Source organism: Elephas maximus, chromosome 7 (genome assembly GCF_024166365.1).
Source record: "Elephas maximus indicus isolate mEleMax1 chromosome 7, mEleMax1 primary haplotype, whole genome shotgun sequence".
Lineage (NCBI taxonomy): Eukaryota > Metazoa > Chordata > Mammalia > Proboscidea > Elephantidae > Elephas > Elephas maximus.
The window spans coordinates 119,949,797-120,021,885 of record NC_064825.1 but is presented as its reverse complement, the minus strand read 5'-3'; the positions used below and the strand labels follow the sequence as shown (position 1 = coordinate 120,021,885).

Sequence of the window (72,089 nt, the reverse complement as noted above, 5' to 3'; positions counted from 1 at the left end):
TGATGACATTATAATACTTTAGAGATATTTTATTAGGGTACTTGTTCTTTTGGGGGGAATGTTTTGAGGAGCTGGCTGTCTCTATTCTCTTAAAAAAGTCATGAATTATGATATTCAATTTATAATACAAGGTGCTGATACAGAGTTGACATATTTGCAAAATCATCTGGGAGGAAAACAAGAAAAAGAGAAAAGGAACTAGTGCTGAATGCATTGTGTATGCCAGACATTGTGTTAATAGGATTCTTATACCTTTTGTATATTCCATTATCTTAATTTAGTCTTTCCAGTCCTGTGAAATACGTATTCAGGTATTATATGAACTTGATATTTCACGGAGAATGAAACTGAAATTCAAGAAGTGAACTCAATGTGCCTAAGGCCACATCTCATCCAAGTTGCTATTCAGTGACTGACACTTATTTGCACAGTTGAAAAAGTATATCCTTGTATTATACTTGGTCAAATGGTCACCTTAAATTTTTCTTCTGAACAGCTGTATTATATCTATAATCTGACACATAATTTCTTCCAACTCTTCCTCTTAGGGTTCAATCCCATCTGTCTTATTTCTACAAATTACTGTCGCATGTTAGCCTCTAATAGAGATTTGGATTGTGTAATGTGTTACTGATAAGTAACACCTCTCTGCCTGTAGTTTCCTGCATATACCGTTGTGTTTATTGGCCATGCCTTTATCTGCAATGTTCCCTCTGCTTGATAAAACAATATTAACAGCAGTGGCAAATAATAATAGCTTAAATTAATGAGTACTTGCTGTGATATAAGATATTGTATTCGTTCACCATGAAAGGTTAAAACCGTTATCATTCTCATTTGAGGCAAGGGCTAGAAGGCAGGAGGGGACAGGAAATCTGGTAATAGGAAACCCAAGATTGAGAAGAGAGAGTGTTGACATGTCGTGGGTGTGGTAAAGAATGTCAGAAAACAATATGTCTACTAATTGTTTAATGAGAAGCTAGTTTGTTCTGTAAACCATCATCCAAAGTACAATAATAAAAGACAATAATAAAAAATGCCATTAGATGGAAGTATAAAAAATAAAATAAAACTGTTATCATTCCCATTTGAAAGACGATGTAACAGAGAAAACTTAATTAACTTGCCCACTATTTTGAGATGAGTGTATAAGATTATGGATTTTAGACCTTACATCTTGGGTTCAGATCCCAGTTTTACCAATAGCTTTATTACTTGAGGAAGTAATTACTTCTTTAAACCTCAGTTCCCTTCTAAGCAAAATGAGAATTATAATAGTACCTGCCTCATAAGTTGCTAAATATATTTATGAGTTAATATATGTGAACAGCTTGGGTAAGTTTGCTAGCACGTACAAAAAGTAAAAAACCTGTTGCTGTCTAGTGGATTCGGACTCACAGAGACCTCATAGGACAGAGTAGAACTGCACCAGAGGGTTTCCAAGGACTGGCTGGTGGATCCAAACTGCCGACATTTTCAGTTAGCAGCCGAGCTCTTAACCACTGCACCACCAGCGTAAGTGCTATCATAGTACTATACAAAGTGTTTGCTTTTATAATGACTAATCATTATTATTATTACTTCTTCAGTCTCCAACCCACAGCTCAGAAGGTATCATTTCCAGAAAGTCTTCCCGTGCCCCTCAAGTGGGCTAAAAATGCCTCCTTTCTGCTCAGAGCACCCTGGGCATGCCTTTCCTGTGGCTATGCGTTAAGATTAACATACCTGTTTGTATATAGGTTTTTCCCACTAGGCTGTCCTTAAAAACAAGGGTCATATCATATACTGCCTTGAATGTGAAGGACTGTTAATCAAGAAGAAATGAAAGATTCAAGATTCAAGGACCAGGAGTGGCTTTTGTGTTGACATGGCCTCTCAAGCTTTAATCATGGCAGGCACAGTAAGCCGTCAGCTGAGCAGCCCCTGAAGGTGAGCACAACAGATACCTGCTGTGACATAGCATGAGGCCTGTGGCTTCAATGGGGATACAGAGCCTCTTAAAAACCAGTTTTCAGTGAGTCAACTCTGACGCATGGCAACCCCAGGTATATCAGAGTAGAACTGTGCTTCATAGGACTTTCAAGGGCTCATTTTTTCAGTGGTAGATCACCAGACCTTTCTTCCAAGGTGCTTCTGGGTGGACTCACACATCCAGCCTTTCAGGTAGCAGCCAAGCATGCTAACTCTTTGCACCACCCAGGGACTCCTGTCCCATGCTAGTCTCTAGGGGAGTATAATAGTAACTCTTCTGCCTCCCTCTACTCTTCCTCCTCAGAAATAAAGCACAGGTGATGTTGGGAGAGGAAAACATCAGTCTTTGAGAAAAATAAAGATTTTAGTGGGGAGAGAAAATATCTAAAATTTGGCCTCTAACTTTTGCGAGGCTGCTCGTTTAGTTTTAGGGTTACTACAAAAGGTCAACACACCACTAAGAGTGTATAAGACATTGCTAAGCTTCCTTCAGGGACCGGTAGTTGAAGCGAAGCACCCAATTAATGGCCTTCATGGATTAGAGAGAAAAGTGTGGGCGTCCGTAATGCAGGGCAACGAGTTACTGTTCATCTTCAGCTATCATTCACAAGGTGGTGAGGGGCCCTAACAGATAGCAATGTGTTTGACAGGGCTTGCCAGCGTTATATACCAGTGACTGGCCAAACATTTCCTGTATTTTACTTTCTGTTGGTTAATCTTTCTATACAGCAACAATAAATACATCAGTGGATAAGAATGCTTCCAAGACATGGCAAGTAGTGAAAAAGAGTCCTTTTGTTGTAGTATATTATGTATTGTCAATCATGTCATACACCAAACAAGGTAGAATGTGCCCCCAAAGTCATAATCTGGATCCCTGTGACAACCACGGCCAGCAGAGCTATCTAGAGCCTTTCCATGCCAATTCCAGTTGAATTACCTCACTCACCACCAGACACTCACCTGTCTAGAATTCAGTGCAGTTTCTTGTATACAAGATTCTGCCCTGGAGAGGAAGCTGGTACATATGTGCAAGAGACTCTGCCTACGCTTCACTTCTCATGGTAGTGTTCAAATAGCATTATCTTGTGTTTTCTTATCTTCCCATAGGTGCCTCACCTGATGATTCACCATTGATTTTGATGGAGAACATCTCAGAGGTGACTGAATTCATTCTCGTGGGGCTAACAGATGCCCTAGCCCTTCAGGTCCCTTTATTTTTAATCTTCACAGTCATTTACTTCATCACTCTAGTTGGGAACCTGGGGATGATCGTGTTGATTCTGTTAGACTCTCGTCTCCACACCCCCATGTACTTTTTCCTCAGTAACCTCTCCGTAGTGGACTGTGTTTATGCCTCAGCAGTCACACCCAAGGTGATGGTGGGGTTTCTCACAGGAGGTAAGATCATCTCCTACAATGGGTGTGCTGCCCAGATGTTCTTCTTTGCAGCCTTTGCTGCTATTGAAAACTTCCTCCTGGCCTCGATGGCCTTTGACCGCCATGCAGCAGTATGTAAACCCTTGCATTACACCACCACCATGACAAGCACTGTGTGTGCTCTACTGGTCACTGGCTCCTACATCTGTGGACTGTTGGAAACTTCCATCCTTGTTGCCTTTACTTTCCACCTTTCCTTCTGTCATTTCAACGTGGTTAATCACTTTTTCTGTGACATCCCCCCACTGCTGTCTCTCTCCTGTTCTGATATCTACACAAACGAGATTGTGCTCTTCACTTTGGCAGCTTGCACTGTCTTTTTCACTCTTTTGGTTATCTTGAACTCTTACCTGTTCATTTTTATTGCTATCCTGAGAATGCACTCAGCTGAGGGACAAAAGAAGGCCTTTTCCACCTGTGCTTCCCACCTTACCACTGTTTCCATCTTCTATGGGACAATTATCTTCATGTACTTACAGCCAAGTCTCAGTCATTCCATGGACACAGACAAAATAGCATCTGTGTTCTACACCATGATCATCCCCATGCTGAACCCTCTGGTCTACAGCCTGAGAAACAAGGATGTCAAGAGTGCATTCAAGAAGGTTGTTGAGGAGGCAAAATTATCTACAGGCTTAAAGTTTTAATTTTGTAGAATCCACAACAACAACCCAGTATCCCCTCAGATATTCTCTGTGCAATGGCTCACACTTCAAGGCCTTCAGTGCACTTAATTCCTAAGGTCAAACCCTTACCTCCTCAAAAGTCTATGGTGAAAACATTATGTTCTGAAATGTAATACATAAATGATAATGGATCAAGGGAACTTAAGAATATTTGGGGTTTGCATTTCAGAAGCTTTTTTAATGGCGTTTGATTTATTCACATGTTCTCTAACACATGCTAGTGCAAGCATGTATGTCAAACTAGCCACACACTACCCATGAATATAAGCTTATGCAAAGACTATACTGCACACTTACACAAAGGAATAGAAATTTGCTAAATGACGTTAATGGATTGGCTAGTTTTAATAAAAGAAATTAAAATAACCAATCAAGGTATCAGAATACAAAGTCATGTCTAATCTTTTAAGTATTCTGTAATCAAAAAACTATACTGAGTCCAAATGAATAAAAAGGTGATATGAAGTTTTAATGAAGGCATTTGCTTTTGGTTACCATAGTTTACCAAGAGCTTTGTAAGTGTAGTATCTTAATGGAACTGATATTTCTATTTTCACTAAATCATTTGATAGAAACAGTACAGGTTAAATGATAATTTTCAAAAGAAAAAAGGTCAGAGTATAAAAAAAGGATATCAGTAATAAGCGCTTTTCAGTTTATCCATATATGACCAGAAACTCTTCAAATTTTGTAAAACATAAAAATTAAAAAAGCTACAAAGACTAAAGATAACTAATGATAATGTTAAACACTTTTCTTAATGGAAATTATATGAAATGGATAATGTCACTAATTCATGAATACCTTAGTTCTAGGTGAGCTACAGCATCTCTTATTATTCTCCTGCTCATTCAACTCACTACATTCAAACTGATTTCCTTGCTACCCCTCCTCCTTGTTGACTACCTCGTTATCTGACATTTCACATTTACAACAACAGTAAAAAATCTAATATCCAACTATTTTGTGTATTAATGATGTACGTCTGGCAGTAACAAAAGCTAAAGTGTGAGGCAAGAGTACTGCTGGGTGTGGTGGTTAAGCCTATGTGTCAATTTGGCTGTACCATACCTCTAAGTGGTTTGGCAGTTATGGATTGATGTAAGTTGGCAGCTATTAAATGATGTAGTCATCCTCCATTTTGTGATCTGTTGTGGTCATCGTCCATTTTTGCATAACTTTGATCTTTGCATAATTACCTGGTCTTTGCAAGCTAACCTTGTCAATAAGTGAGGAGGAATGGGTGTGTTCCCAAACAATCATAAATATGCTCTTGCCTCAGGGCTTTTTACTTCCTGATCCTTCTGTTTGGAACGCTCCCTCTCTCCCTTCAGGTTTCTGCTTAAAGGTTACCATATTGTAGTCACCTTGTTTCTTCCTGAACATTATCCCCTTCACACTTTATTCTTCATAGTCCGATCAGTACTCAACTGTAAGTAGTGGTACTTATGTGTTCACTTGTTCATCTATTTCCCCTAGCTAGAATGTAAACATGACAAGAACAATGGCCTTTCCTGCTTTACTAACAATTTTATCCTCAATACATTGATTATGGCTGGGTACGTGCTACCTTCAATTCTACATTCCTATTGGTAAATTTATTTCTAAGCATTTTGTTCTTTTGGATACTATTAAATGAAATTGTTTATTTCAGTTTTGGATTATAACAATTCGATTGATTTCTTTTTGCATATTGATCTATTATACTGAAATCTTCCCGGATTTTTTATGTGTCATAATATATTTTTAGTGGATTCCTTGAGGTTTTCTGTATACCAGATTGTGCATTTCTGAATCAAGATAATTGACTTCTACCTTTCCTATCTGGATGCCGGCTTTTTCTTTTTCTTGGCTAATTTCCCTGGCTAGACCCTCCAGTAAAATATTGCCTAAAGCTGATGATAAAGGACATCCTTATCTTTTTCATGACCTTAGTAAGAAAGCATTCAGTTTTTCACCATCTAGTGTAATGTTAGATGTAGGTTTTTCATAAATGCCTTTTATAATGTGGAGAAAGTTCCCTTCTATTCCTAGTTTCCTGAATGTTTTTAAGCATGACCAGGTGTTGGATTTTGTCAAATGAATTTTCTGCACCAATTGAGATGACCATGTGGTTTCTGTCCTTCCTGCTACTGATATGCAATATTACCCGAATTCGATTTTCAAGTGATATACCAACCTAACTTTATTGGGCTAAATCTCATTTGGTTATATTATATAATCCTTTTCATGTGTTGCATCTGTTTCATAGTTTTTTTTTTTTTTTAGCAGTTTTGCATATATATTTATATGGGATATTATCTTTAGTTTTCTTTTCTTGTGATTCTTTTCGCTTTAAGAGTGATATTGCCCTTTGAATAACTAAAAGAATGTTCTCTTCTTATATTCTGGAAGAGTTTGTCAATGATTGGTATTACTTCTTTTTTAAACGTTTGGTAAAATTTACCAATGAAGCAAACCTGGCCTGGGCTTTTCATTATGGGAATACATAAATTACTAATTCAATCTTTTTGTTGCTATAGATCAGATTAGATTTTCAATTTCTTTTCTATCTGTTTTGTTGTTGTAAAATATATATATATAAATTTGCGATTTCAACATTGTTACATGTACAATTTAGTAGCATTAATTATATTCATCTTGTTGTGAAACCATCACCACTATCCATTTTCAAATTTTTCCACCACCCTTAACAGTTGCTCAGTGTCCCCTAAAAAATAACTCCCTCTTTCCCCATGCCTCTCACCCCACACTGCACCTTATTGTTGAGATGTCAATATTACCCAAAGCAATGTATAGATTCAATGTAATCTCCATCAAAATTCCAGCAGAATTTTTTTCATTAATAGAAAAGCCAATCCTCAATTTTATATGAAAGCTAAAGGAACCCTGGAGGGACCCTGAAGATCATAAGCAATAATGAAAAAGAAGAAAAAAGCAGAACTCACACTTTGCATTCTCAAAACAGGATATAAAGCTTCAATAATTGAAACAATCTGGTACTGGTATAATGGTAGATAATTCATCAGTGAAATAGAATTTAGAGTCTAGAAATAAGCCCATACTTTTTTTTTTAATGTGTGCTAAGTCCATTCAATGGAGAAAGAATAGTCTCTTTAATAAATGTTGCTAGGAACACTGAGTTTCCACGCACATATAAATGAAGATGGACACATTACTCACATCACACATGAAAACCAACTCAAAATGGATCAAGAGCATAAACGTAAGAACTAAAAGTGTAAAACTCTTAGAGAAATCATGGGCATAGTGCTTCAAGGCTTCACAACCCAGTACTTAAGAAAAGATTCGTAGATATGACACCTAAAGCACAAGTAACCAAAGAAAAAGGATAAATAGGACGTCACCAAAATTAAAAACTTTTGTTCATCGAAGGACTTTATCAGCAAATAATGATACAACCTATAGATTTTTGAAACTATATACCTGATTAGGGTAAAAAAAAATTTTTTTTAATACACATACTTTTAAAAAAAAGAAAAAACCTCCTACAACTTAACAACAAAAAGACAAACAACCCAACTAAAAAGTGGATAAAGGATTTGAATAGACATTTCACCAAAAAAGAAATACAAGTGGCCAGCTAACACATGAAAGATGTTCAACATCATTAGTCATTAGGGACATGCCAATTAAAATGACAATGAGATATCACTTCACCCCACTATGATGGCTATGATATTAAAATATATATATATATATCAAGGCTGTGAAAAAATGCAGTTGCTGCTGGGATTGTGAAATGGTACAGCCACTGCGGAAAACAGTTTGGAGTTTCTCAGAAAATTAAACATAGAATTACTATATGATCTAACAATTCTACTAGGTATATACCTAAAAGAATTGAAATCAGGAATGCAAACAGATGTTTGTATACTAATGTTCATTGCAGCATTATTCACAATAGCCATAAGGTGGAAACAACCTAAATGTTCATCAACAGAAGAATGGATAAAAACCATGTGCTATATCCATACAATGGCATATTAGTCGTAAGCAGAAACGAAGTCTTAATACGTGCTACAACATGGGTGAACCTTGAAAACATACTGATTGAAATAAGTTTGTTATAAAAGGACAAACATTATATGATACCACTTATATGAAATATCAAGAATAGGCATATGTCTGTTGTTGTTAGGTGTTGTTGAATTGATTCTGACTCATAGTGACCCTTGGGATAGAGTAACCACCAAAACCAAAACCACTGCTGTCAAGTCGATTCCAACTCATAGAGACCCTATAGGACAGAGTAGAGCTAGGACAGAGTAGAACTTCTCAATAAGGTTACCACCCATGGTGGATCAGTGATTGTAGTGCTTAGCTGCTAACCGAGAGAGTGGCAGTTCAAACCCACCAGCTGCTCCCTAGAAGAAAGATGTGGCAGTCTTCTATAAAGATTTACAGGCTTGAAGACCTTATGGGGAAGTTCTATTCTGTTCTGTAGGGTTGTTATGAATAAAAATTGACTCAGTGGCAATGGGTTTGGTTCCTTTTCTTTCAGTTAACAGCCAAGTGGTTACCAAGAAGGGGAGGAAAGACAAAAAAGGGAGTCATTGATTATGGGAAACTGAGCTTTATTAAGGGTTATGGAAAAATTTGGACATGGATAGTGATGGTTTTGCAGCATGATGAACAAGTCCTTCAGACCCGGGGTTCCTGCATAGAGAAGCTCCTAGTCCAGGGGAAAATTGATGAGAGAGACCTTCCTCCAGAGCTGACAGAAAGAGAAAGCCTTCCTCTGGAGCTGACGCCCTGAATTTGGACTTCCAGCCTAGTTTACTATGAGAAAATAAATTTCTCTTCATCAAAGCCATCTACTTGTGGTATTTCTCTTATAGCAGCACTAGATAACTAAGACATCCAGCAAAATTGTCTCTTAAATATAATGTTGAAATTAGGTCATATCCAGATAAACAGAAATTAAGGGAATGTGTAAAAATCAGACCAAAATTACAAGAAATATTAAATGGAGTCTTCCAATAAGAGAACCAACATTAGACAACAATCCAAGACTAGGTCACAGGGTAGATCAGCCACATACCAGCCTAAACAGGGAATTCTCAAAAATAAATCAAAGCTAAAAGGCTGAAAAAGGGAACCAGAGATGTCAATATGTAAATGAGGACAAGGTCAAAACAAAAGAGAAGGAATAAATGGTGTAAATAAAAAGAAATAAATGGTCATAGAACTTACATATGGAGAAGAAGTCAAGGCAATATCAAGAAATAAAAGACTTGTTTAAACTTAGAAAAATAAAAGCAAATTTCAAGGTAAACACAAATAGAGCTAACAAACTGACTCATAAAAATAAAAAAAGAAAACATAAAGACTCAGCTAAAACAAAATCAATAATAATGAAAGAAATGAAAAAGAAAATATATAAACAAAAAGAACTCAGCACAGAAAATTAAGCAGAACAAGGAAACCATCAACACCACAAAAAATATAAAACAAAATGACAGAAGTAAACTCATACCTATCAATAATTACGCTGAATGTAAATGGCCAAAACGTACCATTAAAGAGACAGAGAGTGGCAGAACGGGTAAAAATAAAAAACAGGTATGTCTACAAGAGATATACCTTAGACACAAAGGCATAAAAAAACTAAAACTCATAAAAAAAAAAAAAAAAATTTTTTTTTTTTTATAGGATTGAAAAAATATATATCAAGCAAACAACTACCAAAAAAAGAGCAGGAGTGGTAATATTAATCTCCAATAAATAGACTTTAAAACAAAATCCACAATAAAGGATAAGGAAGGACACTATATAGTGATTAGTGGGTCAATACATCAGAAGGCCATAACCATAATAAATATATATGCACCCAATGACAGTGCTCCAAAATACTTAAAACAGACTCTACCAGCATTGAAAAGAGAAATAGTTTACCAATAATAGCTTCAGCACATCCCTTTTGTTGAAGGACAGAACATCTAGAGAGAAACTCAATAAGGTTACAGAAGATCTAAATGCCACAGTCAACCAACTCAACCTCATACATAACATTCCACCCAACAGCAGCAAAATATACATTCTTTTCCAATGCACATGGAACACTCTCCAGAATAGACTACATTTTAGGCCACAAAGAAAGCCTGAACAAAATCCAAAATGTGAAAATAATACAGAGAATCTTCTCTGATCACATTGCCTTAAAAGTAAAAATTCATAACAGAAAACAGAAAGGGAATTCACATACATGCAAACTGAACAACTCTTTGCTTAAAAACTACTTGGTAATAGAAGAAATCAAGGATGAAATAAAAAAAATTCATGGAATCAAAAGAGAATGAAAACACATCTTACTAAAATCATTGGGACACAGCAAAAGCAGTGCTTAGAGGTCCATTTATAGTGATAAACACACTCATCAAAAAAAGAAGGGGCCAAAATCAAAATGTTAGCCCTACAACTGGAACAAATATAAAGATACCAGCAAGAGAAGCACACAGGCAACAGAACAAAGGAAATAATAAAGATAATAACAGAAATAAATGAAATAAAGATGAGAAAAACAATAGAATAAAAAAGACCAAAAGCTGATTCTTTGAGAAGATCAACAAAATCGACAAACCATTGACCACACTGACAAAAGAAAAATGGGAGAGGAACCAAATAACACTAACAAAAAATGAGATAGGTGATATCACAACAGACCCAACTGAAATAAAAAGGATCATAACAGAATACTATGAAAAATCATACTCCAACAAATTTGAAAACCTAGAGGAAATGGACAAATTTCAAGAAACACACTACCTACCTAAACTAACACAAACACAGGTAGAGTAGCTAAATACACCTATAACAAAGAAAAAACTGAAAAGGTAATTTGAAAAACTCCCAACAAAAGCAACAACAAAAAATCCCTGGCCCTGACGGCTTCACTGGAGAACTCTACCAAACTTTCAGAGAGGAATTAACACCACTACTACTTCAAAGCATAGAAAAGGAAGGAACACTACCAAACTCATTCTATGAAGCCAGCTTAACCCTGATACCAAAGCCAGGCAAAGACACCACAAATAAAGAAAATTAGAGATCAATATCCCTCATGAACATAGAAACAAAAATCTTCAACAAATTCTAGCTGACAGAATTCAACTTCATATCCAAAAAATAATACATCATGACCAAGTGCGATTCATACCAGGTGTGCAGGGATGTTTCAACATTAGAAAATCAATCAACATAATCAACCTCATAAATAAAACAAAAGAAACTCATGATCTTATCAATTGATGCACAAAAGGCATTTGACAAAGTCCAACACCCATGCATGATAAAAACTCTCAGAAATTAGAAATAGAAGGGAAATTCCTTAACATAATAAAGGACATTTATGCAAAGTCAAAACCAATATCATTCTAAAAGAAGAGACTGAAAGCATTCCCCTTGAGAATGGAAACCAGACAAGGATGCTCTTTATCACCACTCCTTTTCAACATTGTGGTGGAAATCCTAACTGGAGCAATAAGGTAAGAAAAAGAAATACAGGGCAGCTAAATTGGTAAGAAAGAAGTAAAGTTATTCCTATTCACAGCAGATCCTATAAACAGAGAACCCCAAAGAGTCCACAAGAAAGCTAGTGGAACTAATAGAAGATTTCAACAAAGCAGCAGGTTACAAGATTAACATACTAAAATCAGTAGTATTCCTCAACACCAACAAAGAGAACTACAAAAATGAAATCCAGAACACAATACCGTTTATAATAGTCCCCCCTCAAAATAAAATACTTACCAGAGACACAGAAGACCTATACAAAGAAAACTACAAAACACTACTGCAAGAAACCAAAAGATACATAAGTAAGTGGACAAACACACCATGATCATGGATAGGAAGACTGAACATTGTGAAAATGTCAATAGTACCCAAAATGATCTACAGACACGATGGAATTTTGATCCAAATTCCAACAGTATCCTTTAACAAGTTGGGGAAATAATTACCAAATTTATATGGAGAGGGAAGGGGATCCAGATAAGCAAAGCATTACTGAAGAAGAACAAAGTGGGAGACCTCACACTATCTGATTTTAGCACCTATCATAAAGCCATAGTAGTCAAAAAGCCTGGTACTGGCACAACAGCAGACACATAGACCAATAGGACAGAACAGAGAACCTTGATGTAAATCTATCCATCTATGAGCAGCTGACATAATACTTGACGAAGGGCCAATGTCAATTAAATGGGGAAAAGACAGTCTCTTTAACAAATGGCACTGGCATAACTGGATGTCCAAGTGTAAAAAAAGTTAAACAAGATCTCTACCTCACACCATACACAAATACTAACTCAAAATGGATCAAAGACCTAAATATAAAAACTAAAACAATAAAGATCATGGAAGAAAAAATAGGGCCAATGCTAGGAGCCCTACTACATGGCCTAAATACTATATGAACCATAACTAACAATGCACAAACACCAGAAGATAAACTAGGTAACTGGGAGCTCTTATAAATTAAACACGTACGCTCATCAAAAGATTTCACCAAAAGAGTAAAAAGAGAATGTACAGAGTAGGGAAAAAAAAAAAATTGGCTACAACATATACAACAAGAGCGTATTCTCCAAAATCTACAAAATACTTCAACATCTCAGCAACGAAGAGACAAATAATCCAGTTAAAAAATGGGCAAAGGATGTGAACAGACATTTCACCAAAGACGACAGGTGGCTAACAGGCACGTGAGAAAATGTTTGCGATCATTAGCCATTAGAGAAATGCACATCAAAACCGCAATGAGATACCATCTCACCCTGGCAATACTGGCACTAATCAAAAAAAACAGAAAGTAACAAATGTTGGAGAGGTTTTTGGAAGATCGGAATTCTTATGCACTGCTGGTGGGAATGTAAAATGGTACAAACACCATGGAAAATGATACGGCACCCCTTAAAAAGCTAGAAATAGAAATACCATACCATTCCACTCCTAGGAATATATCCTAGGGAAATAAGAACCTTCATACAAATAGACATATGCATACCATGTTTCATTACAGCACTATTCACAATAGGAAAAAGATGGAAACAACCTAAGTGCACATCAACAGATAAATGGATAAACAAATTATGGTACATACACACAATGGAATAAAAGGTCATGATAAAGAACAATGATAAATCCACAAATCATCTCACAAAACGGATCCATCTGGAGGGGATTAGGCTGAGTGAAATAAATCAGACACAAAAGGATAAATATTGCATAAGACCACTACTACAAAAATTCAAGAAAAGATTTACCCACGGGGGGGAAAGAAAAAAAACATTTTTTGATGGTTATGAAGGTGAGGAATGGCAGGGAGAGGAAATCACTAACTGGATAGTAGACAAGTTTCAACTTTGGTGAAGGGAAAAACAACACACAATGTAGCGAAAGTCAGCATAAATTAATCAAGGTAAAGTCATGGAAGTTTCGTAGACACATGCAAACACCTTGAGGGACCTAGTTTCTAGGGCCGAGATCTGTGGACCACAGTCTCAGGGGACATCTAGGTCAATAGACATAACACAGTTCATAAAGAAAATGTTCTGCATCCTACTTTGGTGATTTGAGTCTGAGGTCTTAAAAGCTTGTATTCAGCCACCTGAGATACAACTATTGCTCCCATCCTGACCATAGCAAAAGAGAATGAGGAAATCCAAAGACACTAGGAAAATATTAACCCAAAGGACTAGAGGATCACATGAACCAGAGTCTTCACAAGCCTGAGCCCAGAAGAACTAGATGATGCCCTGTTACCACCACTAACTGCTCTAATAAGTTACCACAACAGAGACTCCTGGACAGAGAAGGAGAAAAATGTAGAACAAAATTCAAATTCATGAAAAAAAGAATAGGCTTACTGGTACAACAGAGATTGGAGGAACCCCTGAGACTATGGCCCACAAACACTGTGCTAACTCAGAACTGAAACCACTTCTGAAGCCCACATTTCAAACAAAGATTAGACAGGCCTATAAAACAAAATGAGCCCAGCTGGTACAGCGGATAAGAGCTCAGCTGCTAACTAAACGCTCCGCAGCTTGAATCTACCAGCTGCTCCTTGGAAATCCTATGTGGCAAGTCTACTCTATCCTAAAGGGTCCCTATGAGTAGGAATCCATTTGATGGCAACAGGTTAGGTTTTTGAGGGGTATAAAACAAACTATAACACATGTGAGGAACGTGCTTCTTAGTTCAATCAAGTATAAGAGACCAAATGGGCAACTCCTATCCAAAAAACAAGATGAGAAGAGAGAAAGGGACAAGTTGTTAGCTCTTGTTAAAAAAAAATTTTTTTTTTTTTTTTTTAGCTGCCATCAAATCAGTTTGGACCCATAGGGAGCCTATGCACAACAGAACAAAACACTGCCCGGTACTGTGCCACCCTCACAATCATTGTTCTGCTTGAGCCCATTTTTGCAGCCACTATGTCAGTTCATCTCTTTGAGCGCCTTCCTCTTTTTCTCTAACCCTCTACTTTACCAAGCATAATGTCCTTCTCCAGGGACTGATTCCTCCTGAAAACATGCACAAAGCATGTGAGACAAAGTCTCACCATCCTTGGTTCTAAGGAGCATTCTGGCTGTACCTCTTCCAAAAAAAATTCATTCATTCTTTGGGCAGTGCATGTTATATTCTTCCCCAACATTATAACTCAAAGGCATCGTTTCTTCTTTGGTCTACCTCATTCATTACCCAGTTTTGCATGCATGTGAGGCAACTGAAAACACCATAGCTTGGGACAGGGGCACCTTAGTCTTCAAGGTGACATCTCTGCTTTTCAACACTTTAAAGAGGTCCTTTGCAGCAGATTTGCCCAATACAATGTGTCTTTTGATTTCTTCGCTGCTGCTCCCATGGGCGTTGATTGTGGATCCAAGTAAAATCAAATCCTTGACAACTTCAATCTTTTCCCCGTTTATCATGATGTTTCTTACTGATCCAGTTGTAAGGATTTTTGTTTTGTTTATGTTGAGGTGTAATCCATACTGAAGGTTGTGGTCTTTGTCAGCAAGTGCTTCAAGTCCTCTTCGCTTTCAGCAGGCAAGGTTGTGTCATCAGCATAACGCAGGTTATTAATGGCTCTTCCTCCAACCCGGGTGTCCTGTTCTTCAGCATATAGTCCATCTTCTTAGATTATTTGCTCAGCATACACATTGAATAAGTATGGTGAAAGGATACAACCTGACACACACCTTTCCTTACTTTAATACACACAGTATCCCTTTGTTTGGTTCCAATGACTGCCTCTTGATCTATGTATAGTTTCCTCATAAGCACAATGAAGTGTTCTGGAATTCCCATTCTTCACAATGTTACCCATAATTTCTTATGATCCACACAGTTGAATATATTTGCATAGTCAATAAAACACAGGCAAACACCTCTCTGGTATTCTCTGCTTTCAGCCAAGATCCATCTGACATCAGCGGTGATATCCATGGTTCCAAGTCCTCTTCTGAATCTAGCTTGAATTTCTGGCTGTTCTCTGTCAATGTACTGCTGCAGCAACTTTTGAATGACCTGTAAAATTTTACTTGCATGTGATATTAATGATATTATTTGATAATTTCAACATTGTGGGCGTTGCAACCAATGTCACATAACAACATAGGTGTAAATTTTTGAACGAGAAACTAACTTGAACTGTAAACTTTCACCTAAAGCACAATAAAATATAAATAGCAATATTTGTTTCTGTCAAGTCGATTCCAATACCTGGCTATGGAGAAGGGTTTTCTCCACAGGGTTTTCTTGACTATAATCTTTACAGAACCAGATCACCAGGTCTTTATTCCACAGTGTCAGTGGGTTTGAACTGTCAACGTTTTATTTGAATTTATCCATCTCTTGTTATGTGCTAGACATTACGCTCAACTGTGCATATACGACATTTAATCTTTATGACTATTCTATGAGATATACAATATTATTATCCCAGTTTCTTATAAGTGATATGCTGCAGAGGTTAAATAATTCAGCCAAGGTCACACTGCAACAGATGACAAAACTGGCATTAGAAGCAAGGCCACTTGGTCACTCTACTCAAACTTTGATACTTGACTGCATGACCACATTGCAAAAAGGGTGATCAGAAGAAATTGATGGTGCCCAGGTACCATTACTGAACACTTGGATCAAAGATTCGATAGAAGAGTTTTTATCAAAATAGGGAGAAATGTGAAACTGAATTTCAAATTCTCATAAAATCCAAACTATCCGGATTCTTTGAGGCTAGATAAACCCCCAAAACTATTGCCCTAAGATAATTTTTAAACTTCAAACCTTAAGCCAAAAATATTCCCTGAAGTCTTTTTTAAACCAAACAATTCTTAGCTTAATTAGTAAAGAACGTCTGCTTTGAACATTGTCTCTTTTAAAGAACTACCTGTATGGGATCAAAATTGACAACAGCAACTCAAAGGTTAGATAGAAAGCTTAGCGTACAGTGAGTTTATGTTAATACTGAAGGAATAATTCAGAAAAGCAGGGTGAGAATGGTTGCAAAACTTGAAGAATATAATCAATGTCACCAAATTGTACATATAGAAATTGTTGCATTCTTGCATGTTTTGTTGTGCATATTTTCAACAATAACAATAAGGAAACTTAAAAAAAGAAAGGAGTGATAATTCTTATTTAAGGAAATGAGAATTATGGAGGATTAATTTAGGCATCTGAGTGACTGTGCAGAAAAAAGAAAGGGTCCATCACCTTTACTGTAAAAATGAAAAGAAAAAAAGGCACCCATACAGCACTAAGTCAGGTAGATATTTTGTCAATAAGTAAGTAAATAAGAAATATTGTCATTCTGGAGAGACCTTGTAGCCTGTGAGAAAGAATTAAATACAAAAAAGCTTACATGAGGTCTTGATGCCACCTAAGCCATAGATTTCCGTGAAATTTTTATTTTTCATACAAAAGTTGGTTGTGGCTGTTGCTGTGACTATTGGAGGCTCTTTCCTATAAGCTTCTATTCCCTCAAGTCTTCATAAGCATTCCCAGCCAAAATGCAGACATTAGTCTCTGATATCTTCAGCTGAGGACGTGTTAGGAGGGCCAATCTGGGATCAAAAGCTTCCTGAGATATTCATCCACTTGATACCAAATATTCCCCTAGAGACTTGCGTAATCTGGTTGTTGTCTCTGCCTTGAAATTTGCAAGAACACCAGCCCGGATTCTGCTCCACAGCCTAGAGCTCCAGAAGCAGTGAAGGAGTTTCTCCAGCATGACGCTTTCCTGGATGTGGACTTCAGACCAATGACCTGGGTATGAAGGTGTTCTGTACCCACACCTTTGGGACTTCCTTGGTCATTCCTAGGAAACAAGTAAGTGTTAGGAAAAATACAAAATCATGACCAAATACAGTTCAAGGGATTCTAGAAGATTGCATCATTTTGTTTTACAAATGAGGAAATTGAAAGTTAAATGGCTAGACCAAGGACAACAACTGTTGTCCCCTCACTCCTAGTCCATTGCTCTTTCCACTCCAACAAGCTGCTCTCTCTCACCCAGATTTACATGCTCATTGCTATCACGTGTCCTCATATAAATGGTTGAAATGGAAGGAGATTTTACTCAAAGGCAGGAAGACAATGCCTCCTAATTGCATTCAATGTAAAACATGCTATAAGAGTAGTGGAGTCCTGGTGGTACAGTGATAAAGAGCTCGGCTGCTAACCACAAGTTTGTCAGTTCAAATCCACCAGCCACTCACTGGAAACCCTATTGGGCAGTTCTACTCTGTCCTGTAGGGTCTCTAGGAGTTGGAATCGACTCAATAGCAACAGGTGTGGTTTTTTCTTTTTCTTTTTTTTTAAGAGTAGTAGGGCAAATATCACAACTCCCTTTCTGAATTCAGAAGTTACAACACTGCCAACATCTTTTTGGTGATCTCAATTTTTGAGCAATTTTCTTTGGTAACATCAAAGTATGGACTTTCAATGCTGCTGGCTGAATATCCTGCAGTAACCACTAAAGGATGGCTCAGGTTGCCTGGATCAAAAAAATTGTTATAGTTTTATGCTTTTCAAATAACTTTCATATTAATTGTCATAAGGGTACTGAGTTATCAGAGCATGACAACACCCTATCAGGGAGTTGAAGAAAGTATTTTATTGTGTGAGTTGAGGAGATCGGGGTCAGTGGCACACCTATATCCAGCTGGTTATCAATAGAATTAGGATTAAACTTGGTCTCGTGCTTTGTAGTGCTGTCCCATGGTCATCTCTCCACCTCTGAATTCCTGGATTTACAGGAGTCTTTTTGTGCCTCTTTTCCTGTAGAAGTATAAATAAGGAATATACTGGCCACTCCTGGTGTATCAGCATGATACAGAAATTAACTTTTTTAAAAGGAAGTGTAAACAGACACATGTGTTTAGGTGTTTGGACCCAATCTGGATATTCTAACAAGCATAGACCTCTGACAAATAATGAGCCAAGAAGTAACTTTATGGTAGGTAGTATGTTCTGGCAAACTCTTGGCACTCCCATGATGATTTCCTAACACGTTAGAGATAATTTTATTATAGCACTTATCACTTTTGGAGGAATAAAGAGCTGGTTGTCTCTACCCTTGTTAAAATGTCAGGAATTATGATATTCATTTTGTAATACAAGGTCCTGGTTCATAGTTGGCATATTTGCAAAACCATCTAGGAGGAAAACATGAAAAAAAGAAAGGTAACTAGTGCTTAATGTATTTTGTATGCCAGGCATTGTGTTAGGATTTTTATATCTTTTATATCTTCCAATACCATAATTTAATCTTTTCCACAGTATGAAAATACATACACCGGTATTAAATGAACTTAATATTTCACAGATAATGAAACTGTGATTCAAGATGTGAACATAATATTTCTAAGGCCATATCTCACCAAAGTTGCTAATCCGTGAGTAACACTTATTTGCACAATCGGAAAACATATATCCTTGTATTATACATGGGGTCCTGGTGGCACATTTGTTAAGTGTTTCACTGCTAACCAAAAGGTCAGCAGTTCGAATCCACCAGCCACTGCTTGGAAACCCTATGGGGCAGTTATACACTGAAATAATAATAAGCTGGTGAGTACTTGCTATTGAGTAATGCATTCGTTCATGTTAAAACGTTAATACTGTTATCGTTCCCATTTGAAAGATGAGGAAACAAAGAAAAGTTAAATAGCTTGATCCACTGTTTTGAGAAAAGTTTTAGATCATGCTTCACGGGTTCAAATCCCATTTCAACCAATAGCTTTATTACTTGAGGAAGTAATTTCCCTCTTTAAACCTCAGTTTCCCTTCTAAGCAAAATGGGGAATAATAGTACATGCCTAAGAATTGCTAAATGTATTTATAAGTTAATATATGTGAACAACTTAGAGCAGTTTCCTAGCACATAGTAAGTGCTTTATAAAGTCTTTACTATTATAATAAGTAATCATCATTATTTCTTCAGTTTTCAGACCATAGCTCAGAAATTATCATTTCCAGAAAGTCTTCTTGAGCCCCTAAATTAGGCTAAAAGTACATCCTTTCTGCTCAAAGCACCCTGAGCACGCCTCTACTGAGGCAATATATTATGATTAACATACCTGTTTGTATATAGGTTTTTCCCACAAGGCTATTCTTAAATATATCTTACCTTGAATATGAAGGGTTGTTACTCAAGGAGAAAGGAAAGATCGAACATTCAAGAACCAGGAATGGCTTTTGTGTTGAGATGGCCTCTCATGCTATAATCACGGCAGACACAATAGACTGTCAACTGAGCAGTCCCTGGAGGTGAGCACAACAGACACCCGCTGTGACATGGCAGGAGGCCTGTGGCTTGGTTGGGGACACAGAGCCTCTAAAAACCGGTTGTCAATGAGTTAGCACCAACTTGTAGCAACCTCATGTGTGTCAGATTAGACTTGTACACTGTAGGATTTTCAATGGCCTATTTTTCAGAAGTAAATCTTCAGGCCTTTCTTCTGAGGTGCCTCTGGGGGGACTTGTACCTCCAACTTTTCAGTTAGCAGCCAAGTGTGTAAATAGTTTGCACTACCCAGGGACTCCTGTCCCATGCTAGTCTCTAGGGAAATAAAATACCAACTCTTTTGCCCCTGCTCCCCTTGTTCATAAATAAAGCATATGTAATGCTGGGAGATTGAAAATATCAGCCTATGAGAAAAATAAAATTTTGCCTCCAGCTTTTGCAAAGCTACTCATTTATGTTTAGGCTTACTGCAAAAGGCCAACACACCACTAAGGGTGTGCAAGAGATTGCTAAGCTTCCTTCAGGGCTCAATGGTCAAGTGAAGCACCCAATTAATGACCTTCACAGATAAGGAACAAAAGTGTGTGTGTCCCTAAATCAGGGCCACGAGTCACTGTGTATCTTCAGCTATCATGCACAAGGTGGTGAGGGGCCCTAAAAGATGGGAAATGTGTTTGGCAGGGCTAGTCAACATCCTACATAAGTGACAGGCAAAATATTTCCTATATTTTACTTTCTGTGAATTTCGCTTTCTATATATCAACAAGAAATACAATATTTCAATGAATAAGAATACTTGCAAGACATGGCAAATAGTGAAAAAGTGTGCTTCTGGTACAGAGTAATGGGTACTGCCAAGTATGTCATATACCAAATAAGGTGGAATGTGCCGCCAAAGTCATAATCTGCATCCCTGTGGCAACCATGGTCAGCAGAGACATTCTAAAGCCTTTCCATGCAACTTCCAGATGAACGATCTTACTCACCACAACCCGGCCCAGAATTCAGCCCAGCTTCTTGCACACAAGATCCTGCCCTGGACAGGAAACAGGTGCATGTGAGCAAGGGACTCTGGCCACTTCAATTCTCATTATCTTGTGCTTTCTCATCTTGCCATAGGTGCCTCACACGATGATTTGCCAATAACTTTGATGGAGAACATCTCAGAGGTGACTGAGTTCATTCTTGTGGGGTTAACAGACGCCCTAGAACTGCAGATCCCTTTATTTTTAATCTTCACACTCATTTACTTCATCACTTTGGCTGGGAATCTGGGGATGATCGTGTTGATTCTGTTAGACTCTCATCTCCACACCCCCATGTACTTTTTCCTCAGTGACCTTTCCCTGGTGGACTGTGTTTATGCCTCGACAGTCACACCCAAGGTGATGGTGGGGTTTCTCACAGGAGATAAGATCATCTTCTACAAGGCGTGTGGTGCCCAAGTGTTCTTCTTTGCAGCCTTTGCCACCACTGAAAGTTTTCTCCTGGCCTCAATGGCCTTTGACCGCCACGCAGCAGTGTGTATACCCCTACATTACACCACCATCATGACAAGTACTGTGTGTGCTCTACTGGTCACTGGTTCCTACGTCTGTGGACTCCTGCAATCTTCCATCCATGTTGCCTTCACATTCCACCTCCCCTTCTGTCATTCCAATGTGGTTAATCACTTTTTCTGTGACATCCCCCCACTGCTGGCTCTCTCTTGTTCTGATACCTACACAAATGAGATTGTACTCTTCACTTTGACAGCTTGCACTATAGTTTTTAGTCTCTTGGTTATCTTGACCTCTTACCTGTTGATTTTTATTGCTATCCTGAGAATGCACTCAGCTGAGGGACGAAAGAAGGCCTTTTCCACCTGTGCTTCCCACCTCACCACTGTCTCCATCCTCCATGGGACAATCATCTTCATGTACTTACAGCCAAGTTCCAGTCATTCCATGGACACAGACAAAATGGCATCTGTGTTCTACACCATGATCACCCCCATGCTGAACCCTCTGGTTTACAGCCTGAGGAACAAGGATGTCAAAAATGCATTCAAGAAGATTGTTGAGGAGGCAAAGTTATCTGTAGGCTTAAATTTTTAATTTTGTAGAATCCACAACAACCCAGTATCCCCTCAGATATTCTCTGTGCAATGGCTTACACATCAAGGCCTTCAATACACTTAATTCCTAAGGCAATAGACTTAGCTCCTCAAAAGCCTGTTGTCTAATAAGCAATACATTGTGTTCTGAAATGTAACACATGAATGATAATGGCTCAGTGTAATTTAAGAATATTTGGGTTTTGCTTTTCAAGAACATCTAAAATGGCATTTGACTTATTCACATGTTCTCTAACACATGCTAATGCAAGCATATGTGTGAAACCGGCCACACACAAGTCCACAAAAAGAAGCATATGCAAGGACCCTACTGTGCACTTAAACAAAGGAATGGGAATTTAAAGTGGAATGACTAACTTTAATAAATGAAATTAAAATTACCAATCACGGTATCAGAATACAAACTCGTGTCTAACCTCTTTTGTTTCTCTAGTTGAAAAACTATTCTGAGTCGAAAATAAAAAAGATGGTATAAATTTTTTAATTAAGGCATTTGCTTTCTGTTGACATAATTTACCAAAAGCTATTTTTTTATAGAAGTATAGCATCTGAAAGGAACTAATAATTCTGTTTTCAATAAATCATTTGGTAGATACAGTACAGGTTACGTCATATAGTAAAAACATCTAATATCCGTCTATTTTGTGGGTTAACAACATACATCTGGCAGTAATGAAAGCCAAGGTATGAGGCGAGAATATTGCTGCATGTGATAGTTAAGCCTATGTGACAATTTGGCTATGCCATACTTCTAATTGATTTTGCAGTTATGGAATGATGTAATTTAGCAGTTATTTAATGAGGTAGTCATCCTCCATTTTCTGATCTGATGTGGTCGTCATCCATTTTTGCATAGCTTTGATCGTCACATAATGACCTGGTCTTTGAACTTCACCATGTTGATGAGGAGGAGTGGGTGTATTCCTAAACAATCATAAACATGCTCTTGCCTCAGGGCTTTTCACTTCCTGATCCTTCTGTTTGGAATGCTCCCTCTCTCCCTTCACATTTCTGCTTAAAGTTTACTATATCATAGTCACCTTGTTTCTTGCTGCACATTGTCCCCTCCCACTTTCTTCTTCCTAATCCTGATCATTAAACTTCCTAGTCCTGATCATTACTGAACTATAATTAGCAGTACTTAGGTGTTCACATGTTCATCTATTTCCTCTAACTAGAATGTAAACACCACAAGTGTGATGGCTTTTCCTGTTTTACTAATAACTTTATCCTCAATACATTGATTATGGCCTGGTACATGCTAACTTCAATTCTTACACTTCTTTGGTAAATTTGTTTCTGAGCATTTTATTCTTTGGATGCTTTTAAAAAAAAAAAAAAGGGAGTGGTTTATTTCATTTTGGGATTATTCAGTGAAGAAGTTTACTTCTATTCCTAGTTTCCTGAATGTTTTTAATCACGAATGGGTGTTGATTTTTGTCAAATGTCCTTTCTGCACCTATTGAAACGACCATGTTTTTCTGCCCTTCATGCTACTAATAAGGAATATAACTTCAATTTCCATATGATACACCAACCTAACTTTACTGGATTAAATCTCATTTGGTTATGTTATACAATCCTTTTCATATGTTGCTTCTGTTTCATAGTTTTTTGTTTTTTTTTAAGGAATTTTGCATATATTTTTAAATGGTATGTTATCTTTAGTTTTCTTTTCTTGTGATGTCTTCATCTGGTTTTGTTATAAGAGTAATGTTGGCCTCAGAATAACTGGAGGAATGTTGCCTTCCCTTCTCATACTCTGGAAAATTTTGTTAATGATTGGTATTACTTCTTTTTTAAATGTTTGATAGCATTTACCAATGAAGCAATCTGGGCCTGGGCTTTTTGTTGTGGGAATGTATAAATTTTTAATCCAATCATGTATTGTTATAGACCAGTGTAGAGTTTCTATTTCTTTTTTAGCTGTTTTATTATTGTTGAATACATATATAAGCAAACATTCACAATTTCAACATTGTTACATGTAGAATTTAGTGACATTAAATATGTTCATCATGTTATGAAACCATCACCACTATCCATTTTCAAAATTTTCCACCACCCTTAATAAAACTTGATGCCCCCTAAAAAAATGACTCCCTCTTTCCATATCCTCACCCCACACTGCATCTTATTGTGAAGATGTCAGTATTACCCAAAGCAATGTATACTTTCCATGTACCCTCCATCAATATTCCAGTAGCCTTCTTTGCATTAATGGAAAAGTCAATCCTTAGTTTTATACAGACGTGCAAGTCCAGCTTTCACATACATGTGATGCAATTGAAAATAGCATGGCTTGGGTCAGGCACACCTTAGCCTTCAAGGTGATGTCTTTGCTTTTTGACACTTTGAAGAGGTCCTTTGCAGCAGATTTGCCCAATGCAATGCGTCTTTTGATTTCTTGACTGCTGCTTCCATGGCTGTTGATTGTGGATCCAAGTAAAATGAAATGCTTGACAACTTCAATCTTTTCTCCATTTATCATGATGTTGCTTACTGGTATAGTTGTGAGGATTTTTGTTTTCTTTATATTGAGGTATAATCCATACTGAAGGCTATGGCCTTTGATCTTTATTAATAAGTGCTTCCTCTTCACTTTCAGCAAGCAAGGTTGTGTTATCTGCATAACACATGTTGTTAATGAGTCTTCCTCCAATCCTGATGTTCCATTCTTCATATGGTCCGGTTTCTCGGAATTTTTGCTCAGCGTACACATTGAATAGGTATGGTGAAAAGATACAACCCTGACGCACAGCTTCCCTGACTTTAAACCACTCAGTGTCCCCTTGTTCTGTCTGAAACATTGTCTCCTGATCTAGGTACAGGTTCCTCATGAGCACAATTAAATGTTCTGGAATTCCCATTTGTCACAATGTTATCCATAATTATCCATAATGATCTTATAAGACAGAATAGAACTGACCCATAGGGTTTAGAAGGCTGTAATCTTTACACAGCTGATTGCCACATCTTTCTCACACAAAATGGGCTGGTGGGTGGAACTGCCAACCTTTCAGTTAGTAGCCAAGTGCTTAACCACTGGCCACCAAAGCTTCTTAATTTGTCATTAAGAAAATGCAAATCAAAACCACGATGAGATATTACTTTATACCCACTAGTATGGTTATAATTAAAAAAATAAAAAACAAACAAACGACAACATCAAAATTAAAAAAAAAAAACTGAAATTACAAATGTTAGAGAGTATATGGATAAATAGAAATTCTAATGCAACAGTAGTTGTTGTTAAGTGCCGGCGAGTCATTTCTGATTCATGGTGAACCTATGTACGACAGAACGAAACATTGACTGGTCCTGTGCCTTCCTCATGATAATTGTTTATGCTTGAGCCCATTGTTGCAGCCACTGTGTCAGTCCATCTCCCTGAGGGACATCCTCTTTTTCACTCACCCTCTACTTTACTAAGCATGATGTCGTTGTCCAGGGAGTGTTCCCTCCTGATAACTTGTCCAAAGTATGTGAGACATAGTCTCACCATCCTCTCCTCTAAGGAGAATTCTGGCTGTACTTCTTCCAAGATAGATTTTTTTGGTTTTTTGACAGTCATGGCATATTCCATATTCTACAACAACACCATAATTCAAAGGCATCAATCCTTCGGTCTTCCTTATTCATTGCTCAGCTTTCACATGCATATGAGGTGATTGAAAACACCATGGCGTGGATCAGGCACACCTTAGTCATCAAAGTGACATCTTTGCCCTTTGACATTTCAAAGAGCAGATGACTTCCCCAATGATTTCTTAACTGCCTCCATGGGTGTTGACTGTGGATCCAAGTAAGATGAAATCCTTGACAACTTTGATCTTTTTCCTGTTTATCATGATATTGCTTATTGGTCCACTTGTGAGGATTTTTGTTTTCTTAATGATGAGGTGTGATCTACACTGAAGACTGTTGTCTTTGATCTTCACAGTAAGTGCTCCAATTCCTCTTCACTTTCAGCAATCAAAGTTGTGTCATCTGCATGTTGAAGCTTGTTAATGAGTATTCCTCCAATCCTGATGCCCTGATCTTCTTCATATAACCCAATATCAGATTATTTGCTCAGCATATAAGTTGAATAAGTATGGTGAAAGGATGCTGCCCTGAGGCACAACTTTACTGACAATAAACTATGCTGTATACTCTAGTTCTATTGGAATAAATACCTCTGGGTCTATGTACAGGTTCTTCATAAGTACAATTAAAAAAAGAAAATGTTCTGAAATTCCCATTCTTCACAATATTATCCATAATTTGTCATGATCCACACAGTCACATTCAATATCACTAGCAAGAATGTAACCTTGTACATCAGCTGTGGAAAACAGTTTGGTAGTTCAAAAATTTAAACATAGATTTACCACATGATCCAGCATTTTCACTCCGAGGGTTATAGCCAAGAATAATGAAAACATATGTCTACACATACACTAGGAAGAAGGACCCAGCAGTCTACTTCTGAAAAGCATTAGTCAGTGAAAACCTTATGAATAACATTGAAACATTGTCAGATATAGTGCTAGAAGATGAGCCCCCCAAGTTGGAAGCCACTCAAAAGACGACTGGGAAGAGCTGCCTCTTCAGAGTAGAGTCGACCTTAATTGATGTGGATGAAGTAAAGGTTTTGGGGCCTTCATCTGCTAATATGGTATGACTCAAACTGAGAAGAAACAGCTGCAAACATCCATTAATAATCAGAACCTGGGATGTATGAGGTATGAACCTACGAAAATTTGAAATCATCAGAAATGAAATAGAATGCATAAACATCAATATCCTAGGCATTAGTGAGCTGAAATAGACTGATATTGGCCATTTGGAATTGGACAATCATATGCTGGGAATGATAACTTGAAAAGGAATGGTGTTGCATTCATTGTCAGAAAGATATTTCAAGATCTATCCTGAAGTATTGAGCTGTCAGTGATAGGATAAATCCATATGCCTACAAAGAAGACCAGTTAATACAACTATTATTCAAATTTATGCACCAACGACTAAGGCCAAAGACGAAGAAATTGAAGATTTTTATCAGCTACTGCAGTCTGAATTTGACTGAACATGCAATCAGGATGCATTGATAATTACTGGTGATTGGAATGCAAAAATTGGAAACAAAAAAGAAGGATCAGTAATTGGAAACTATGGCCTTGGTGATAGAAACAATGACAGAGACCGAATGATAGAATTTTGCAAGACCAATGACTCCTTCATTGCAAATACCTTCTTTCATCAACATAAACGGTGACTATACACATGGACCTTGCCAGATGGAACACACAGGGATCAATTGACTACATCTGTGGAAAGAGGCGATGGAAAAGCTCAATATCATTGGTCAGAAAAAGGCCAGGGGCCGACTGTGGAACAGACCATCAATTGCTCACATGCAAGTTCAAGCTGAAGAAAATCAGATCAAGTCCACGAGAGCCAAAATATGACCTTAAGTATATCCCACCTGAATTTAAAGACCATCTCAAGAATAGATTTGACCCATTGAGCACTAGTGACTGAAGACCAGACAAGGTGTGGAATGACATCAAAGACATCATACATGAAGAAAGCAAGAGGTCATTGAGAAGACAGGAAAGAAAGAAAAGACCAAGGTGGATGTCAGAGAAGACTCTGAAACTTGCCTATGAAATTCGAACCCCTAAAGCAAAAGGAAGAAATGATGAAGTAAAAGAACTGAACAGAAGATTTCAAAGGGTGGCTCGAGAAGACAAAGTTTTATAATGACATGTGCAAAGAGCTGGAGATAGAAAACCAAAAGAGGAGAGCACGCTCGACATTTATCAAGCCAAAAGAACTGAAGAAAAATTCAAGCCTCAAGTTGCAATAGTGAAGGATTCTATGGGGAAAATATTAAATGATGCAGCAAGCATCAAAAAAAAAAAAAAAAAGAAAGAAGGAATACACAGAGTCATTATACTGAAAAGAATTAGTCAATGTTTAACCATTTCAGGAGGGAGCATATGATCAGGAACCAATGGCAATGAAGGAAGAAGATCAAGCTGCTCTGAAGGCATTGGCAAAAAACAAGGCTCCAGGAATTGACCAAATATCACTTGAAATGTTTCAACAAATGGATGCAACACCGAAGGTGCTCACTCATCTATGCCAAGAAATTTGGAAGACAGCTTCCTGGCCAACTGACTGGAAGAGATCCATATTTATGCCTATTCCCAAGAAAGGTGATCCAACTGAATGTGGAAATTATAGAACAATATCTTTTTTTTTTATCATTAATGTCACACGCAAGCAAAATTTTGCTGAAGATCATTAAAAAATGGCTGCAGCAGTGCAGTATATAGAGAACTGCCAGAAATTCAGGCTGGTTTCAGAAGAGGACTTGGAACCAGAGATATGATTGCTGATGTCAGATGGATCCTGGCTGAAAGCAGAGAATACCAGAAGGATGTTTACCTGTGTTTTATTGACTATGCAAAGGCATTCAACTGTGTGCATCATAACAAATTATGGATAATATTACGAGGAATGGGAATTCCAGAATACTTAATTGTGCTCATGAGGAATCTTTACAACAAGAGGCAGTTGTTCAGATAGAACAAGGGGATACTGACTGGTTTAAAGTCAGGAAAGGTGTGTGTCAGGGTTGTATCCTTTCACCATACGCATTCAATCTGTATGCTGAGCAAATCATACAAGAAGCTGGACTATATGAAGAAGAACTGGGCATCAGGATTGGAGGTAGACTCCTTAACAACCTGCATTATGCAGATGACACAACCTTGCTTGCTGAAAGTGAAGAGGACTTGAAGCACTTACTAATGAAGATCAAAGACCACAGCAGCCTTTAGTATGGATTGCACCCAACATAAAGAAAACAAAAATCCTCATAATTGGACCAATGAGCAACATCATGAGAAATGGAGAAAAGATTGAAGTTTTCAAGAATTTCATTTTACTTGGATCCACAATCAGCACCCATGGAAGCAGCAATCAAGAAATTAGACACATTGCATTGGGTAAATCTGCTGCAAAGGACCTCTTTAAAGTGTTGAAAAGCAACAACTTCACCTTGAACACTAAGGTGCACCTAGTATTTTTAATTGCATTATGTGCATGTGAAAGGTGGAGAATGAATAAGGAAGACCGAAGAATTGACGCCTTTGAATTGTGGTGTTGGCGAAAAATATCGAATATACCATGGACTGCCAGAAGAAAGAACAAATCTGTCTTAGAACAAGTGCAGCCAGAATGCTCCTTGGAAACAAGAATGGCAAGACTGCACCTTACCTACTTTGGACGTGTTGTCAGAAGGGACCATTCCCCGGAGAAGGACCTCATGCTTGGCAAAGTAGAGAGTCAGCGGAAAAGAGGAAGGCCCTCAAAGAGGTGGATTGACACTGGCTGCAACAATGAGCTCATAGCAACGATTGTAAAGATGGCTCAGGACCAGGCAGTGTTTCGTTGTGTTGTGCATAGGGTTGCTATGAGTCGGAACTGAATCAACGGCACCTAACAACAACATGAGAGATACGTAATATTATTATCCCATTTTTTTTTTTTTTTAATAAATGACAAACTGGAAAGAAGAAATAATTGGGCTGAGGTCACACTGCAACAGATGACAGAACTGGGATTAGAAACCAGGCCACATGAACCATCCAATCAAACTTTGACACTTGACTGCAGGATTGCTTTAAGAAAGAAGCAACCAGAAGACCTTGATGGTGCCCAGCTACCTTTATTGAATGTTTTGATCGAAGAATCTATAGAAGAATTCTGATCAGAATGAGGGAAATGTGAAGCAGAATGTCAAATTTTCATAAAATATGGACCTTCTAGATCCATTGAGGCTGGATGAACCCTCAAAACTACTGCCCTGAGATAAAGTTTAAACCTTAAACGAAAAATATCCCTTGAAGTCTTCTTTAAACCAAAAAGTGCTTAGATAAATTAGTAAAGAATGTCTGCTTTGAGCATTGACTCTCTTAAAGAGCTAACTGTATGGGATCAAATTGATACCAGCAACTTAAAACATTAGACAGAAAGCTTAGCGGTCAGTGAACTTATGTTAACAGTGAAGGAATAATTCAGAAAAGCAGGCTGAGAAAGGTTGCACAATTTGAAGAATATAATCAATGGCACAAAGTTGTACATGTAGAAATTGTAGAATTTTTGTATGTTTTGCTGTGTCTATTTCAAACAACAACAATAAAATATTAAAAAAAGAAAGGAGTGACAATTCTCTTCTAAAGAAATAATAAGTGTGCAGGATTAATTTGGGGATCAGAGGTCACTGTGCAGAAGGAAGAAAGGATTCATCACCTTAGTTTTAAAAGAGAAAAGAAAAAAGTATCCAAACAGCAGCTTTACAGCAGTAAGCCAGGTAGGTATTTTGTAAATAAATAAGTAAATGAGAAAGACTGTCATTCCTGAGAGACCCTGTAGGCCTATGAGAAAGACCTAGATGGAAAAAGCTTGCATGAGCTCTTGATGTCTGTGAAATTTTTATTTTTGATACCGAAGTTGGCTGTGGCCACTGCTATGACTATTGCAGGCTCTTTCCTATAAGCTTCTATTCCCTTGTGCCTTCATAAGCATTCCCAGCCAAAATGCAAACATTAGTCTCTGATATCTCCATGTGAGGACAGGTTAAGAAGGCCAACCTGGAATCAGGAGCCTCCTGAGATATCTACCCACTGGACACCAAATATTTCCCTGGAGACTTGTTTAAACAGGTTGCTGTCTCTACCTTGATATTTGCAAGAGCATCAGCCCAGATTCTGCTCCACAACCTAAAGCTGCAGAAGTGGAGAAGGAGTTCCCCTAGCGTGATGCTTTCCTGGATGTGGACTTCCGGTCAACGTCCTAAGTGTGAAGATATTCTGTACCTACACCTTTGGGACTTCATTGGTCCATTCTTAGGAAACAAGTGAGTATTAGGAAAATAGAATAGCATAGCCAATTAGAGTGTGAAGGAACTCTAGAAGATCCCATGATTTTATTTTATAAATGAGGAAAATGAGTTAAGTGGGTAGATCAAGGACTCCCTGTTAGCTTGTTGTCCCCTCACTCCTAGTTCATTCCTCTTTCCCCTCTAACAAGCTGCTCTCTCTCACCCAGATTTACATGCTCCTTGCTTCATGTGTCCTCCTATAAATGGTTGAAACGAAAGGAGATTTTACTCAAAGGCATGAACACTATGATTCTTAAATGCATTCAATTTAAAATGTGCTATAAGAGTAATAGAAACGCTGGTGGTCTAGTGGTTAAGAGGTACGGCTGCTAACCAAAAGGTCGGCAGTTTGAATCCACCAGGAGCTCCTTGGAAACTCTAAGGGGCAGTTCTACTCCATCCTGTAGGGTCTCTATGAGTTGTAATCAACTCGAAGGCAATGGGTTAGGGTTTTATAAGAGTAGTAGGGCAATACCTCCCTCCCTGAATTTCAAAGTTATAATAACACTGCCAACATCTATTTGGGGAATCTCAATTTTTGAGCCATTTTCCTTGGTAACCTCAAAGTTTGGACTTTCAATGCTGCTGGCTGAATATCCTGCAGTAAGCAGGAAGGCATGGCTCAGATTGTCTGAAATAAAAAGTGATTAGTGCTTCTCGCTTTTGAATAACTTTCATATACATTGTCACATCAGAGCATGACAGCACCCCACCAAGAAGTTGGAGAAAATATTTAATTTTGTGAATTAAGGAGATCAGATCAGTGGTAGGCCTATATCCAGCTGGTTCTCAGTAAATTAGGATTAAAATTGGTCTTAGTGAAAGCCTATCCTCTCTATATCTCTGAATTCCTGGATTTAAAGGAGGCTTTTCTTGTCCCTATACATGTTTTTTTTTTTTTTTTTTATACATGTAGAAGCATAGATAAAGAAGTTGGTCAATACTCTGGCCACCCTTGGTATATGAGCATGATACAGAAATTAACTTTTTTTTTAAATAAATGTGAACAGACACACTTTTATGTATTTGGGCCCAATCTGGAAATTTTAACAAGCATAGACCTCTAACAACTGATGAGTTAGGAAATAACTTCATGGTCAATAGGGCGTTCTGGCAAATTCTTGCCACTTCCATGATGACATTACAAAATACTTTTCTTCCAGCACTTGTCATTTTGGGGGGAATGGTTTGAGGAGCTGGCTGTCTCTACCCTCGTTAAAAAGTCAGGAATTATGATATTCATTTTGTAATACATAGTTGACATATTTGCGAAGTTATCTAGGAGGAAAACAAGAAAAAGAGAAAGGGAACTGGTACTGAATGCATTGTGTATGCCAGGCACTGTGTTAGTAGGATTCTTAGATCTTTTCTATCTTCATATCTTAATTTAATCTTTCCAATCCTGTGAAACACATAAGCAGATATTATACGAACTTATTATTTCACAGAGAATGAAACTGAAATTCAAGGAGTGGACACAATATCCCTAAGGCCACATCCATCCAAGTTGCTATTCAATGAGTGGCACTTAATTGCACAATTAGAAAAAGTGTATCCATGTATTATATTTGGTTAAATAGTCACCTTAAACTCTTCTTCTAAATCGTTGTATCACATCTATAGTCTTACACATTATTTCCTCCAACTCTTTCTCTTAGGATTCAATCCCATATGTCTTATTCCTACCAATTATTGTTGCATGTTAGCCCCTAATGGCGATTTGCATTGTGTAATGAATCTTAGTAATAAATAACACCTGTCTGTCTGTAGTTTCCTGCTTATACTATTGTGCTTATCAGCTCATGCCTTTATCCATGATGTTCCCTCTGCTCGATAGAACAGTATTAATAGTAGTGGCAGTAATAATAATAGCTTAAATTAATGAGTACTGGCTGTGGTGTAAGATATCGCTTTCATTTACCATGAAAGGTTAAGACTGTTATTCTCATATGAGGCAAGGAGGGGACAGGAAAGCCAGAAATAGGAAACCTAAGGATGAGAAGAGAGGGTGTTGACATGTAACGGGGTTGGTAACCAATGTCACAAAATATGTGTACTAATTGTTTAATGAGAAGCTAGTTTGTTCTGTAAACCTTCATGTAAATAAAATAATAAAATAAATTGATAAAAAAAGTAAAAATACTACTAGATGGAAGTATAAAAATAAAATAAAACTGTTATCATTCTCATTTGAAAGTTGAGGAAACATAGAAAGGTTAATTAACTTGCCCACTATTTTGACATGAGTTTATATATGATTATGGATTTTAGACATTACATCTTGGGTTCAAATCCCAGTTCTACCAACAGCTTTTTTACTTAAGGAAATAGTTGGCTTTTTTAACCTCAGTTCCCTTCTAAGCAAAATGAGGATAGTAATAGTACCTGATTCACAGAGCTGTTGAATGTATTTATGAGTTAACACATGTGAAGAGCTTATAAGTTTGCTAGCAAGTACAAAAAATAAAAAAACCCATTGCTGTCTACTGGGTCCTGACTCATAGCGACCCCATGGGACAGAGTAGAACTGTGCCATAGGGCTTCCAAGGAGTAGCTGGTGAATCCAAACTGCCGACCATATTAGTTAGCAGCCAACCTCTTAACCACTGCCCCACCAGTGTAATTTCTATCGTAAGTACTATAAAAAGTGTTTGCTGTTATAATGACTAATCATTATTATTATTTACTTCTTCAGCCTTCAAGCCACAGCTCAGAAGCTATCATTTCCAGAAAGTCTTCCTGTGCCCCTAAAAATGCCTGCTTTCTGCTCAAAGCACCCTGGCCATGCCTCTCCTGTGGCAATGCGTTAAGATTAACATACCTGTTTGTATATAAGTTTTTCCCACTAGGCTGTCCTTTAAAATAACTGTCATATCATAGCCTGCCTAGAATGTGAAATGTTGTTAATCAAGGAGAAATGCAAGATTCAAAAAGCAGGAGTGGCTTTTGTGTTGAGATGGCCTCTCATGCTATAATAACGACAGTCACAATAAGCCATCAGCTGAGCGGCCCCTGGAGGAGAGCACAACAGATACCTGCTGTGACATGGCAGGAGGCCTGTGGCTTCATTGGGGGCATGGCGCCTCTAAAATACCAGTTGTCAATGAGTCAACTCTGACTCACAGCAACCCCATGTATGTCAGGGTAAAAGTGTGTTCCATAGGCTTTTCAAGGGCTGATTTTTCAGAAGAAGATCTCCAGGCCTTTCTTCCAAGGTACCTCTGAGTAGACGCGAACCTTCAACCTTTCAGTTAGCAGCTAAGCATGTTAATAGTTTGCACCACGTAGGGACTCCTGTCCAGTGGTAGACTCTAGTGGAGTATAATAGCAACTCTTCTATCTCCCTCTAACCCCCCTCCATACAAATAAAACACTGGTGATGCTGGGAAATGGAAAACATCAGCCTTAGAGAAAAATAAGGATTACAGCGGGGAGAGAAAATATCTAAAACTTTGCCTCTAGCTTTTGCAAAGCTACTCATTTAGTTTTAGACTTAAAAGAGACCAACACAGTACTAAGGGTGTACAAGAGATTGCAAAACTTCCTTCAGGGCTCAATGGTTGCAGTGAAGCACCCAGTTAATGGCCTTCATGGATTAGAGAGAAAAGTGTGTGTGTCCCTAAAGCAGGGCTGCGAGTCACTGTGTATCTTCAGCTATGATGCACAAGGTGGAGAGCCCTAATAGATGGGAAATGTGTTTGACAGGGCTTGTCAGCATTATATACCAGGCACTGGTCAATTGTTTCCTATATTTTACTTTCTGTGGATTAATCTTTCTATGTATCAATAAGAAATACAATGTATCAGTGGATAAGAATGCTTGCAAGACATGGCAAATAGTGAAAAAGAGCCCTTCTGGTGTAGTGTGATATGTACTCCGAAGTACATCATTCAAAAAGCAAGGTGGAATGTCCCCCCAAATTTATAATCTGGATCCCTATGGCAACCACTGTCAGCAGAGACATTCTAATGCCTTTCCATGCCACTTCCAGATGAATGACCTCACTCACACAACCTCTGACCAGAATTTGGTCCAGCTTCTTGCAAACAGGATCCTGCCCTGGACAGGAAACTAGTGCATGTGTGCAAAAGCCTCTGGCCATACTTCAATTCTCATGGTAGTGCTCAAATAGCATTATCTTGTGTTTTCTCCTCTTGCCATAGGTACCTTACCTGATGACTTGCCAATGACTTTGATGGAGAACATCTCAGAGGTGACTGAATTCATTCTTGTGGGGCTAACAGATGCCCTAACTCTTCAGGTCCCTTTATTTTTAATCTTCACTCTCATTTACTTCATCACTCTGGTTGGGAACCTGGGGATGATCCTGTTGATTCTGTTAGACTCTCGTCTCCACACCCCCATGTACCTTTTCCTCAGTAACCTCTCCCTAGTGGACTGTGTTTATTCTTCAGCAGTCACCCCTAAGGTAATGGTGGGGCTCTTCACAGAAAATAAGATCATTTCCTACAATGACTGTGCCGCCCAGATGTTCTTCTTTGCAGCCTTTGCCACCACTGAAAATTTCCTTCTGGCCTCAATGGCCTTTGACCGCCATGCAGCAGTGTGTAAGCCCCTGCATTACACCACCATCTTGACAAGTACTGTGTGTGCACTACTGGTCACTGGGTCCTATGTCTGTGGACTCTTGCAAACTTCCATCCATGTTGCCTTGACTTTCCACCTTTCCTTCTGTCATTCCAATGTGGTTAATCACTTCTTCTGTGACCTCCTCCCACTCCTGGCTCTCTCTTGTTCTGATATCTACACAAATGAGATCGTGCTCTTCACTTTGGCAGCTTGCACTGTCTTTTTTACTCTCTTGGTTATCTTGACCTCTTACCTGTTCATTTTTATTGCTATCCTGAGAATGCACTCAGCTGAGGGACGAAAGAAGGCCTTTTCCACCTGTGCTTCCCACCTCACCACTGTCTCCATCTTCTATGGGACAATCATCTTCATGTACTTACAGCCAAGTTCCAGTCATTCCATGGACACAGACAAAATGGCATCTGTGTTCTACACCATGATCACCCCCATGCTGAACCCTCTGGTTTACAGCCTGAGGAACAAGGATGTCAAAAATGCATTCAAGAAGGTTGTTGAGGAGGCAAAATTGTCCTTAAGCTTAAATTTTTAATATTGTAGAAACCACGACAACCTACTTTATCCCCTCAGATATTCTCCATGTAATGGCTCATACTTCAAGGCCTTCACTGCACTTAATTCCTAAGGTGATGCACTTACTTCCTCAAAAGTCTATTGTCTGTAAAAAGAAACCATTATGTTCTGAGATGTAATACATAATGATAATGGCTCAGTGGAATTTAAGAATATTTGGGTTTTGTTTTTCAAGAACATTTTTAACGGCATTTGACTTATTCACATGTTCTCTAAGACATGCTAGTGCAAGCATATATGTCAAACCAGCCACACACAATTCATAGACAGAAGTATGTGCAAGGACCCTATAGCACACTTATACAAAGGATTGGGAATTTGTTAAATGAGGTTAGTAGAATGCCTAGTTTTTAATAACAGAAATTAAAATAACCAGTTGGGGTATCAGAATAAAAACCCATGTCTAACCTTTTTGTTTCTCTAGTTGTTCTATTTAGTTGAAAAACTATTCTGAGGCCAAGATGAAGAAAAAGGTAATATGAATTTTTTAATGGAGGCACTTGCGTTCTGTTGCAATAATTTACCGAGAGCTATGTAAGTAAGTATAGCATCTTAATGGAACTAATATTTCTGTTTTCACTAAATCATTTGATAGAAACAACACATAATTTTCAAAAGAAAAAAAAGGTCAGAGTGCAAAAAAAGGATATCAATTATAAGGGTACTTTTTAGTTTATCTGTATATGACCAGAAACTCTTCAAGTTTGGCAAAAAATAAAAATTTCAGAAACTACTAAGACTAATGATAACTAATGGTAATGTTAAACATTTTTCTTACTGGAAATTATATGAAATGGATAATGTCACTAATTCATGGATACCTTAGTTCTGGGTGAGCTACAGCATGTCTTATTATTCTCCCACTTATTCAACTCACTACACTCATACTGATTTCCTTGCTACATCTTCTCCTCACTTATTGACTATCTCATTATTTGACATTTCACATTTACAACAACAGTAAAAACATCTAATATCTGACTATTTTGTAGTTTAACTACATACGTCTAGCAGAAATGAAAGCCAAGGTGTGAGGCAAGAATATTGCTGGGTGTGATGGTTAAGCCTACCTGTCAATTTGGCTGTGCCATATTTCTCAGTGGTTTGGCAGTTATGCAATGATGTAATTTGGCAGTTATTTAATGATGTCATCCTCAATTTTGTGGTCCGATGTGATCATCTTCCGTTTTTGCATAACGCTGATCTTCACATGATGACCAGGTCTTTGCAAACTAACCTTGTCAATAAGTGAGGAGGAGTGGCTGTATTCCTAAACAATCATAAACTTGCTCTTGCCTCAGGCCTTTCACTTCCTGATCCTTCTGTTTGGAATGCTCCCTCTCTCCCTTCGTGTTTCTGCTTAAAGTTTACTGTATCATCCTGTATCATAGTCACCCCATTTCTTGCTGGACATTGTCCCCTCCCACCTTCTTTTTCCTAGTTCTGATCATTAAAAAAAAAAAAATACTCAACTATAATTAGCAGGACTTATGTGTTCCCATGTTCATCTATCTCCTCTAACTAGAATGTAAACACCACAAGAGCAATGGCTTTTCCTGCTTTACGAACAACTTTATCCTCAATACATTGATTATGGCCTGGTACATGCTAACTTCAATTCTTACACTTCTTTGGTAAATTTATTTCTAAGCATTTTATTCTTTCAGATGCTATTAAATGGAATGGTTTATTTCATTTTTGGATTATTCATTGCCTTTATTTTTAGAGTATAAAAATTCAATTGATTCCTTTTGCATATTGATGTGTTATATTGAAATTTTCCTGGATTGTATATGCATTCTAGTATATCTTTAGTGGATTTCTTGAGCTTTTCTGTGTACAAGACCATGCATCTCCAAATTGAGATAATTTATTCCCACCTTTCCTATTTGGATGTCTGTTATCTCTTTTTCTTGACTAATTCCCCTGGCTAGAACCTCCAGTAAAATATTGCCTAAAGTTGATGATAAAGGACATCCTTATCTTATTCACAACCTTGGTAAGGTAGCATTCAGTCTTTCACCACCTAGTGCTATGTTAGATGTAGGTTTTTCATAAATGCCCTTTATAACACTGAGGAAGCTCCCTCCTGTTCCTAGTTTCCTGAATGATTTTAATCATGAGCAGGTATAGAATTTTGTCAAATGAATTTTCTGCACCTTTTCAGATGACCATGTGGTTTCCGTCCTTTATGCTGCTAATATGCAAAATTACTTGAATTGGATTTTCAGGTGATATACCAATCTAACTTTATTGGATTAAATCTCATTTGGTTATATTACATAATCCCTTTCATATGTTTCTTCTGTTTCGTAGCAGTTTTTTTTTTTTTTGAATTTTGCGTATATAATTATATGGGATATTATCTTTAGTTTTCTTTTCTTGTGATATCTTTGTCTGCTTTAGGTATAAGAGTAATGCTGGCCTTTGAATAACTGGAGGAATGTTCCTTTCTCTTATATTCTGGAAGAGCTTATCAACGATTGGTATTGCTTCTTTTTTTTTAAATGTTTGATAGAATTTACCAATGGAGCAACTTGGCCTGGGCTTTTCATTATGGGAATACATAAATCAATAATTCAATATTTTTATTGTTATGGATCAGATTAGATTTTCTATTTCTTTTTTATTTGTTCTATTGTAAAATACATATATAACAAAACATTCACAATTTCAACATTGTTACATGTAAAATTTAGTGACATAAATTATGTTCATCATGTTCCGAAACCATCACCACTATCCATTTTCAGATTTTTACACCACTCTTAACAGAAGCTCAGTGTCCCCTAAGAAATAACTCTCTTTCCCCACCACTCTCAACACACTGCACCTTATTGTTAAGATCTCAAGACTGCCAAAAACAATGTATAGATTCAATGTAATCTCCATAAAAATTCCACTTTTTGCATTAATAGAAAAACCAATCCTCAATTTTATGTAGAAACTGAAGGGACCTTGAAGATCCAATGCAATATTGAAAAAGAAGAACAAAGCAGGACTCACACTTTGCATTCTCAAAACATAATATAAAGCTACAATAATTGAAACCTCTGGTACTGGTATAATGATAGACATATTAATCAATGAAATAGAATTTAGAGTCTAGAAATAAGCCCATACATTGCTTTTTTTTTTTTTTTTTTTACAAGAGTCCTAAGTCCATTCAATGGAGAAAGAATAGCCTCTTTAACAAATGTTGCTGGGACAACTGAGTTTCTACACACATGCAAATGAAGCTGGAAACATAACTTGCATGATGCATGAAAATCAACTCAAAACATATCAAGGGCCTAAATGTAAGAACAAAAATCATAAAACTTTTAGAAGATACATAGGCATAGTGCTTCAGGACTTCACGACCTAGTATTTAACAAAAGAGTCTTAGATGTGACACCAAAAACACATGCAACAAAAGACAAAATAGGTGTATAGGACTTCACCAAAATTTTAAACTTCGGTTCATCAAAGGACTTTATCAACAAATAGACAACATACAGATTTTTGGAACTATATACCTGATTACGGTATAATATCCCTAATACACATACTTAAAACTCTTAAAACTTAACAACAACAACAACAAAAAAACAACCGAACAAAAAGTGGGTAAAGGATTTGAGTAGACTTTTCATCAAAAAAGAAATACAAGTGGCCAACAAGAACATGGGAGATGCTCAACATCATTAGTCATTAGGGAAATGCAAATTAAAATGACAATGAGATATCACCACCGCACTATGATGGCAATGATATTATGGAAAAAAAAGTTATATCAAGACTGTGAAGAAATGCATTGCTGCTGGGATTGTGAAGTGGTACAACCGCTGTGGAAAACACTTTGGAGCTCCTCAAAATATTAAACATAGAATTACTATATGATCTAGCAATTCTACTCCTAGGTATATACCCAAAATAATTGAAATCAGGAATGCAAACAGATGTTTGTACACCAATGTTCATTGCAGCATTATTCACAATAGCCATAAGTTGGAAATAACCTAAATGTTCATCAACAGAAGAATGGATAAAAACATGTGGTATATCCATACAATGGTACAATAATCATAAAGAGAAATGAAGTCCTAATACATGCTACAACATGGGGGAACCTTGAAAACATGCTGAGTGAAATAAGTTTGTCATTGAAGGACAAATATTATATGATACCACTTATATGAAATATTAAGAATAGGCAAATGTCTGTTATTGTCAGGTGCCATCAAATTGTTTCTGATTCATAGTGACCCTTGGGACAGAGTAGAACTGCTCGATAGGGTTTCCATTCATGGTGGATCAGTGGTTATAGTGCTTGGCTGCTAACCGAAAGGGTGGCAGTTCGATCTCACCAGCTGCTCCCTGGAAGAAAGATGTGACAGTCTTCTTCTGTAAAGACTTAGAGGCTTGAAAATCTTACAGGGAAGTTCTACTCTGTCCTATAGGGTTGTTATGAGTCATAATTGACTCAGAGCCAATGGGTTTGGTTTCATTTCTTTTTTCTGGTTAATCTTTATGGCATCAGATCATCAGGTCTTTTCTCCCAAGGAACTGCTGGTGAGTTTAAACAACCAATGTTTTGGTTAGCAGCAGTGGTTACCAGGGAGGGGAGAGAAGACAAAAAAGAGCTGTTGGTTATGGGGAACTGAGCTTCTATTAAGGGTAGTGGAAAAATTTGGAAATGGGTAGTGGTGAGGTTTTACAGCATGATGAACATAACTAATGTCAATAAATTGTTCACGTAGAAAATGCTATAATGACAAATTTTTCATTATATATATATATATAAAACTATGTCTCACATACTTTAGACATGTTATCAGGAGGGACCAGTCCCTGGAGAAAGACATCATGCTTGGTAAAGTAGAGGGTGAGCAAAAAAAAAAGGAAGACGCTCATCAAGATGGATTGACACAGTGGCTGCAACAATGGACTCAAGCATAGCAAAAATTGTGAGGATGGCACAGGACTGGGCGGGGTTTTGTTCTATTGTATATTGGGTCACTGTGAGTCAGAACTGAGTCCACAACACCTAACGACAACAAGAGTTGTTATGGATAAATAGAAATTCTAATACACCACTGGTAGGAATGTACAGTTGTGCAACAGCTGTGGAAAACAGTTTCACAGTTCTTCAAAAATTAAACATATGACTCAGCAATTCCATTCCAAGGTTTATACCCAAGAGTAATGAAACCATATGCCTACCCACGCACAAATGGTATAATTCATAATAACCAAAAGTATAAATAATCCAAATGTCCACCCACTGATGCATGTATAATTAAGATGTGTTATATCTTTACAATGGAGTATTATTTGGTAATAAAAAAAAGAATGAGGTATTGATACTTGCTACAAAACAGATGAATGTTGAAAACATTATGCCAAGTGAAAGAAGCCACTCATGAATGATGAGATAGCGTATGATTTTATTTATATGAAATGTCTAATCTAAAATAATCTATACCGATAAAGAGTAAATTAGAGGTATGTGGGTGGAAGCACTAGAAGTGACTGTTAATGATAGTTTTTTATCCAGCTAATAAAAATGTTCTAAAATTCATTGTGATGATGGTCACACAACTCTGTGAGTATACTAAAAATAACTGAATGACATATTTTAAATTGGCAAATTGCATAATATGTGAATTATACCCCATAAAACCTGCAATAAAAAAAAAGAATGAATGAATATATGGGGATCCATACTCAAGAACTTATCATCTGTTTAAAAAAATGACATCTACAAACAAAACATATCATGCATATTATATATTGAATTAGTCAGGGCAAACAATGATTTAACACTAAGAAGATCTAGTTCTACCTTATGCTACAACATGTCCATCACAGGTTGCCTAGAAAGAGGGAGGGCTCTCTCTCTCCCTCATCCATCCCGCAAGCTGCTCAATACCAGTACAGAGACATTCATTACCACCACCTCCCTAAGCTTAGAACTAATGACCCTGCTCCAGGAGTGCCCACCTCTTCGCCCAGCCACTGGCATAGGGAGTCCACAGGCTTGTGACACCCTCATCCTGCTTCAGTCACCTGCACCAGTGTCTTACTTGCACAAAATAAGGCAGAAAGAGTTCACAACTGAAGCCCATTTTCACAGGCAGCAGCCAAGTGGCACCTGCAGATCCATGACAGTCAATATCACCCAACCCTCCCCCCACAGACAATAGCTCTCAACCTAGTTCAAGGCACCTACCCCTTTAGCCCATCAGCTGGCTTAGGGGTTCCATGGACTTACAGCACCTTTCACCCCTCCAATCACCTGCACAAGTGCCTTACTGGAAAGTTTGGCACAGCACATGGTCATTAGGTCAAGGTGGCAGGGCTCCCAATTGAAGCCCACTTGCAGCAGACAAGTGGGAATTGCAGATCTATGGCATTCATCACCCTTTTTCTCCTAATAAGGGGAATGAACTACCCATACCAGGGGACAAAAAGCCTGGGCCAAAATGCACTCCATCCAGCCACCCATGACAGGCACCTGAAAACCATTGCCCCTCCCCAATCCCTCCAGCCAATAACACTTGGCACCCAAGGGTCAGCTACATTACCCCCCTACTATGCACTCAAGCGGACAGTGGCACTACCTCCATCCAGACACCTGGGGGCAGCTGACAGCCCCCTGCCTCAGCCCAAGCTGGGCCCCACACTACAACCAGCATCCTGTGCATACTCCAAAAACCTCTGAGCAGCTCTGTACAGCCAGGACTGTAGGTGAGAGTCTCCATACCATACATCTGGTGAACGATGACCTAGGCACCTTTGCCTCAAGCATCCAGCAAACAGTGGAGCACATACAACACCCAACCCAATGACCAGGGAGAAGACTCCCTGCACCCATGGCCATGTGACCAGCAAGACAGATGTATCACTTCATTAAAAATGCCACCTACACCTTCAACAGCCCCATGAGAACAGTGAAAAGAGTCCCAGGCTCACACACTTGGTAATTGCTACTTTCACTTGGAGACAGGAGGAGAGAGCTTCAGCATGGCCAGATTAACAACCAAGGTACCACACTCACCCAGCCTCCTTGTATGTATAAAAACAAAACAAAAAAATATTTGGGATGTAGTAAAGAAAAACACAATAAGAATTTAAATATAATAACTTCATCATGCCTGAGACAATGGTCAATATCAAATCACATAAAGAAGTAGGATAAGATGGCTCCAGCAAGAGACCAAAATAAAGAACCTAAAAAACTTTCCAGAGGAAGGTAAGACAATGGGACAACTGATAAGTAATTCAAAAGATTAATATACAGAGCTCACCAAGAGATCAAGAAGGAAATCAGGGAAAACACAGACAAAACCAAGGAACACACAAAGTATTAGAATAATTCAGGAAATAATATAAAAACAAAATGACACAATAAATAGACTACTAAAAAGCATACGAAAACAGCAATTAGAAATCCAAACAATTAACAATAAAATTTCAGAAATAACCAACTCAGTAGATGGTCATAGGAGCAGAATTGAGACAATGGAAGTTAGAATTAGTGAAATTGAAGATAAAACCCTTGACACCAATTAATTTGAGGAAAAATTGGAAAAAAAAGAATGAAGAAAGCCCAAGAACTATGTGGGATCCTATCAAAAGGAAAAACTGACAAGTGATTGGAGTTTCAGAATAGAGGGAGACTGCTGGAAACACAAACAGAATAGTTGAAGACTTGCTGGCAGAAAACTTCACAAATACTGTTAAAGATGAGACAATATGTATCCATGAAGCTCAGTGAAACCCATATAGGATAGAACCCAAAAGAAAGTTGCCAAGACATATCATAATCAAACTTGCCAAAACCAAAGACAAAGAAAGAATCCTGAGAGTGCCTAGGGATAACAAATAGTCACCTACAAAGAAGAACCAATAAGACTAAGCTCTGATTACTCAGCAGATACCGTGCAGGAAAGAGGCAATGGGATGACATACATAAAGCCTTGAATGAAAACATTTGCCAGACAAGAATTACATATTCAGTGCCATGGATTGAATTGTGTCCTCCAAAAATGGATGTATCAATTTGGCTAGGCCATGATTCCCAGTATTGTGTGATTGTCCACCATTTCGTCATCTGATGGGATTTTTCCATGTGTTGTAAATCCTACGTCTATGATGTTATTGAGGTGGGATGGGTGACAGTTATGTTAATGAGGCAGGACTCAATCTACAAGACTGGATTTTCTTCAACCGATCTCTTCTGAGATATAACAGAAGCCAGCAGAGAGAAGGGGAGGAGGGAGGAACCTCATACCACCAAGAAAGAAGTGCCAGGAGCAGAGTGAGTCCTTCAGACATGGGGCTCCTGCACAGAGAAGCTCCTAGTCCAGGGGAAAATTGATGAAAAGGACCTTCCTCCAGAGCCAACAGAAAGAAAGCCTTCCTCTGGAGCTGACATCCTGAATTTGGACTTTTAGCCTACTTTACTGTGAGGAAATAAACTCCTCTTTGTTAAAGCCATCCACTTGTGGTATTTCCATTATAGCAGCACTAGATAACTAAGGCATCCAGGAAAATTGTCTCTCAAATATAATGGTGAAATTCAGTCTGATCCAGATAAACTAAAATTTAGGGAATATGTAAAAATCAGACCAAAATTACAAGAAGTATTACATGGAGTCCTCCGGTTAGAGAACCAACATCGGACAGCAATCCGAGACTAGGTCTGAATGTTTTCAAAACACTTCCCAACTGATTTTGGCTTCTATGCCTATAATTAGATTTAAGTCCCAGTAAACCCTGAAAGGTGAATTACAAAGCGTGACCCAGGAGGAGGTACACTACACTCCAAAAGAATTGCTTGAATTTTCTAATATGTACAAACAGAAATCTGGGGAATATGTGTGAGAATGACTATTAAAAGTGTGGAATAATAGTGCAAGAAACATAAAGATGGATTACTCTGAGTTTATTGATATGAGCCCATTAAGTACAGATTCTTCATTCAATGTTTCAGCTCGAGAAGTTAGGAAAGGATCTACTAGTATATTTGATTGGGACACTGAAGCATGGATTACAGGGTGGCCTATGCTAAATCAAGTTGAAGTACCAGAACTGCCTTGGTACACAGTATAAGAATGTATCCAAAAGCTTAGTGGAAATCGGCATGCTAGAGTGGATATATCAGGTTAGACCCACAGATCCACACATGGAATGCCCAGAGGACACACCTTTCACCACAATTGTGGGGAGCAAATCTGTCAAGGGAACCCCAGCATCTTTGAAGATTGCTGTAATTGATATTTTATATAAGTCAGATTTGATAGTGGAAACTGCCCTAACCAAATTAAGACACCTAACTACAATGGGGCTGATTGGACCCTGTGGTAGTAGGGGCCAAGTGGTGGCACTGCATTGAAAAAGACAAGGTGGGCATGGTTACTGTAATGGACAACGGAGTCAAAACAGTAATCAGAATAGTTTGACTCATATGCGCTTATGGTGTTGGCTACTTAGTCATTGTGTTCCTAGGAGTGAAATAGATAGGAAATCTACTAAATATTTACTTGATCTGTACAAGCAGATGAATTCTAGTTCCAGTGAACAGCAACCTAACTTGAATCGCCAAAACAGTCACAACCCCTCAATCAGTTCCCGGACTTGAGCAACCTTAAAGATCCACAACCCCTTGAGTAAAGGGGATGACAAGTCCCCTTGAGGAAGGACTCTGATACACTGCCAAAAACTTATACTGTTAATCTTTCTCCCAGCCTTCCCCAAGGGTATCTACAGCCTTTTATGAGAGTGACTGTTTATTGCGGAAAAGGAAATAATCAGGCTTTCCAGGGATTATAGGATATTGCTCTGAACAGCACTAATTCCAGGGCACCCCAAACATCACTGTGGCCCACCAGTAAGAGTGGAGGTATATGGAAGGGAGGTTATTAATGGAGACTTAGCTCATGCCCATCTTACAATAGGTCCAGTAGGTTCCCAAAAACATCCTACAGTGATCTCCCCAGTTCCAGAACACGTGTTTGGAATAGATACGCTCAGCACCTGGCAGAACACCCACACTGGAATCCTAACATATGGTGTAAGGGCTATTATGGTAGATAAAGCCAAGTAGAAGCCATTAGAACTGCTCTTACCCAGGAAAATAGTAAACCAAAAGCTGTGGAGATTTTGGTTTACTATCATCAAGGATTTGAAGGATGCAGGGGTGGTGATTCCCACCACATACCCATTCAGCTCACCTATTTGGCCTGTGCAAAAAAGGTATGGATCTTGGAGAAGGACAGTGGATTATTGGAAACTTAAGCAGGGGTTCACTCCAATTGCAACTGCTGCTCCAGAAGTAGTCTCCTTGCTTGAGCAAATTAATACATCTCCTGGTACCTAGTATGTACCTATTGATCTGGCTAATGCATTTTTCTCCATACTTGCTTTGAAGGATCATCAGAAGCAGTTTGCCTTTAGCTGGGAAGTACGGCAATGTACTTCCAGTTCCCTACTCAGGCCTACATCAGTTCTCTAGCCCTGCATCATAATTTAGTCCGCAGGGAACTTGATCACCTTTCCCTTCCTCAAGACACCTCACTGGTCCATTACGTTAATGACATTATGTTAATTGGACCTAGTAAGGAAGAAGTGCCAATGACTCTGAACATATTGGTAAAATATTTGCAGGCTAAAAAAAAAAAAAAATGGTAAAATATTTGCAGGCTTAAAAAATCGATCCCACAAAAATTCAGGCACCTTCCACCTCAGTGAAATTTCTAGGGGTCCAGTGGTTTGGGACATGTTAAGGTATTCCTTCTAAAGTGAAGGTTAAGCTATTGCACCTGGTGCCTTCCACAACTGAAAAGGAGGCACAATGCTTAGCAGGCCTCTTTGGATTTTGGAGGCAGCATATTTCTCATTTGGGTTGCTACTCTGGCATATTTATCAAGTGACTTGAAAAGCTTCTACTTTTGAGCTGGGTCCAGAACAACAGGGTCGGGCTGCTCACTGATCCAATGGTGCTTGAAGTGTCAGTGGCAGATAAAGATGCTGTTTGGAGTCTTAGGTGGGCCTCTATTGGGGAATCACAGCACAGAACCTTAGAATTTTGGAGGAAAGCCCTGACGTCCTCTGCAGCTAAAGACTCTCTGTTTGAGACACACCCTTTGGCTGATTAATTGGCTGATTACTGGGCCTTAATAGAGACCGAACACTTAAACATGGGCCACCAAGTCACCATGCAGTCTGAGCTGCCTATCATTAATTGGGTGTTGTCTGACCCACAGAATCATAAAGTTGGACATGCACAGCAGCTCTCCATCATGAAATGCAAATGGCGTATACTAGATCTGTCCAGAGCAGGACCTGAAGACACAAGTTGTATGAGGAAGTGGCCCAAATGCCCATGGACTCCACACTTGTAACATTACCTTCCATCTCCTAGTCTGCATCTGTGGCCTTATGGGGAGTTGCTTATGATCAGTTGACTGGCGAAGAGAAAACTGGCTCCTGGCTTACAGATGGTTCTGTGCAATATGCAGACACTACTCAAAAGTGGACATCGGCAGCACTACAGCCCCTTTCTGGTACCTCCCTGAAGGACAGCGGTGAAGGGAAATCCTCCCAATGGGCAGGAGTTTGAGCAGGGCACCTGGTTGTTCACTTTGCTTGGAAGGAAAAATGACAAGATGAGTGATTGTATACTGATTCATGGGCTGTGGCCAATGATTTGGATGGATGGTCAGGGACTTAGAAGGAACATGATTGGAAAATTGGAGACAAGGAGGTATGGGGTAGAGGTATGTGGATAGACCTCTCTGAACAGGCCAGAGACATGAAGATATTTGTTTCTCATGTGAATGCTCACCAAAGGGTGACCTCAGCAGAGGAGAATTTTAAGAATCAAGTTGATAGAATGATGCATTCTGTGGAAACCAGTCGTTCTTTTCCCAGGTACTCCTGTCATTGCTCAGTGGGCCCACCTACAAAGTGGCCATGGTGGCAGGGGTGGAGTCTATGTGTGGACTTAGCAACATGGACTTTAACTCTCTGAGGCTGACTTGACTCCAGCCACTGCTGAGTGCCCAATCTGCCAGCAGCAGAGACCAACTCTGAGTCCCCGATATGGAACCGTCCCTCCAGGTGATCAGTCAGCAACCTGGTGGCAATTTGATAACATTAGTACACTTCCATTGTGGAAAGGGCGCAGTTTTTTCCTGCCAAAACTGCCATCTGTGGGCTTACAGAATGCCTTATCCACCATCATGGTATCCCACATAGCATTGCCTCGGATCAAGGGACTCACTTCACAGCAAATGAAATGCAGCAATGGGCCAGTGCTCATGGAACTCACTGGTATTATCATATTCCCCAACATCCTGAAGCAGCTGTCTTGATAAAACAGTGGAATGGTCTTCTAAAGACACAATCGTGGCACCAGCTAGGTGGCAATACCTTGTAGACTTGGGACAATGTTCTCCAGGAGGCTGTATACGCCCTAAACCACCGTTCAATGTATTGTGCTGTATCTCCCATAGGCAGGATTCATAGATTCACGAATCAAGTGGTGGAAATGGGAGTGGCACCATTCAGTATTACCCTTATTGACACACTCTCAAGATTTTTGCTTCTTGTCCCCATGGTCTTATGCTCTGCAGGTCTAGAGGTCTTATTCCAAATGGAGCAATGCTCCCACCTGGAGACACATAACTGATTCCGTGAACTGGAAGCTAAGAATGCCACTTGGTCACTTTGGGCTCCTTATGCCTCTGGATCAAAAGACAAAAAAGAGAGTTACTATACTGGCTGATGTGACTGATCCTGATTACCAAGAGGAGATCAGGTTGATATTATACAACATAGGTAAAGAAAAGTACGGCTGGAATGCAGGAGATCCCTCAGGGTGTCTATTAGTACTACCATGCTTAGTGACTAAAGTTAATGAAAAGCTACAGGAACCCAATTCTGACATGAGTACTATAGTTTCGATGCTTCAGGAATGAAAGTTTGGGTCACCACACCAGGAAAAGAGGCACGACCAGCTAAAGTTTGTGTTAAGGGCAAAGGGAATACAGAATGGGTGGTGGAAGTAGTTAGTTCTACGTAACAGTTGTGATCACATGACCAGTTGCCGAAACGAGGAACGTAATTGTTATAAGTATTTCTGCTTTGTATGTTTGCATCAAATATTTTTGTTTTCTTCACTTATAAAATATAAGATATAAACTGGGCTAGTGCATACTTAGTTGTATGTGTGTTCGTTGTGTCACGTTAGGTACGAATATGACTTCATAACTGTCTTTGTTCGGTGATTATGTATGGTTTAAGGAGATGTGTACAGATGCCAGGTTGACAAGGAGTGGACTGTGATGGTTAAGATTGTGTGTTTACTTGGCCATGATTCTTAGTGGTTTGGTAGTCGTATGATATTGTGATCACCCCTATGATAAGATCTGCTATGAGTAGCCAATCAGTTGAAAGGGACTTTCCTTGGGCACTTGCCCTGCATCAAACATAAGTGGACATTCTGGCAAGGCTTTTGCTCCCTCTGGATGCTACAGTTCGCTCCTGTTCATCGGACATCCAGGTCTTGGGACTTGACCTTGCAGATTACCTGCCAGTCTTGGAATCTGTCTATCTTCGCAGCCTGTAAAGCACAAGCCCTAATCTCTGACACGTCAGTCTTGGGTTTCCAGCACCCATGGCTATGTGAATCCAGAGAAGCTTCCAGCCTGATTCACAGACTTGGGATGTTCCAGTCTCTAAAACCATGTGAACCATTTTCTTGATATAATTCTCTCTATGTACGTGTGTATATATATATATATATATATATATATATATATATATATACTCTTTACTGGTTTTGCTTCTCTAGAGAATGCAGCCTAAGACACCTTACAACTGAAACAATTAGAAAGACAGCAACAAAAGGAGTCTTCAGAACCAGAAGAATGGAAATAATAAAGATTAGAGCAGAAATAAATGAAATAGAGAATAGAAAAACTAATTGAAAGAATCCACAAGACCCAAAGTAGATTCTTGGAAAAGACCAACAAAATTGACAAACCAGCGGCCAAACCAACAAAAGATAAACAGGACAGGAAGCAAATAACATGCATAATAAATAAGATGGATGATATCACAACAGACACAACAGAAATAAAAAGAATCATAACAGAACACTATGAAAAAATGTACACCAAAAAATTTGAAAACCTAGAGAAAATGGACAAATTTCTAGAAACACACTACCTACATAAACTAACACAAACACAATAGAAAAAGTAAATAAACCCATAACAAAAGAAGACATTGAAGAGGGAACAAAAAACAAAAACTGCCCCCCTCAAAAAAAAAAAAAAACCCTGCCCCTGGTGGCTTCACTGGAGAATTCTACCAAATTTTCAGAGAAGATTTAATACCAGTACTACTAAAGGTATTTCAGAGCATAGAAATGGAAGGAATACTCCCAAACTCATCCAATTAAATCAGCTTAACCCAGATACCAAAGCCAGGCAAAGACACCACAAATAAAGAAAATTACAGACCAACGCCCCTCATGAACATAGAGACAAAAATCCTGAACAAAATTCTAGCTGATAGAATTCAACTTCATATAGAAAAAATAATACATTATGACCAAGTGGGATTCATATCAGGTATGTAGGGATGGTTCAACATTAGAAAATCAATCAATGTAATTGACCACATAAATAAAACAAAATAAAAGAACTTCATACATTTTCAGTTGATGCAGAAAAGGCATTTGACAAAGTCCAACACCCATTCAGGATAAAAACTCCCAGAAAATTAGAAATGGAAAGGAAATTCCATGACATAATAAAGGATATTTATATAAAGTTAATGCCAACATCATTTTAAATGGAGAGATTGAAAACATTTCCCTTGAGAATGGAAACCAGGCAAGGATGCCCTTCATCACCACTCCTTTTCAACATTGTGGCAGAGCCCCTAAATAGAGCAATATGGCAAGAAAAAGAAACAAAGGGCACCCAAATGGGTAAGAAAGAAGTAAAATTATCCCTATTTGTAGAGGATATGATCCTATACACAGAAAACCCCAAAGAATCCACAAGAAAGCTACTGGAACTAATGGACGATTTCAACAAACTAGCAGTATACAAGATTAACATACAAAATTCAGTAGGATTCCTTAACACCAACAAAGGGGACTTCAGGAATACAATGCCATTTATAATAATAAAAAAAAAATAGTCCCCCCCAAAATAAAATACTTACTAGAGATGTAGAAGACCTACAAAAAAAAAAAACAAAAAACAAAAAACTACTGTAATAAACCAAAAGAGACCTACATAAGTGGACAAACATACCATGAACATGGATAAGAAGACTGAACATTGTGAAAATGTCAATAGTACCCAATGCAATCTACAGATATGATACAATCCCAACAAAAATTCCAATAGCCCTCTTTAACAAGATGGAGAAACAAATCACCAAATTTATATGGAAAGGGAAGAGGCCCCAGGTAAGTAAAGCATTACTGAAGAAGAGGAACAAAGTGGGAGGCCTCACAATACCTAATTTTAGAACCTATTATAAAGCCACCGTAGTCAAAAAGCCTGCTACTGGTACAACAGACACATAGACAAATAGAACAGGACAACCCTGATGTAAATCCACCCATCTATGAACAGCTGATATAATACTTGGCAAAGGGCCAGTGTCAATTAAATGGGGGAAAAGGCAGTCTCTTTAACAAATGGTGCTGGCATAACTGGATGTCCATCTGTAAAAAAAATGAAACAAGATCCCTACCGCACACCATACACAAATTCTAACTCAACAATATAAAATCTAAACCAATAAAGATCATGGAGGAAAAAATAGGGACAATGATAGCAGCCCTAATACATGGCATAAATAGTACACAAAAGATAACAAAAAGCAGTGCACAAATACCAGAAGATAAACTAGATGACTGGGGCGTCTTAAAAATTAAACACCTAGCCTCATCAAAAGACTTCACCAAAAGAGCAAAAAAAAACAAAAAATACAGATTGAGAAAAAATTTTGGCTACAACATGTACAAGTGCGTATTCTCCAAAATCTACAAAATATTTCAACATCTCAACAACCAAAACACAAATAATACAATTTAATATGGCAAAAGATATGAACAGACACTTTACCAAAGAAGGCAGTCAGGTGGCTAACAGATATGTGAGAAAACACTCGCAATCATTAGTCATTAGAGAAATGCAAATTAAAACTACTGTGATACCATCTCATCCCAACTATCCTGGCACTAACCAAAAACACAAATATATAACAAATGTTGCAGAGGTTGCCGGGAGATTGGAATTTTTATGCACCACTCGAGGGAATGAAAAATGGTATAAACACCGTGGAAAACAATATGGCACCTCCTTAAAAACTAGAAATACGAATACCCTAAGATCCAACAATCCCACTTGTAGGAATATATCCTAGAGAAATAAGAACCATCACATGAATAGACATATGCATACCATGTTTCATTACATCACTATTCACAATAGGAAAAAGATGGAAACAACCTAAGTGCCCATCAACAGAAAAATGGATAAACCAATTATGGTACACACAATGGAATACAAGGGCATGATAAAGAACAATGATAAATCCACAAATCATCTCACAAAATGGATCCATCTGGAGGGCATCAGGCTTAGTGAAATAAGTCAGTCACAAAAGGACAAATATTGTACGAGACCACTCTTATAAAATCTCAAGAAAAGATTTACCTACAGGGGAAAAAATAAAAGACATTTTTTGATGGTTATGAAGGTGGGGAGAGACAGGGAGGGGAAATCACTAACCGGAGAGTAGACAAGTGTCAACTTTTGTGAAGGGAAAAACAACACACAAGGCACAGAAAGTCAATGTAAATTAACCAAGGCAAAGTCATAGAAGCTTCATACACACACGCAAACACCCTGAAGGACCTAGTTGCTAGGGGTGATGGCTGGGGACAACAGTCTCAGTGGACATCTAGGTGAGTTGGCATAACACCGTACATAAAGGAAATGTTCTGTATTCTACTTAGGTGAGTAGAGCCTGGGGTATTAAAAGCTTGTGTTCAGCCATCTAAGATACTATCTATTGGTCTCATCACGACAGTAGCAAAGGAGAATGACGAAATCCAATGACACGAGGAAAATATTAAAGCAAAGGAATAAAGGACCACATGAACCAGAGCCTCCACAAGCCTGAGCCCAGAAGACCTAGATGGGCCCCTGCTATTACCACTAACTGTTCTAATAGTTATCACAACAGAGACTCCTGGACAGAGAAGGAGAAAAATGTAGAACAAACTTCAAATTCACAAAAAAAAAGACCAGACATACCAGTCTGACAGAGGCTGGAGGAGCCCCTGAGGCTACGTCCTCTGGACCCTGCTAACTCCGAACTGAAAACACTCATGAAGCCCACTTTTCAAACAAAGATTGGACTGGCCTATAAAAAAAATGAGCCAAATTGGTACAGTGGATAATAGCTCGGTGCTAACCAAAAGCCCCACAGTTCGAATCCACCAGTCACTCCTTTGAAACCCTATGTGGCAGTTCTACTCTATCCTAAAGGGTCATTATGAGTAGGAATTCATTCGATGGCAACAGGTTTGGTTTTTAACGAGTATAACACAAACAATAATACATGTAAGGAATATGCTTCTTAGTTCAATCAAATATATGAGACCAAATGGGCAACTCCTGCCCAAGAGCAAGATGAGAAGGGAGGAAGGGACAAATTGTTAGTTGCTGTTAGGTGTCATAGAGTCAGTTCAGACCCATAGGAAGCCCATGTACAACAGAATGGAACAAGGCGCAGTCCTGCGCCTTCCTCACAATCATTGTTATACTTACGCCCATTTTTGCAGCCACTATGTCAATCCATCTTTTGAAGGTCTTCCTCTTTTTTGCTGACCCCCTTTTTTTTTTTTTTACTTTACCAAGCATAATGTTAATCTCCAGGGACTGATTCCTCCTGATAACATGTACGAAGCATGTGAGACAAAGCCTCGCCATCCTTGCTTCCAAGGAGCATTCTGGCTATACTTCCAAGAGAGATTCATTCATTCCTTTGGCAGTCCATGGTATATTCGATATTCTTCACCAACATCAGAATTTAAAGGCATCATTTCTTCTTTGGTCTACTCTATTCACTACCCAGCTTTTGCGTGTGTGGGAGGCAATCAAAAACGCCATGGCTTGGGACAGGCGCACCTTAATCTTCAAGGTGACATCTTTGCTTTTCAACACTTTAAAGAGGTCTTTTGCTGCAGATTTGCCCAATGCAATGCGTCTTTTGATTTCTTGACTGCTGCTTCCATGGGCATTGATTGTGGATCCAATTAAAAAAATATCCTTGACAACTTCAATGTTTTATCTGTTTACCATGATGCCTTTTTTTGGTTCAGTTGTGAGGATTTCTGCTTCCCTTATGTTGAGGTGTAATCCATACTGAAGGCTGTGGTCTTTGATCTTCATCAGTTAGTGCTTCAAGTCCTCTTCACTTTCAGCAAGCCGGGTTGTATCATCTGTGTATCGCAGGTTCTTTATGAGTCTTCCTCCAAATCCTGATGCCCCATTCTTCTTCATATAGTCCAGCTTCTTGGATTATTTGCTCAGCATACAAATTGAATAAGTATGGTGACAGGATACAATCCTGATGCTCACTTTTCCTGACTCTTATACACACAGTATCCCCTTGTTCAATTCAAACAACTGCCTCTTGATCTATGTACATGTTCTTCATGAGCACAGTTAAGTGTTCTGGAATTCCCATTCTTTGAAATCTTACCCATAATTTCTTATGATCCACACAGTTGAATACCTCTGCATAGTCAGGAAAACACCCTTCTGGTATTCTCTTCTTTCAACCAAGATCCATCTGATCTCAACAATGATATCCCTGGTTCCAAGTCCTCTTCTGAATCTGGCTTGTATTTCTCCAGTTCCCTGTCAATGTATTGCTGTGGCCACTTTTGAATGATCTTTCACAAAATTTTACTTGCATGTGATATTAATGATATTGTTTGATATTTTCAACATTGTGGGCATTGCAACCAATGTCACATAATAAAATATGTATAAATTTTTGAATGAGAAACTAACTTGAGCTGTAAATTTTCACATAAAGCACAATATAAAGTGAATATCAATACTTGTTTCTGTCAAGTCAATTCCAACACCTGGATGTGGAAAAGGGTTTTCTCCACAGGGTTTTCTTGACTGTAATCTTTACAGAAGCAGATCACCAGACCACTCTTTCACAGCATCAGTGGGTTTGAACTGCCAACCTTTTATTTAAATTTACTGATCTCTTGTTATGTGTGAGACATCATGCTGAACTGTGCATATATGGCATTTAATTTAATATTTATGACTATACTATGAGAGATACACAATATTATTACCCCAGTTTTTTATAAGTGATATAGTGCAGAGGTCAAATAATTTGGCCAATGTCACACTGCAACAGATGACAGAACTGGGATTAGAAGGCAGGCCACGTGGTCACTCTACTCGAACTTTGATACTTGACTGCATGACTGTATTGTAAAAAGGGTGACCAGAAGAACTTGATGGTGCCCACATACCATTACTGAAGGTTTTGATCAAAGATTCTATAGAAGAATTTTGATCAAAATAGGGAGAAATGTGAAACCGAATTTCAAATTCTCATAAAATCCAAACTATCTGGACTCATTGACGCTGGACAATCCCCAAAACTACTACTCAGAGATAATTTTTAAACCTCAAAACTTAAACCAAAAATCCCCCGAACTCTTCATTAAACCAGACCATACTTAGCTTAATTAGTAAAGAACGTCTGCTTTGAACATTGCCCCTTTTAAAGAACTATCTGTATGGGATCAAATTGACAACAGCAATTCCAAAGGTGAGATAGGAAGTTTACGGTACAGTGAGTTTATGTTCACAGTGAAGGAATATTTCAGAAAAGCAGGGTGAGAATGTTTGCACAACTTGAAGAATATGATCAATGTCACCGAATTGTAGATGTAGGAATTGTTGAATTCATGGATATTTTCTTGTGTGTATTTCCAATAATGACATTTAAAAAAAGAAAGGAGTGATAATTCTCTTCTAAGGAAATGATAATTGTGGAGGCTTAATTTAGGGGTCTGAGTGACCGTGCAGAAGACAGAAAGGATTCATCACCTCAACTGTAAAAAAAGAAAAAAGTATCCATACAGCAGTAAGTCAGGTAGATATTTTCCTAATAAATAAGTAAATAAGAAAGATGGTCATTCTGTGAGAAACAACTGGATACGAAAAAAAGCTTATATGAGCTCTTGATGCCACCTAAGCCATAGATTTCAGTGAAATTTTCATTTTTCATACAAAAGTTGGCTGTGGCTGCTGCTATGACTATTGGAGGCTTTTTCCTATAAGCTTCTTTTCCCTTGTGTCTTCATAAGCATTCTCAGCCAAATGCAAACATTACTGTCTGATAGCTCCAATTGAGGACAGGTTAGGAGGGCCAACCTGGGATCAGGAGCCTCCTGAGATATCCACCCTCTTGACACCAAATGTTTCCTTGGAGACCTGTGGTAACCAGGTGCTGTCTCTGCCTTGATATTGGCAAGAGCACAAGCCTAGATTCTGCTCCACAACCTTGAGCTCCAGAAGTAGAGAAGGAGTTTCTCCAGCATGACGCTTTCCTGGATGTGGACTTCAGGCCAACGACCTGGGTATGAAGGTGCCCTGTACCCATACCTTTGGGGACTTCATTGGTCCTTTCCTAGGAAACAAGTAAGTATTAGGAAAATATAAAATCATAGCCAGAGTTTGAAGTGATTCTAGAAGATCCTATCATATTATTTTACAAACGAGGAAAATGAAAGTTAAGTGGCTAGACCAAGGACACCCTATTAGCTTGTTGTCCCCACACTCCTAGTCCATTGCTCTTTGCACTCTAATAGGCTGCTCCTCTCACCCAGGTTTACATGCTCATTGCTATCACATGTCCTCATATAAATGCTTGAAATGAAAGGAGATTTTACTCAAAGGCAAGAAGACAATGCTTCCTAATTGCATTCAATGTAGAATGTGCCATAAGAGTAGCGGAGTCCTGGTTGTGCAGGCTCTAACAATTGATGAGTCAGGAAGTAACTTCATGGTCAGCAGTGAAATAGGTACACAGGTGTTACATGAACTTAATATTTCGTAGAGAATGAAACTGAGATGCAAGGTGTGAACATATTTCTAAGGTCATACCTCACCTAAGTTGCTAATCAGTGAGTGACACTCACTTGCACAATCGGAAAAAGTGTATCCTTGTATTATATGCGGGGTGCTGGTGGCACATTTGTTAAGTGTTTCTCTGATAACCAAAAGGTCAGCAGCCCAAATCCACCAACCGCTCCTTGGAAACCCTATGGGGCAGTTATACTCTGTCATAATAATAAACTGTTGAGTACTTGCTATTGAGTAACACTTTCATTCACATTAAAAGGTTAATACTGTTATCATTTCCATTTGAAAGATGAGGAAACACAGAAAAGTTAATTAACTTGATCCACTATTTGGAGATGAGTTTTAGGCCATGCTTCATGGGTTCAAATCCCAGTTCAACCAATAGCTTTATTACTCGAAGAAGTAATTTCACTCTTTAAACCTCAGTTCCCTTCTAAGCAAAATGGGGAATAATAGTACCTGTCTAAGAGCTGCTAAATGTATTTAGGGATTAATACATGTGGACAACTTAGAGCAGTTTCCTAGCACATAGTAAGTGCTTTATAAATCCTTTACTATTATAATAAGTAATCATCGTTATTACTATCTCTTCAGTTTCCAAACCACAGCTCAGAAGTTATCATTTCCAGAAAGTCTTCTTGAGCCCCTAAATTGGGCTATGAGTGCATCTTTTCTGCTCAAAGCGCCCTGGACATGCCTCTACTGTGGCAATATATTATGATTAACATACCTGTTTGTATATAGGTTTTTACCACAAGGCTATTATTAAATGTATCCTGCCTTGAATGTGAAGGGTTGTTACTCAAGGAGAAATGAAAGATCGAGCATTCAAGAACCAGAAATGGCTTTTGTGTCGAGATGGCCCGTCATGCTATAATCACAACAGACACAATAGACTGTTAACTGAGTGGCTTCTGGAGGTTGTGACACCTGCTGTGACATGGCAGGAGGCCTGTGGCTTGGTCAGGGACACAGAGCCTCTAAAAACCAGTTTTCCACCAGTCAGCGCCAACTTTATGGCAGCCTCATTGTGTCAGAGTAGACTTGTGCTCCTTGAGATTTCCAATGGCTAATTTTTCAGAAGTAGATCTTCAGGCTTTGCTTCTGAAGTACCTCTGAGTGGACTTGAACATTCAACTTTTCAGCTAACATCTGAGTGTGTTAATAGTTTACACCACCCAGGGACTCCTGTCCCATGCTAGTCTCTAGGGCAGTATAAAAGCAACTCTCCTGCCTCTACCCCTTTTTCCCCTTCCCCCCATTCACAGATAAAGCATATGTGATGCTGGGAGATGGAAAATATCAGCCTATGAGAAAAACAAAGATTTTGATGTGGAGAGAAAATATCTAAAATTTTGTCTCCAGATTTTGCAAAGCTGCTCATTTATGTGTAGAGTTACGTCAAATGGCCAACATGCCACTAACGGTGAGCAAGAGATTGCTAAGCTTCCCAGGGCTCAGTGGTCAAAGTGAAGCCCCCAATTAATGGCTGTCAGAGATTACAGACAAAAGTGCGTGTGTCCCTAAATCAGGGCCACGAGCCACTGTGTATCTTCAGCTATCAGGCACAAGGTGGTGAGGGGCCCTAAAGGATGGGAAATGTGTTTGACAGGGCTATTCAGCATTCTACATAAGTGACGGCCAAAATATTTCCTATATTTTACTTTCTGTGAATTCCACTTTCTATATATCAACAAGAAATACAGTATTTCAATGAATAAGAACACTTGCAAGACATGGTAAGTAGTGAAAAAGTGTCCATCTGGTATAGAGTAATATGTACGGCCAAGTATGTCATACACCAGATAAAGTGGAATGTGCCCCCAAAGTAATAATCTGCATCCCTGTGGCAACCACCATCAGCAGACACATTCTAAGCCTTTCTATGCAACTTCCGGAAGAATGATCTCACTCACCGCAACCCTGCCCAGAATTCAGTCCAGCTTCTTGCAGACAGGATCCTACCCTGGACGGGAAGCTGGTGCATGTGAGCAAGGAGCTCTGGCCACACTTCAATTCTCATGGTAGTGCTCAAATAGTGTTGTCTTGTGTTTTCTCATCTTGCCATAGGTGCCTCACATGATGATTTGCCAATAACTTTGATGGAGAACATCTCAGAGGTGACTGAATTCATTCTTGTGGGGCTTACAGATGCCCTAGAACTGCAGATCCCTTTATTTTTAATCTTCACACTCATTTACTTGGTAACTCTGTTTGGGAACCTGGGCATGATCACGATGAGTCTGTTGGACACTCATCTCCACATCCCCATGTACTTTTTCCTCAGTAACCTCTCCCTGGTGGACTGTGTTTATACCTCAGCAGTCACTCCCAGGGTGATGGTTGGGTTACTTATGGGAAATAAGGTCATCTCCTACAATGCGTGTGCTGCCCAGGTGTTCTTCTTTGCAGCCTTTGCCACTATTGAATGTTACCTCCTGGCCTCGATGGCCTTTGACCGCCACACAGCAGTGTGTAAGCCCCTGCATTACACCACCACCATGACAAGTACTGTGTGTGCACTACTGGTCACTGGCTCTTATGTCAGTGGACTCTTGCAAACTTCCATCCATGTGGCCTTCACATTCCACCTCTCCTTCTGTCATTCCAATGTGGTTAATCACTTTTTTTGTGACATCCCCCCACTGCTGGCTCTCTCTTGTTCTGATACCTACACAAATGAGATTGTACTCTTCACTTTGACAACTTGCACTATAGTTTTTAGTCTCTTGGTTATCTTGAACTCTTACCTGTTCATTTTTATTGCTATCCTGAGAATGCACTCAGCTGAGGGACGAAAGAAGGCCTTTTCCACCTGTGCTTCCCACCTCACCACTGTTTCCATCTTCTATGGGACGGTCATCTTCATGTACTTACAGCCAAGTTCAAGTCAGTCCATGAATAGAGACAAAATAGCATCTGTGTTCTACACCATGATCATCCCCATGCTGAACCCTCTGGTCTACAGCCTGAGGAACAAGGAAGTTAAGAATGCATTCAAAAAGGTTGTTGAGAAAGCAAAATTATCTGCAGGCTTAAATTTTTAATTTTGTAGAATCCACAACAACCCAGTATCCCCTCAGATATTTTCTTTGCAATGGCTCACACTTCAGGGCCTTCAATACACTTAATTTCTAAGGTGATAGACTTACCTCCTCAAAAGTCTGTTGTCTAATAAAGAAAACATTGTGTTCTGAAATATAATACTTGAATGATATTGGCTCAGTGGAATTTAAGAATATTTGGGTTTTGCTTTTCAAGAACATTTTTAATGGCATTTAACTTATTCACATGTTCTCTAACACATGTTAGTGCAATCATATATGTCAAGCCAGCCACACACAATTCATGAATAGAAGCATATACAAGGACCCTACTGGGCACTTAAGATAAAGAATGGGAATCTACTAAATGAGTGGAATGACTAGTTTTAATAAAAGAAATTAAAATAACCAATCATGGTATCAGAATACAAACTCATGTCTAACCTTTTTGGTTTCTCTAGTCGATAAATTATTCTGAGTCTAAAATGAAGAAAAGATGAATTTTCTAATGAAGGCATTTATTTTCTGTGCTATAATTTTCCAAAAGCTATATAAGTATAGTGTCTGAAAGGAACTAATATTTCTGTTTTCACTAAATCATTTGATAGAAACAGTACTGGTTACACCATAATTTTCAGGAGAAAAAAATGTCAGAGTACAGAAAAAAAAGGATATCAATAATAAGGGCACTTTTAAGTTTATCTGTATATGACCAGAAACCCTTCCAGTTTTGTTAAAAAAAATTTTTTTAATTAAAAAACTACTAAGACTAATGATAACTAACTATAATGTTAAACATTTTTCTTACAGGAAATAATATGAAATGGATAATGTCACTAATTCATGTGTACATTAGTTCTGGTGAGCTACAGCATCTCTTATTATTCTCCCGCTCATTCAACTCACTACATTCATACCGATTTTCTTGATACACCTTCTCCTCACCTATTGACTATCTGGTTATCTGATGTTTCACATTTACAACAATAGCAAATAATCTAATATCTGATTATTTTGTGCATTAATGACATACGTCTGGCAGTAACGAAAGCCAAGGTGTGAGGTGAGAGTATCTCTTTCTGTGATGGTTAAGACTATGTGTCCATGTGGCTAAGCCATAATTCTAAGTGGTTTGGCAGTTATGGGATGATGTAATTTGGCAATTATGTTATGATGCAGTCATCATCCACTTTGTAATCTGATGTGGTCATCCTCCATTTGTGCATAATGCTGATCTTCACATAATAGCCTGGTCTTTGTAGCCTAACCATATGGATAAGTGGGGAGGAGTGGGTGAATTCCTAAACAGTTATAAACATGCTCCTGCCTCAGGGCTTTTTACTTTCTGTCCTTTCTGTCTGGAATGCTCCCGCTCTCCCTTCAGGTCTTTGCTTAAAGTTTACCATATCATAAACCAAAAAAAAAAAAAAAATACCCATTGCCATCAAGTCGATTCCAACTCATAGCGACCCTATAGGACAGAGTAGAACTGCCCCACAGAGTTTCCAAGTAGCACCTGGTGGGCTTTAACTGCCGACCTCTTGGTTAGCAGCTGTAGCACTTAACCACCATGCCACCAGGGTTTCCTAGCATATCATAGTCACCTCATTTCTTGCTGGACATTGTCGTCTTCCCACTTTATTCTTCCTAGTCCTGATCATTAAAAAAAAAAAAAAAAATTTTTTTTTTTTACTCAAATATAATTAGCAGTACTTATGTGTTCACACATTCATCTATCTCCTCTAACTAATATGTAAACACCACAAGTGCAATGGCTTTTCCTGCTTTACTAGCAACTTTATCTCAATGCATTGATTACAGCCTGGTACATGCTAACTTCAATTCTTACACTCCTTTCGGTAAATTTATTCCTAAGCATTTTATTCCTTTGGATGCTATTTTAAATGGAGTTGTTTGTTTCATTTCTGGATTATTCAGCCTTAGTGTATAAAAATTCAGTTGATTCCTTTTTGTATATTGACCTAGTATACAGAAATCTTGCTGAATTGTGTATGTATTCTGATATATTCTTAGTAGATTCCTTGAGGTTTTCTGTATACAAGACCATGCATCTCTGAATTGAGATAACTTCTACCTTTCCTATCTGTATGCCTGCTTTTTCTTTTTCTTGACTAATTTCCCTGGCTAAGACCACCAAAAATATATATATATTTTTAGGACCACCAGTAAAATATTGACTAGAATTGATAATGAACATCTCTATCTTATTCATGACCTCAGTAAGAAAGCATTTAGCCTTTCACCAAATAATGTGATGTTAAAAAAAAAAAACCAAGACCATCAAGTCAATTCTGACTCATAGCGACCCTATAGAACAGAGTAGAACTGCCCCATAGAGTTTCCAAGGAGTGCCTGGCAGATTTGAACTGCTGACTCTTTGATTAGCAGCCGTAGCACTTAACCACTACACCATCAGGGTTTCCAATGTGATGTTAGATGTAGGTGTTTCATAGACGCCCTTAATAATCTTGAGGAATTTTGCTTCTATGCCTAGTTTCTTGAATGTTTTTAATCATGAATGGGTGTTCAAATCTGTCAAACGTATTTTCTTCACCTATTGAGATGACCGTGTGTTTCTGTCCTTCATGCTACTAATAGGCAATATAACTTGAATTGGATATGCAGGTGAAATACCAACCTAACTTTATTGGATTAAATCGCACTTGGTTATGTTATACAATGCTTTTTATATGTTGCTTCTGTTTCATAGTTTTGGGTTTTTTTTAGGAATTTTGCATATATATTTATATGGGATACTTTCTATAGTTTTCTTTTCTTGTGTGGTTTTTGTTTGGCTTTGGTGTCAGATTAATGTCAGCCACATAATAAGTGGAGGAATGTTCCCTTCTCTTCTTATATTCTGGAAGAGTTTGTCAATGGTTGGTATTACTTCTTTTTCAAATGTTTGGTAGAATTTACCAATGAGGCCATCTGGGACTGGGCTTTTCATTGTGGGAATATGTAAATTACTAATTCAATCTTTTAATTGTTATAGATCAATTTAGATTTTCTGGTTTTTTATTTTATTTTTTTGGAGTTTTATTGTAAAATGGATATATAACAAAACATTCACAATTTCAACATTGTTACACGTACAGTTTAGTGACATTAATTATGTTCTTCGTGTTGTAAAATCATCACCGCTATCCATTTTCAAAATTTTCCACCACCCTTAACAGAAGCTCGGTGCTCCCTAAAAAATCACTCCCTCTTTTCCCATACCTCTCACCCCACACAGCATCTTATTGTTACAATGTCAGTATTACCCAAAGCAATGTATTAAGTCAATACAATCTCCATCAAGATTCCAGCAACCTTCTTTGCATTAATGTAAAAGTCAATCCTCATTTTATATGGAAGCTCAAGGGGCCCTGGATATCCAAAATGATATTGAAAAAAAGAACAAAGTAGGATTCACACTTTGCATCCTCAAAACATAATATAAAGGTACAATAACCAAAATAGCCTGGTACTGGTATAATGATAGACACATTGACCTGTGAAACAGAATTTAGAGTCAAGAAATAAGCCCATACGTTGATGTTTTATAAGAGTGTTAAGTCCATTCAAAGGCGAAAGAAAGTCTCCTTAAGAAATGTTGCTGGGACAACTGAGTTTCCACAGGCCTAAAAGTGAAGGTGGACCCATAGTTCACATCATATATGAAAATCAACTCAAAACAGTTCAAGAAGCTAAGTGTAAGAAGTAAAACCATAAAGCTCTTAGAAGAAAACGTAAGGGTAGTGCTTCAGGACTTTGGGACCTATTATTTAACAACTGATTCTTAGATATGATGCATAAAGCACAAGCAACAAAAGACAAAATGGATAAATAGGACTTTGCCAAAATTAAAAAGCTTTGTTCATCAAAGGACTTTATCAACAAATAAAGAGAAAACCTAGAGATTTTAGGAACTACATGCCTGATTAGTGATTAAAAACCATAATACATATACTTAAAAAAAAAAAAAAACCTACAACTTAACAACAAAAAGACAAACAACTCAATCAAAAAATGAGTAAAAAGGACTAATGGACCACATCTACCACAACCTCCTCCAGAATGAGTGCAGTAAAACTAAACGGTGCCCAGCTACCACGACTGCCTGCTCTCGCAGGGATCACAGTAGAGGGTCCTGGACAGAGCTGGAGAAAAATGTAGATCAAAACTCTAACTCAAAAAGAAAGACCTGACTTGCTGGCCTGACAGAGACTGGAGAAACTCAGGGTATGGCCCCTGGATACCCTTTCAGCTCAGTAATGAGGTCACTCCTGAGGTTCACTCTTCACCCAAAGATTGAACAGGCCCATGGAACAAAACAAGACTAAAGGGGCACACCAGCCCTGGGGCAGGTACTGGAAGGCAGAAAGGACAGAAAAGCTGGTAATAGGGAACCCAGGTTTGAATAGGGAGAGTGTTGACATATCGTGGAGTTGTTAACCAGTGTCATACAACAATGTGTGTACTAACTGTTTGATGAGAAACTAGTTTGTTTTGTAAACCTTCATCTAAAGTACCATAAAAAAAAAAAAGGTAAAGAACCTGAATAGACATTTCACTAAAGAAGAAATACAAATGGCCAACAAGCACATGAACGATGCCAAATGTCATTAGTCATTAAAAAAACCAAACACACTGCCAATGAGTAGATTCCAACTCATAGCGACCCTGTAGGACAGAGTAGAGCTGCCCCATAGAGTTTCCAAGGAGCACCTGATGGATTTGAACTGCCAGCCTCTTGGTTAGCAGCTGTAGCACTTAACTACTATGCCACCAGGGTTTCCAGATAAAATGACAATGAGATATCATTTCACCCCTGCTATTTTTTTTTTTTTTATAATGGCTAAGATATTTAAAAAAAAAAATACAACAACAGGCATTGGCAAGAATGTGAAGAAGTTGGAACTCATTGCATTGCTGCTGAGATTGTGAAATGGTGCTGCCACTGTAGAAGACAGTTTGGAATTCCTCAAAAAATTAAATATAGATTTACTGTATTGGAAGAAGTACAACAAGAATGCTCCTTGGAAGCAAGGATGGCGAGACTGCGTCTCACATCCTTTGGGTGTGTTGTCAGGAGGGAGCAGTCCCTGGAAAAGGACATCATACTTTATAAAGCAGAGGGTCAGCAAAAAAGAGGAAAACCCTAGACAAGATGGATTGACACAGTGGCTGCAACAATAGGCTCAAGCATAACAGCAGTTGTGAGGACAGCGTAACACTGGGCAGTGTTTTGTTGTGCATAGGGTCTCTATGAGTCAAAACCAACTGGACAGCACCTAACAACAATATTATCTAGCACTTCTACTTCTAGGCATATATCCAAAAGAATTGAAATCAGGGATGCAAACAGGTATTTGTACACCCAAGTTCATTGCAGCATCATTCACAATAGCCATAAGGTGCAAACAACCTAAATGTCCAACAACAGAAGAATGGATAAACAAAATGTGGTATATCCATACAATGGTATGTTAGTCAAGAGAGAAATGAAACCCTGATACATGCTATAACATGGGTGAACCTTGAAAATATCCTGAGGGAAATATGTTAGTCATAAAAGGACAAATATTGTATGACATCACTTATACAAAATATGGAGAATAGACAAATGTCTGTTGTTAAGTACCATCAAGTTGATTCTGATTATAACCCTGTAGGACCGAGCAGAACTGCTCAATAGAATTTCCACCCAAGGTGGATCAGTGGTTGAAGTGCTTGGCTGCTAACCAAAAGGGCAGCAGTTCGAAACCATCAGCCATCCCTGGAAGAAAGATGTGGCAGTCTGCTTCCGTAAAGATTTACAGGTTTGCAAACCTTATGGGGAAGTCCTACTCTGTCCTATAAGGTTGTTATGAATCGAAATTGATTGGACAGCACTGAGTTTACTTTTTTTTTTTAATTTACTCTTTAAGGGAGCAAATCATCAGGTCTTTTCTCCCAAGGAGTTGCCAGTGAGTTTAAACCACCGAGCTTTAGGTTATTAGCCGAGTGGTTACCAGGGAGGGGAGGGAAGACAAAAAAAGGGAATCACTGATTACAGGGAACTGAGCTTCTAGTAAGTGTAATGGAAAAATTTGGAATGGATAGTGGTGATGGTTTTACAACATGATGAACATAATTAATGTCACTAAACTGTACATGTCGAAAATGCTATAATGGCAGATTTTTCATCATAGATGATAGACAGACAGACAGATAGACAGACAGACAGATAGATAGATAAAATCTTTTGCTGTGGAATCGATTCTGACTCATAGCAACCCTATAGGACAGAGTACAACTGCCCCATAGGGTTTCCAAGCAGCAGCTGGTGGATTCAAACTGACAATCTTTTGGTTAGTAGCTGAGTTCAAAGGATATTATCAAGATTGTGAAAAGACAACCCACAGAATGTGAGAGAATATTTACTAATCATGTATCTGACAAGGGAATCATATCCAGGATATATAACTAACTTTTACAATTCAACAGTAAAAAGACAAATAACTCGATTAAAAAACAGGCAAAGTATTTGAACAGACATTTCTACAAAGCAAATATACAAATGCTAATAATTGATCAAACACGCAATCAGGATGCATAAATAACTACTGGTGATTGGAATGCAAATGTTGGAGGCAAAAAAGAAAGATTGGTAGTTGGAAAATATGGCCTTGGTGACAGAAATGATGCCAGAGATCACAGGATAGAATTTTGCAAGACCAATGACTTCTTCATTGCAAATACCTTTTTTCAACAACATAAACAGCGACTACACACATAAATAGACCTCGCCATATGAAATACACAAAAATCAAGTACACTACATTTGTGGAAAGAGATGATGGAAAAGTTCAATATCATCAGCCAGAACAAGGCCAGGGGCCGAATGTGGAACAGACCATCAATTGTTCATATGAAAGTTCAAGTTGAAACTGAAGAAAATTAGAACAAGTCCACAGGAGCCAAAGTATGGCCTTGAGCATATCTCACCTGAATTTAGAGACCATCTCAAGAATAGATCTTACCAGTTGAACACTAATGACTGAAGACCAGATGAGTTTTGGAATGACATCAAGGACATCATACATGAAGAAAGCAAGAGGTCATTAAAAAGACAGAAAAGAAAAAAAAAAGATGAAAATGGACATCACAAGAGATTCTGAAACTTGCTGTTGAACGTTGAGTAGCTAAAGCCAAAGGCAGAAATGATGAAGTAAAAGAGCTGAAGAGAAGGTTTCAAAGGGTGGCTCGAGAAGAAAAAGTAAAGTATTATAATGACATATGCAAAGACCTGGAGGTAGAAAACCAAAAGGGAAGAATATCCTTGGCATTTCTCAAGCTGAAAGAACTGAAGAAAAAATTCAAGCCTTGAGTTGCAATATTGAAGGTTTTTATGGGGAACATATTAAATGACTCAGGAAGCATTAAAAGAAGATGGAAGGAATATACAGAGCCACCATACCAAAAAGAACTGGTCGATGTTCAACCATTTCAGGAGGTAGCATATGATCAGGCACTGATGGTACTGAAGGAAGAAGCCCGAGCTACACCGAAGGCACTGGCAAAAAACAGGGCACCAGGAATTGACTGAATACCAATTGACATGTTTCAACAAACAGATGTAGCACTGGAAGTGCTCACTTGTCTATGCCAAGAAATTTGGAAGACAGCTATCTGGCCAGCTGACTGGAAAAGATCTGTGATTATGCCTATTCCCACGAAAGGTGATCCATGGAATGCAGGATTATCAAACAATATCATTAGGCTGCTAATCAAAGGGTTGGCAGTTCAAATCTGCCAGGTGCTCCTTGGAGACTCTGTGGGGCAGTTCTACTCTGTCCTATGGGGTCGCTATGAGTCGGAATCGACTCGACGGCCCTGGGTTTCTGGGTTATCATTAATATCACTTGAAGTAAAATTTTGCTGAAGATCATTCAAAAGTGGCAGCAGTACATCCATAAGGAACTGCCAGAAATTCAAATCGGATTCAGAAGAGAATGCAGAACCAAGAATATCAATGCTGATGTCAGATGGATCCTGGCTGAAAGCAGAGAATACCAGAAAGATGTTTACCTGTGTTTTATTGACTATGCAAAGGCATTCAACTGCATGGAATATAACAAATTATGGGTAACATTACGAAGAATGGGAATTTCAGAACATTTAATTGTGCTCATGAGGAACATGTACATAGATCAAGAGGCAGTCATTTGAACAGAACAAGGGGATACTGCATGGCTTAAAGTCAGGAAAGGTAAGCATCAAGGTTGTATCCTTTCACCATACTTATTCAATCTGTATGCTGAGCAAATAATCCAAGAAGCTAGACTATATGAAGAAGAATGGGGCATCAGGATTGAAGGAAGAATCATTAATAACCTGCTATATGCAGATGACACAACCTTGACTGATGAAAGTGAAGAGAACTTGAAGTGCTTACTGATGAAGGTCAAAGACTACAGGTTTCACTATGGATTACACTTCAACATAAAAAAAACAAAGGTCCTCACAACTGGACCAATAAGCAACATCATGACAAATGGAGAAAAGATTGAAGTTGTCAAGGACTTCATTTTATTTGGATCCACAATCAACACCCATGGAGTAGCAAAAATTATATGATGCATTGCATTGGGCAAATCTGCTGCAAAAGACCTCTTTAAAGTGTTGAAAAGCAAAGATGTGGCCTTGAAGACTGAGGTGCACCTGACCCAAGCCATGTTGTTTTCAGTTTCCTCATATGCATGTGAAAGCTGGTCGATGATAAGGAAGACCAAAGGATTGATGCCTTTGAATTGTGGTGTTGGCAAAGAATATTGAATATATCATGAACTGTCAAAAGAACGAACAAATCTGTCTTGGAAGAAGTACAACCAGAATGGTCCTTTGAAGCAAGGATGGCAAGACTACATCTCACATACTTTGGACATGTTATCAGGAGGGACCTGTCCCTGGAGAAGAACATCATGCTTGATAAAGTAGAGGGCCAATGAAAAAGAGGAAGACCCTCAATGATATGGATTCACACAGTGGCTGCAACGATGGGCTCAAGCATAACAACAACTGTGAGGATGGTGTAAGACTGGGCAGTGTTTCATTCTGTTGTATGTAGTATACTATGAGTAGGAACTGATTCAACAGCACCTAACAACAACAACAACAAAGACAGGAAAGGATTCTAAACATTATCAATCATTAAAAACGAAAAACAAAAAATCCAAGCCCATTGTTGTCAAGCCAATTCCAATTCATAGCTATCCTATAAGACGGAGTAGTACTGACTCATAGGGTTTGCAAGGCTGTAATCTTTACAGCAGCAGACTGCCACATCTTTCTCTCATGGAGCAGACTGGTGGGTCCCAACGGCCAAGCGTTCAGTGAGCAGCTCAGTGCTTAACCACCAGCCACCAAGGCTTCTTAATTAGATATTAAGAAAATGTAAATTAAAACCACAATGAGATATGACTTTATACATACTAATATGGTTATAATTAAAAAACAAACAAAAAACAACATCCAGAAAAGCAAAAAAGAAAACACCCTGAAATTACAAATGTTAGAAAAGATATGGATAAATAGAAATTCTAATACGCCACTACTTGTTGCTGTTGTTACATGTCATCGAGTTGTTTCTGACTCATAGTGACCCTATGTACTATAGAACAAAACACTGCCTGGTCCTGTGCCATCCTCATGATCGTTGTTATGCCTGAGATTATTGTTGCAGTGCTTGTGTCAATCCATCTTGTTGAAGAGTTTCCTCTTTTTCACTGAACCTCTATTTTACCAAGCATGACGTCCTTCTTCAGGGAATGGTCTCTTCTTATAACATGTCCAAAGTATGTGAGATGAAGTCTCACTATCCTCCCTTCTAAAGGGCATTCTAGCTGTACTTCTTCCAACACAGATTCGTTCGTTCTTTTGACAGTCCATGGTATGTTCAATGTCCTTCACCAACACCATAATTCAAAGGCATCAGTTCTTCGTCAGTCTTCCTTCTTCAGTGCTCAGCTTTCACATGTATATGAGACAATTGAAAACACCATGGCTTAGGTCAGGCACACTTTAGTCTCCTAAGTGACATCTTTGCCCTTCAACACCCTAAAGAGATTTTTTGCAGCAGACTTACCCAATGCAATGTATCATTTTATCTCTTGAATGTTGCCTCCATAGGAGTTGATTGTGAATCCAAGTAAAATGAAATCCTTGACAACTTCAATCTTTTCTCCATTTGTCATGATGTTGCTTATTGGTCCAGTCATGAGGATCTTTGTTTTCTATATGTTCAGGTGTAATCCATACTGAGGGCTGCTTCAAGTCCTCTTTACTTTCAGCAATCAAGGTTGTGTCATCTGCATATCGCAGGTTGTTAATGAGTCTTGCTCCAATCCATTCTTCTTAATATAGTCCAGCTTCTCAGCTTATTTGCTCAGCATACAAATTGAATAAGTGTGGTGAAAGAATACAACCCAGACACATACCTTTATTGACTTTAAACCAGGAAGTATCTTCTTGCTCTGTTCCTCTTGATCTATGTACAGGTTTCTCATGAGCACAGTTATCTGGAATTCCCAGTCTTCAAAATGTTATCCATAATTTGCTATGATCCACACAGTTGAATGCCTTTGCACTCAACGTCACTAGTCAGCATGTAAACTTGTACATCAGCTGTGGAAAACAGTTTGGCAGTTGTTCAGATATTAAACATAGATTTACCACATGATCCAGCAATTCTACTCCGAGGGTTATACCTAAGAGTAATGAAAATATATTCTACACATACACATGCACACAAATTGTATAATTCATAATAAACAAAAGTGTAAACAACCCAAATGTTGACATCAAATGATGACTGTATAAATAAAACGTGTTGAATCTTTACAATGGAATATTGTTTCCCAATGAAAAAGGATGAAGCGTTGATACATGCTACAAAACACATGAACTTTGAAAACATTTAGGTAAGTGAAAGAAGGTACTCACAAATGATGAAATATTGTATGGTTCTATCTCAGTTTATAGATTTAAAAAAAATTTTTTTTTATTATAGTGATACAGAGTAAATTAAAGGTGTCCTAGGGTGGGGATAGGGTCGCTATGAGTTGAAATCAACTCAACGGCACTGGGTTTTTTTTTTTTAGGGTGGGGAAGTAGGTGTAAGCAAAAAAAAAGTGACTGTTAATTTATACTGGGTTTCTTTTCCAGGTGATAAAAATGTTCTAAAATTAATAGTGGTGTTGGTCACACAACTCTGTGAGTAAACTAAAAATAACTGAATTACATACTTTAAATCAGCGAATTGTATGGTACGTGAATTATATCATATAAAAACTGCTATAAAGAAAGAATGAATGAACACATGGGGACCCATACCCACAAACTTGTCATCTGTTTAAAAAAAAAAATGACACCTACACAACAAAACATATCGAAGTACATTATATATCATATTAGTCAGGACATAGGATGATTTAACACAAAAAAGATCTATTTCTAACTTATTGCTGAGAAAAGAGGGCAGGCTCTCTTTTAACTAAAGTGCAATAAAAAATAAATAGCAGTACCTGTTGCTGTCAAGTCAATTCCAACGCCTGGCTATAAAGAAGGGTTTACTCCACAGGCTGTTCTTGGCTATAATATTTACAAGAGCAGGTCACCAGGCCTTTATTCCACAGTATCAATGGGTTTGAACCACCAATATTTTATTTAA

General features: G+C 38.3%; 4 protein-coding genes across 4 annotated transcripts; all 4 read left to right on the top strand.

The window, feature by feature from the left end:
• The first annotated feature begins 3,110 nt into the window (after positions 1 to 3,110).
• On the top strand, positions 3,111 to 4,058 carry LOC126080598 (olfactory receptor 5B12-like). The gene has a single exon (XM_049891793.1). It carries the CDS (start codon positions 3,114 to 3,116, stop codon positions 4,056 to 4,058), a length of 945 nt encoding a protein of 314 aa, XP_049747750.1. The 5' UTR covers positions 3,111 to 3,113.
• A 16,968-nt stretch (positions 4,059 to 21,026) lies between these two features.
• Positions 21,027 to 21,974, top strand: LOC126080851 (olfactory receptor 5B12-like). Its single transcript, XM_049892039.1, has one exon. It carries the CDS (start codon positions 21,030 to 21,032, stop codon positions 21,972 to 21,974), a length of 945 nt encoding a protein of 314 aa, XP_049747996.1. The 5' UTR covers positions 21,027 to 21,029.
• A 13,145-nt stretch (positions 21,975 to 35,119) lies between these two features.
• On the top strand, positions 35,120 to 36,073 carry LOC126080828 (olfactory receptor 5B12-like). The gene has a single exon (XM_049892013.1). The coding sequence runs from the start codon at positions 35,120 to 35,122 to the stop codon at positions 36,071 to 36,073; it is 954 nt and encodes a 317-aa protein (XP_049747970.1).
• Positions 36,074 to 59,425: 23,352 nt separating this feature from the next.
• On the top strand, positions 59,426 to 60,373 carry LOC126080597 (olfactory receptor 5B12-like). Its single transcript, XM_049891792.1, has one exon. It carries the CDS (start codon positions 59,429 to 59,431, stop codon positions 60,371 to 60,373), a length of 945 nt encoding a protein of 314 aa, XP_049747749.1. The 5' UTR covers positions 59,426 to 59,428.
• Positions 60,374 to 72,089: the final 11,716 nt, after the last annotated feature.

Bases quoted from the DNA above. Each gene is read 5' to 3' on its own strand.
- LOC126080828 (XM_049892013.1), top strand. From the start codon at position 35,120: ATGACTTTGATGGAGAACATCTCAGAGGTGACTGAATTCATTCTTGTG.
- LOC126080598 (XM_049891793.1), top strand. From the start codon at position 3,114: ATGGAGAACATCTCAGAGGTGACTGAATTCATTCTCGTGGGGCTAACA.
- LOC126080851 (XM_049892039.1), top strand. From the start codon at position 21,030: ATGGAGAACATCTCAGAGGTGACTGAGTTCATTCTTGTGGGGTTAACA.
- LOC126080597 (XM_049891792.1), top strand. From the start codon at position 59,429: ATGGAGAACATCTCAGAGGTGACTGAATTCATTCTTGTGGGGCTTACA.